This window comes from Corylus avellana, chromosome 7 (genome assembly GCF_965113065.1).
Source record: "Corylus avellana chromosome 7, dhCorAvel1.hap1.2, whole genome shotgun sequence".
NCBI lineage: Eukaryota > Viridiplantae > Streptophyta > Magnoliopsida > Fagales > Betulaceae > Corylus > Corylus avellana.
The window spans coordinates 19,001,291-19,073,379 of NC_142496.1; the positions used below are offsets into that span (position 1 = coordinate 19,001,291).

Sequence of the window (72,089 nt, forward strand, 5' to 3'; positions counted from 1 at the left end):
TTCGAGTTGCCGCCGGTGGTGGTAGAGGAGGACGACAAGGCAGCAGTGGTGGTGGCAGTGCATTCGATCAAGGAGGCTCTGCTCGTGCAAATGTGGTGAATAATAATAATAATAATGCAGCAGCAGCAACTCGCGTGGAGGCGCCTCCACGCATAGTAGAGACTCTGCCGGTGAGGTCTCCTGAAAGTGAGGCAAGAAGGCGCGCTCAATTTGAAGCTATTCTAGCATTGGACGAGGAAGATGAAGAAGAAGTGAAGGATAAAAAGAAGGGTAGATCATCCTCAAACCATTCAAGCACCGATTTGTCATTGGCTTCACATGAGAGTGAAATGCCATTGGCCTTATCCATGGCATCTTGATGATCACCACATTCATCATATCCATATATGAGTAAGCCATATATATATATATATATATATATATATATATATATATATATATATATATATATATATATATATAAATGCCTATCTTCTGCTCTGAATGGATTATGATTCTTCTGATCAATGGATAACATTTTTCACCCTACGAATACCCATACATGATACATTCTTCATCGTCATACATACATTCATTACATGTACATATATACTGCTCCGTCCATACCATAAATCCTGCCTTATTCTTGAAACATCTACCCCAGCTGGAATATTGTCTGCTTGTACATACTGGACTTCATAAATTTATTGTCATAGATATGATCTTCATTCAAAGCTTTTTATCTTCATCATTGCAAAATTAATAGTCCTTGAAAAACAATTTTATAGGGGAAAAAACAATTGAATCTTTTTTCTTTTTCCTTTTTTCCATTCCTTGACTCGTGTGTAAGTCATAATACACGAACAACATTTTTGCACATTAGAGAAAAATTTCAGCTTAACATTTAACATCTCTATTTTTTTTATTTTTTTTTTTTTTATAAAAATGTAAAATCAACCCATGTTGTTTGCCTGATTTGTAATTAGCTCCCTATGGTATCAAACTGAACTCAAATGTCCCTGAAATATACCAAAAAAATAATAATTTAGTTTCCACTGACTTAATAGATTTTGATAGCGTGAAACGTTAGAGCTAATAAAATTGTTACACATGTTCTATTTAAGTAACTGTCGCTCGCACTAACGGAAACTGTTAAATTAAGGGGCGGAATTTGACTATATGGAGTAATTTTTTTTTTTTTTTTGCATACCTCATAGACTTCTAAGTTCATTTTAATTCCACAGGGATCTAACTGTAACTCAAGTAAATCACATGGACTCATTTTGCATTTTTTTTTTCTTCCTTTTTTCTTTTATTTTAGATGTTGATATTTATCATGAAGAAGAGCAAACGGACTGGTTTTTTGTCATACTTTTGCATGCTTTACGACTATTGCTTTTTACGGTAGATGTTCAGAAAACTCTTTTAGTAGGCAATGGATAGAATTGAGTAGTCGTTCTGTAGACTCGTGTTTTTGTTTTTTTGTTTTTATGTTATTTAAAATTGATGTGACTTTTAAAATTACTATTAAATTTGTAATAAATCACTATTAAATTTTTATTCAAACATATCACAGATCAAAGCATGATACGTTCATTTGTGCCTTTATTTTTCAATTTTTAGAGTCAACTTAACCAGACTTGAAAAGGGTAAAGGTGATTCTAAATCTTAAGTGTTAAGTGCATAAGAAATTATTCATTGTTGGGCTTTGCGTATCTTGATTATGTGATTTATCTTCTAGCTAGGCAAACTGCAAATTCTTCGGATGCATGTTTGTTGAAGGGAGATCTCCCATTTTACACGTGTGATCTGTGCGCGTGCGTGCACTTGCTTTCAGATAATTCTAATGCTATACAAACACGATTCTTCTCTTCTCAACAATTACTGATTTTTGCTTGCCACTCTCTCTCTCTCTCTCTCTCTCTATATATATATATATATATGTTGTGCAAAAACCATTTATGGTAAATAACTCAAAACAATTATAGACAAGAATATCAAAATTTACATGGCTCCCTCAATAAGAGGTACGTCCACAAACGAAAGCAATCACAAAGAAATTTACTAACGAAAGATGGAATACAAATAAGGTTACAACCCATAATATAATTGTCTGAACAAAAGATCAACAGATCAAATCCTAAGTTTAAGCAAAGCTAAAGAAATAACAATCTCGATCATGTCTGCTCAAGTGGTTCCTCCATCAGCCCACATAGAATGTAACCAAATTGGATCCATGTCCTGTTAAGTGTCAAAATATTCATATTTTAGCCCTTAAACTTATATGTGTTAATTCCTTAGTGTTGTTAGTTTGTGCTATTTTACTTCTTTTTTGTATTTTATTTGTTTTATACGTGTTTGGAATGTTTGGAAGAAAAGAAAGCATTCCTGGAAGTATCAGGCTTAAAGGACAAAAGTGGGAAAAAGCTAGAAGATTTGAAACAAGCAAAAGTATTATGGTAGTGCGATCGATCGCAGGTCTCCTGCGATCGAGTGCACTTCCAGAGAGGTCCAGATGTGAAGAGCGAGGCGTGCATTCGTGCGCACAAGAGAAGACTCGATCGCAATGTGATCGAGGGCAGAAGACATACGATCGATCGTAGAGGTGCGATTGAGCGCACACGGGCTACGATCAAGCGCACCCGTGCACTGGAGAATTCCAGAAGTTGTGGCCAGACTTCCTTTGCTTTCCATATTAGGGTTTTTTCTAGTTTTAGTTGCACTAGGAGTAAATGTTGTTCAAATTTATTTAACTCGCAAGTAAACTAAAGCTGAGAATTTAGCTTTAGTTGGGAATTTAGCTCCACATAAAAATAAAATTTAAACCTAAACCTAAACCTAAAGAAAAACTAAACTAAAGCTGTAGAATTTTGCTCTCTAGACTTGTGTATCTTTTCTTGAATGCAAAGAGGTCTATTTATAGGCTTAAGAGAGTCCTAGAAGCCCTAGTAAGCCAAGATAATTTGGAGGTCTGTCTTCGTCCGGATTTGTGTTTTTTATTTTTTATTTTATTTTTTATTGCGGAGTGATTTTGGCATAATAACCGTCCAAATTAGGAAAATCCTATTTCATAATGAACTATAGTATGTTGAGCTATATTTCCAATGCCGCTTGAATCACCTCAATCTAATACTCTAGTGGAAAGTTATGGTCAAAATACTGAGACATGTGTATAATTTAAATTTGAATCAAATCCGAAATTTTATCCAATCTGAAATTTAATCCAATTTAACATTTTCTTGGATTTGGTTAACCACGTCATCTAGGTCTTCTCAAAGTGTGCTTTCTTCCAAACTTTGCATTTTTCCCTTTAAAGCTGTAGTTTTTCTTTAATGACCTATAAAACACTAAAAACACAAAGCTAAAACAAAACATTAGATAATGACACAGCTAAATGATTAACTAATGTAAATAAAGGGGTCCAAATATGTAATATTTGACACTTATCACTAAACCCTATGATTTTACTAGGGTTTCTGGGTTTTCTAGAGTATTCCTAAACCTATAAATAGATCTCTAAATCTTTAGAATAATCATCCATCAATAGACACAATTTTGGGGGAGGAATTTGGAGGCTACTTCTAGGAGTGGTGTTTGGTTCTTTCTTTCCCTTTTCTCTTTAGTTTTATTTTCATTATGTGTAACTAACTTTTAGGAGGGCTAGATTGAAGCCCTAATTATGTTTATTTAATATTTCAATATTGGCGCCTTTGTGATAATCATATTGTGATAACTTGATTAATTCATGTTTTATTGAATTCCTCATATGTGTGTGATTGACCATTATATGCATGTGGTATGTATTAGTTAATTAAATCAATTTGGATGATCGAGTCTTGGGCTTAATAAGAGTAACAAAAGAAATCCACACCAGGTTCTTGGGTTAATTAACATGGGGAACCGAGAGTAGATACCCATGCCTTAGACCTCAAGTGTTTGTCGATTTCCACAGATTTATGCTTTGTTAAAGAACAACTTAGTAAACACCCATGCTAAATCCTTTATGAAAGAAAAGAATTAGAGTAGACACACATGCCTAATTCGTTGCTTAAGGAAATCAATAGCTTAAGGAGTAGACACCCATACCCTTAGGTTGGCAAACATTAGGTATTCATAATATGATTGGATCATTGGCATATTGTTATGTTATCTAAGTATAATTAGTGGTGAATATCAATGCCCTACCTTTTATTTATCTTTTTATCTTTTCATAATATCAATATCGTGACAATTTTTATATTTTAATTAATTATAAATAAAATCAACAATCTCCGTGGGATCGATCTCGTACTTGCTGCACTATACTATTGTTTTGATCTTATGCACTTGGGAGTTAAAACGTACTAAATATTATCTATTAATTAGGTAGTATTTGGCACAATATGTCCTCAAAAATTACTCGAATTAGATCCTGCGCAATCACCCACGTCTACTCCGAAGGCATCTTCGTCTAAGCTATCTAAACCGCCCAATTATTCGTAATGGAGGGGGAAAAACCTAAAATAACGAGGTAAGTCTAAAGACTTATTGAACGTTAACGCATATAATGTCCATGCCAGTTTTTGTAACGAACTCTAATTTTTATAAGGGTTAAATACCAAATACCCCCCTGGGGTTTGGTAACTTTATTTTTACTCCCCTAGGGTTTCATTTTTATCACAGGACCCTCCTAGGGTTTTGATAAAGGACCAAGTTAGTCCATCTGTTAGTTGACCATTAGGACTGACACGTGAACCAATCAGATGTTGACACGTGGCACCTATTTAATTTTTTAAAATTTTTTAAAAAAAATTAAATACAAGCCACGTGTCACCATCTAATTGGTCCACGTGTCAGTCATAACGGTCAACTAATGGTCAACTAACGGATGGACTAAATTGGTCCTTTATCAAAACCCTAGGGGGGTTCTATGATAAAAATGAAACTCGAGGGAGGTAAAAAAAAAGTTACCAAACCCTAGGGGGGTATTTGGTATTTAACCCTTTTTATAAAATATGCAATAGTTTCATCATGACAATTTTCCATAGGTGTGATATAGATATATGATATATGCATATGATATTGAGTAACAGTCATAGTTCAACAGTATGGTCTACCCAAGATATTACTCATTCCCAGCAGGGTTGGCGCTGTCCTGAGGGACCTATAATACAATGTCAGTGCCCTGACCAGTGTACGCTATCGTACATAACAATAGCAGCACGACCGAGTCCGACCTCGGGTGGCCCACATTGCTAATGATGTTCATTCTATAGTGATCGCCCATTAAGGTTGCGCCGGCCACAAAGCAACCATTGGATCCAAGACCCATATAACACACACATTTGACCATAAAGCTAACATATATAGTAAGCCTATGGCCATTATACCGCATATACCGGTGTACCATGTCATATAATGCAATTTATCTTGTCTGTATTTTACATACATGCTTTTTACAAGTCTCACTTTGTTAACATATTTAGCCCAACGTTTTTCTAAAAAATGCTAGAGTTCATGTGCAACAAGTGTAAATTGTGAGAGTTGAAAATATGCATGTTTTGGTACACAAAATAGACGTGTAGTCATAGAAAATAACAGCAAGCATTATGTGAGTTAAAGCTCACCTGGGTTCCCCAAATTTGTGGAAAACCTTCTATTAGTCCTAATTCCACTAAAACAACTCTACCACAAGAACACTGGAGCTGTCGGACTACCAACCAAAATATCGTTTCCTGGAATGCTTCAGACTGTACGTCCGGGCTCAGTGCTGTACGTCCGCTCCGAAGGATTTCAGGTAGAACCTTATTTTGTCCATTCGTCCTCCTATCCTCCCAAATCGATTTCTAAGGCTATCAAAAGGCTTTCTAAGACTACATATTTCAAAATAATGTGTCCATGCAAAACAAAACACGTTAAATCATGATCAACTACTAAACCACCAAGATTAAAGCATAACCTAGCTAGAAACTTAAAACTAATAACTAAGCTAGCAATTAAACAACGTAACAGCTAAGAAACGAGTTAAGCTTAAGGATATTACCTTCTTGAAGCGAAACTTCAAGAACCTCCTCTCTTCTCCACACAAAACACACTCTAACAAAGTTCTGGGAGCCTGTGGACGTAAATGAGCATGTGAGAGTACGGGGACAGGGGGTATTTATAGCAGAGGGTGCTACCAACTTCTTTGAAAAGTAGCGGACGTCCAGTACAATTGGGGCGTACGTTCGGTACTATTTACACAACGGTCCAAAGGTTGTAGTGTACGTCCCGGTATTATCCAATGGTTATCCAAAAAGCAATGTACATCCAGTGGTCCCCCATTGTACATCCTTGTACTTTTTGTAGGTGTATGTATGGTGGTCCCCCCCGCGTATGTCCTCTACTACAGACAAGAGCGTACGTCCATCAACCCTAGCATATGTCCGGTCTGAAAGTCTAAATTTCCAAAATGCCCTTCTAGCGGTCCTTAGTGATCTAAAACCCAAATTAACCCTCTAACTAAGCTACCTAAGCTTAGTTAATTTATTTGGGTCATTCCATTCTCTCCTCCTTAAAAAATTTCGTCATTGAAATTTTTAGATAAAATACCAAAAGAACGGCATTCAAAGAGAAGTAGAATGTTACCTTTTGTCCGTATTATCGTCGATATCGTGCTTAGTAGGTTCCTGAGCTATCTCTTCCCATCCATTAACTGGCACTTCATCATCCATTTTAATTGGACTTAGAACTAATAATAGGTATTTTATCAGACTTCGAGGTTATGGAGCCTCAAGGGGATTTTACGAAGGAGCCTTACGACCCTGATGAGTACAAACTCACACGGATACTTATTGTTACTTTTCCCGCATTGCACGATTATTTTATATATATCAAACATCCATATTTTGTAACTCTCATGAAATACAGTTTGGACAGATGTGAACTTTCTTCTGAGAAAACGTATGTTGATTAACAAGATAATGATGAGACTTGTAAAACTATACATGTAAAAGACGGATAAAATTACCTGCATCATATGACATAGTACACAAATACATGCGGGATAATGGTTATGGGCTTACTATATAGGTTAACTTTATGGTCAAGTGTATGTGTGTTTGTGTGTGTGTAGGCCTTGGATCCAGTGGTTTTCTGATAAGTGCTAAAATATTCATATTTTCAGCCCTTAACTTGCATGTTTTAATCCTTTGGTTTTGGTTAATTAGACCATTTTACTTTCTATTTGTATTTTCTTTGTTTTTTAAGCTTTTAGAAGAAATGAAAGCATTTCTGGAAGATTTACAAGCTTAAAGGGCAAATTGGGAAGACCTAGAAGATATGGTTGAGCTTAGCCAATCATGGTTAAGTTTAATCAAATAGAGGAAATGATCAATTCGGAATTTCTCACATTGAAGTCAAATCGGATTAGATGAAAAATTGGATTCTGAACATGTCTAGGTACTTTGACCATAACTTTCAGCTCAAATATCCGATTGAGGTGATTAAAGCGGCATTGGAAAGCTAACTCAAAATGATACAATTAACTGTGAAATATCATTTTCCCAATTCGGAGCACCACAAGGCCAAAATCACGCTGCAAGACAGGACCGTAATTCTGGGCGAATCCTATTCCGATTTGGCCTTAGGTTTTCTTTATCCTAATTGGACTTGGACTTAAATCTCCCAAATTCCTAGGATTACTAGGGCTTCTAGGACTCTCCTATGCCCTATAAATAGACCTCTAAGCCTCACAATTAAAATCATCCTTGGAACATCCTTGGAGACAATTAGAAGGAGACAACTTTGGGGAGATGATTGGAGGCTACTTCTAGGAGCGGTTTTTGGTTCTTTCTTTCCCTTCTCTTTTCTTTTTATTTTAATTATGTGTAACTAACTCTTAAGGAGGGCTAGATTGAAGCCTTAATTATGCTTATTTAATATTTCAATATTGGCGCCTTTGTGATGATCATGTTGTGATATTTAACTTGATTAATTCATGTTTTCATGAATTCCTCATATGTATGTGACTGGCCATTATATGCATGTGGTATGGACTAGTTAGTTAAATCAATTTGGATGGCCGAGTCCTGAGTTTAACATAAGTAACAAAAGTAATCCACACCGGGTTCTTGGGTTAATCAACGTGGGAAACCGGGAGTATATGCCATGCCCTAGGCCTCATGTGTTTGTCGATTTTCATAGAACATATGCCTTCCTAAAGAACAACTTAGTATAAATCATGCTAAATCCCTTAGGAAAGAAAAGAGTTAGAGTATACGCCAAGCCTAACTCGTTGCTTAGGGAAATCTATAACCTTAGGAGTATACGCCATGCCCTAAGGTTGACAAACATTAGATATGCATAACATGATCAAAGCACTGGCATATTCTTATATTATCTAAGTATGATTAGTGGTGGACATCAAAGCCCTACCTTTACCTTTTCATTTGTCTTTAGATCTTTTTATTTTTTTTTCACAATATCAATTCCATGACAAGTTGATATTTTAATTAATTCAAAACAAAATCACAATCCTCGTGGGATCAATCTCGTACTTGCTGCACTATACTATTGTTTTGATTTTGTGCACTTGCGAGTTAAAACGTACTAAATATTATCTATTAATTTAGGTAGTATTTGACACAACATTTTCGTGACCGGCGCAGTCATTGCCAAATGGTTGGTTATTACAAGACGTACATCACTAGTAGTGTAGGCCAACCGAGGTCGAATTCGATCGGGCTGCTAGTGGTGGATGGTAGCGTACAATGGTCGGGGCACCAGCATTGTATTACAGGTCCCTCAGGATAACGCCAACCTTGTTGAAAAGGGGTAATATCTCGGGTAGACCATAATGTTGAACTATGACATGATTATCATATTACAGCATATATTATATCTATATTACATTTTTGATAAACTATCAACTCATAATGCTGCATGTACTTTATAAACAACTGAGTTCACCATTTAATGATGGATACGTCATGTGCATTTATACTCATTAAGTCGTCGAACTTACCCTTGTATTCTTTCCCTTTTTTTCTCCATATGTAAAACTATGTTGTTATAAATAGTTTAACAGAAGATGGATACCACGAAGCATCCGGTTATAGTGGAGGACTTGATCCCGTGACACTTGAGGACTTATTGCGAGATTAGGCGGGTGCTCATGGTAACTAGTACTTTTTAGTTATGGTGAAAACTTAAGAGCTTTAATGTATGCTTGCATATTAAGTATAGAATGGAACCCTTGGAAAGATGACTTGTATAGTGTGATTTCAGCTACTTTGATGATCCGGTAGATGCTTTGGTTGTAATGAATAATGTTTATAGAATCTTAATGTTTTTGCTGCTTATTATCCTCTTTTTGAGGTGTAGAGATTCCTGAGTCTTGTCTCGCAAAGGGTAAGGCTGGGAGACGAACCGTGGAGTTAATTACCAGATAATTAATTTATAGGGCGTTACAGTTGGTGAGGACACCCTAACTATGGGTATGTTGCACTTCCTTTAAATTTATTGAATTACACACAGTATAGGTGCCATCATTTATTATTCAATCTCACATTTCATATATTTCATATACCTTTTTACAAATAACTGCATAAACATTATCTCTATATCTGGCTAGAAGTGGCCATGAGCAAAAGAAGCCAAATATGGAGGGTGATGGGCAATGCCAGCCCAGAAATAAGAAGGTTGTCGAACCTCTAGAATATCAAATCATTTCATCCTCACACAACCCTGACGTGCAACTACTCCTGAATAGAGTTGAAGACATTTTAGCAGAGTTCAAAGGATAGACACACAATCACAAGATCCATTTAATTGCAAGAAGTCATCCAAGGTGGGGGAAGTAGCTTGGAAAGGCTTGACGCATATACAATGACAAATTCAAGATTATACCCTTGAGGACAAGGACCACTTTTTGGAAAGGTCAAGCACATATGTAACAACTTCTAAATTATACCCTTAGGACAAAGCTCAATTTTAAGGGGGGGGGGGGGGGGGGGGGGGGGGAGGGAATGTTAGGGGTGCTTTTGAGTTTAATAGTTTTACTTGTTTTGTCATAGTATTAGGTCTCGGTTGGTACACATAATGATTATTCTATTAGAAAAATGAATAGCTTTTTTTTTTTCTTTTTTTTTTTTTTTTTTGACATGTCACACAAAAAGGGGGAAAGAGATTCGAATTAGAGACCTCCACTTTATAAGAAGTGCTCCCCAGCCGATTGAGCTACCCCTTTGGCACAAAAATGAATAGCTATTACAAGGAATGAAAGGAAATAGAATGTAATAACTATTCTTATTCCTTTGTTTGGTGACAACACATATACTCTCATTGAAATTGTACTAAAATTACTAAAATACCTGAAATATAATAATAATAATAATAATAATAATTAAAAAAACCTGGAAAAAAAAATTGGTGGCTAACCATCCGACTAAGGCGTTGTTTGGCAACCAACGTTGCCAAACCCAACACAACACAGCACTGTTTACCGTCAGAGGGAAAGCAGACCTCGTTTGCAGGGTTGCGGTACAAGGCTCCAGGAAATAAAGTCTTCGACACGCCATCTCCTGGTAGAATGACAAAAACACCCACTGTCCAAAATTACCAAAATGCCACCCATCGGTGTTTTCTTCTATTATTTCTCCAAAATCCCTCTATCTCATCCCTGCTTAACAAAAAAAATCTGTGAAGCTGTGTTTAGAGTTTGGTGACCTTCCAGCCAAGATAGGAAAAACTACCACGTAGTCCAAAAAAATCAAAAGCCAGTTATGCCTTAGGAGAGCTCCAGACAATCACTTCGGGCATCTCCCCGGCCTATATGGAAGAGCAAGGTTGGCTTAAAACTTCTTCCTCAAATTTTTTGCTTTTAATAGCATTTGCTCTTCTCTGTTCTTATAATGAATAAGATGGTTAAGATTTACAAAACTAGGCATTTTTCAGATGTTCTCTTTTCGATTAATTATAATCTTTTGAATGAGGCTACCTTCATATTTAATCAAAGGGTAAAACCAAATCAATTTGAACGCTTGTGTGGGGAGAAGTTTCTGAGGAAGAGGCTTGTGTGAAAAGAGGGAAAAAGTTGGGCACAGATTTTAGTTGGCAAAACGTAAGAACAATACAGGAATTTCACTTGACCCATTTTTTCAAACTCGGTTCTCTTTTTTCCCTGCAGCCCGTTATGTCAAGGCTCCGTACTTGATGCATCTCATCACCCCATGCTTTTCCTTTGATGAAAAACAATGCCGTGTTGCATTGGGTTTGGCAATGTTGATTGCCAAACAACGCCTAAATAACCGCTATATAGCAAAGACGGTTAGCCAATTTTACTAATCGCATTTTCACCCCTAGACAAAAGATTTTTTGTGAAAGGGAAGGAATGTTATCAATGTGCACAATTTCTTTTCAAATAATGTAATCTCTTAGAAGAAAGTTAGGGAGTATCTTTCCTTTCAAATAACCTAATTTCGTAGGATAAAATTAGGAATATTTTTCGTAATAACTTTTACAACTTGTAAAGGGTTTTCAATAAAATTCAAGGTTTATTAAATAAAAGGCATCACAGATGGAAAATAAATAAGTTGGTCTTTTAATTTTATTTGGATCTTATTAGTTAATTGGGTTACTTATATTTAGATGGATGTTTTATCTATATTTTCAAAGTTATTGTAATGGGCTTGGCCCAAATTCATCTAATCTAGACTTAGTGATATTTAATAATTAGATAATGGGCTTAGCCCAAAGTCAGTCAAATTAGGGTTAGGGTATATTTTACAAAGTCTATTTAAATGCCCTCTGTACTCCTATGAAGATCAAATTAGGGTTAGGGTATATTTTTTGGCATACCCCAGGGGCCTATATGTTTATTTTGATACCACTGAGAGTTAATTACAAATCAGGTAAACCATAGGGATTGATTTTACCTTTTTTCCTAGAATAATTAGTGATTTATCGTTCTAGAGTTGGTTCAAATCTAGTTTCATAGTTTTACCTAGTGTAGCAAGTTGTGGGATATAAGAGATGACACCAATATATCTTATATATTTCCTAGCCAAATAGAAAATCAATGGTTTTATGGATCAGGAAAAAGAAAATCAATGGTTTTTTAAGCTCAATTTCCAAAAAAAGAACTTTACAAACTTAAGACTCGATTTGCATTTTGAATAATACGTCGATTGCATCCCACCTATAAATATTATTAATTCCAAAAAAATATTGGAAAGGTTAATTGAGTTTGATGGTAGAATATACAGAGAGAGGGGTGACCACTCCCTTTGGCCATTTGAGGGTAACTAGGTGTTCAAACGGTTATAACCGTCGGTTATTGGCTATAACCGCTAACCGCATGAAGAGGCTACTGGAAAACCTAGAAATGTTAGTCCTCTTGAAGCGGTTGAAGGTGTTGTTGGAAAGAAAAGAAAAGTAGATGAATCTGATGATACCAGCAATAAATTCAGAAAATGTGATTATGTGGCAACGAGCAAGAGTGAAACTTTAGCAAGGGAAACTAAAGCAGAGGAAGGAGCAAGTGTCCAACCCTCGAAATACTCATTAACAGCTTTTCAGGAACAAGTGATCAGAGCTTGCTCTAGTTTATTCAATCACGATGGTGAAGAGAACCTTACTGCACCATTCTCCACGGCAGCTTCTGCATCTGCTATCCTACAAAAGCCAGTTATCAAGTTCAATTTCACATCTTTGGTGCAAGTAAACAGCTAAAGCACTTGAAGGAGATGCTGCTCTCGTTTGTGTACAAAATTGTTTCAAGTGTAGATTCTACATCATTTTTTGTTTGTGGAGTGGCTTGATTGTTGTAGGAAAGAATGGAACTTGCAACACAAGCTTCTTGTATTTACATTTCTTCACTCCATGACAATTATTTGTATTAGATTTATCATCAATGACAGAATTCAGTTTATTAATTTAGACCATAGATTTTACTGTTATATCTTTCTTTCTCTCACTTTTCTGCTTTTCAACCATTAAGAATGATGCCATTGGTTAAGGTCTTAATTGGGCTGTAGTTTTGGCTAATATGTGCTTAGATTGTGCTGCTTTACAGTCCTTTATTGTGTTCTTTTCATCAACAAATTGATCCGAGATGTCTGCTTTGTGACCATCTTGCAACAATGTCACATATCTCATGAATTCATGTTAATTATGCTACAGCAACCACAGCTTTGAACATTTATTGGCCTAAATTTTAAGCATTTACAAAATCAAATTGTGCTGCAGCAAACACGTATTTGAACAGTGCTCTTTTTTGTGTGAGTGTGTTTGCATAAGACAAAGGAATAGAGAGGAGGAAAAAAACAGTTTTGAAAAGAACAAGAAAGTAAAGGAACAGTTTTGAGAAGAGCTAAAGTGGGAGTAAATTTGATCCACTTGTAATAGAACTTAGACTTTCATGAGAAAATAGAGGAAAATTGCTCGGTGGAAAAAAATACAGAGAATTAGAAAGAGCCATTAGGAACCATTGTTGCATTGTTATATTATGTTCTTTCATGGTATGCAAGCATATGTAGCCATTCTTTCTGTAGGTGTGTTATGGCCTTTTTGCTTAATGTTCAATATCAATTGCCTGGCTTATCCAGCTGTGAAAAGATTTTCTGATAGAAAGATGTATTTTGTCTCCATTTGCTTTTGAAGTAAAGTCTATATTGGACCTGTCATTAGTTTTGAGTATGAATTGTTAGTGCATAATCCATATTTGGCTTGAAAGAATCCTACATAGCATTTGTAAATTCAGGTCACCAAATCAGCTGCCTTTTTGGATTCAGGTGCATGGCAATGGAAAATAGTCATCTTTACTTATTTTTCCGTTTGGGTTAATTAGGCATAAATTGAGAATGTCTCATGCTCTCTAAAGAAGAATTTAGAGTGTACATTCTCTCATCCACATTTGACTTGTCAAAATTGTAAGCATATACTAATTTTAAATGTGCTGCAGCAGTCATATGTGCATGCTATGACTCAATTGTTATATTATGTGTTGCAGCAGTCATGTTTTGAGAAGGCAGACTATGACTCATGCTAATGTTGTTATTTAGGGATCAAGTTCTAGTTCCCTATTGTGCAACTTTTAGGTGGTTTACATTTCATTGTTTCAAATTAGAATTTTGTGTACAGTGAGATCATCCTCACCTCCCACTTCTACAGAACCATCAATTGCACCTCACCCTAAGTCATATATGGAGGTAATAAGTAATTAACCTAACCTTTCCAACATTGAGAAATCCTCATGAAGATGTAATGTTTAGTGCATGACTGTATTCTTGAGTGCAATCTAACTATATATTTAAACCAGTTTGTTATTTTTTATCTAAAATTTCAAAACAAATGGTGTTATTGTAGATAAAAAAGTAAAAAATAGAACAGAAGAGCAAAACATATGAGGTTGAAATTACTATCAAATTATCATTCATGTAAATATCACTCAATTCAATCAGTGATTGCTTAGTTACCATATGATTTAAGAGCAAGGGGAGATCGATTGGGTCTTTGTCTCATGTTTGATGTTAGTTTTTATTCCGCTTTTAGTGCATAATGCCTATTTGCCTTGAAGAAGGGTTTGTGTTGTTGTGAGTATTCTGGCTAGTAACGGGATTGAAGTCATAAAACCATTCACGCCCACACCCACTCTTCACAGCCCCCCTAAGCCATCAGACCAACTCAACAACAATTTTCTCATGCTCGGGAACTTCTCTACCAACTTGCCTCCTCCGACCGCAGCTTCATCCCCAGACTCATCCACCCTGGCAATGTTACTTCTGCTGCTGCTGTTGCGTACCCACCTCGCCCTCTCGTCTCCTACTCCCAACCTGATGGTCTCAGCCATCCTGTCCATGACATTTGGCCTCCCTGTCCCCACCACCACCACTTGCATCCTGCTCAGCTTGGTTGGTGGTTATTTGCAGTTCCATCGGGATGGTATTTTTGGGGAAGGAGCATTGTGTTGGGGAAGAGAAACCTCAAAACTCACCGTTTTGGCACTAGCCAAAACGATGAATTTTGAGTGGACACGTAGGATCAAAATTTTGATTGATATGGCATATTGTAAAACGGACCATTTCAATGAGACTAACGGTTGTTAACCATTTTGAAAAAAAAATCTAATGGTAGGCATTTTATTGGCATTTCGATTAACCTAGGGGGTAAAAAAAAACTTAGGGATTTTTTAGTTTTGGCGGGTTGACTCAGGGACTTATAATATATTTACCCTAATAATAATAATAATTAAAAAAACCTAGAAAAAAATATTGGTGGCTAACCATCCGCAAGGTGGTTATTAAGGCGTTGTTTGGCAACCAACGTTGCCAAACCCAACGTAATACGGCACTGTTTGCCATCAGAGGGAAAGTAGACCTCGTCTGTAGGGTTACGGCACAAGGCTCCAGAAAATAAAGTCTTCAACAAGCCATCTCCTGGTAGAATGACAAAAACGCCCATTGTCTGAAATAACCAAAATGCCACCTATCGGTTTTTCCTTCTATTATTCCTCCAGAATCCCTCTATCTTGTCCCTGCTTAACAAAAAAAACCTGCGAAGTTGTGTTTAGAGTTTGGTGACCTCCCAGCCAAGACAAAAAACTATCACGTAGTCCAAAAAAATCAAAAGCCAGTTATGTCTCACGAGAGCTCCAAACAGTCACTTCGGACATCTCCCCAGCCTATATGGAAGAGCAAGGTTGGCTTAAAACTTCTTCCTCAAATTTTTGCTTTTAATAGCATTTGCTCTTCTCTGTTCTTATAGTGAATAAGATGGTTAAGATCTACAAAACTAGGCATTTTTCAAAAGTTCTCTTTTTGATTAATTATAATCTTTTGAATGAGACTACCTTCATATTTAATCAAATGGTAAAACCAAATCAATTTGAATGCTTGTGCGGGGAGAAGTTTTTGAGGAAGAGGCTTATGGGGAAAAAGTTGGGCGCTGATTTTAGTTGGCAAAATGTAAGGACAGTATAGGAATTTCACTTAACCCATTTTTTCAAACTCGGCTCTCCATTTTCCCTGCAGCCCGTTATGTCAAGGCTTCGTACTTGATGCATCTCGTCAACCCATGCTTTCCCTCTGACGGCAAACAGTGTCGTGTTGCGTTGGGTTTGGCAACGTTGGTTGCCAAACAACGCCTAAATAACCGCTAACTATAGCAGAGATAGTTAGCCAATTTTACTAACTACATTTTCACCCCTAGACAAAAGGTTTTTTATGAAAAGGAAGGAAAGTTATCAACGTGTACAATTTCTTTTCAAATAATGTAATCTCTCATAAGAAAATTATGGAGTATCTTCCCTTCTAAATAACCTAATTTCTTAGGATAAAATGAGGAATATTTTTCATAATAACTTTTCAACTTGTAAAGGGTTTTTGATAAAATTCAAAGGTTTATTAAATAAGAGGCATCGCAGAAGGAAAAATAAATAAGTCGGTCTTTTAATTTTATTTGGATCTTATTAGTTAATTAGGTTATTTATATTTAGATGGATGTTTTATCTATATTTTAAGAGTTATTGTAATGGGCTTGGCCCAAATTCATCTAATCTAGACCTAGTGATATTTAATAATTAGATAATGGGTTTAGCCCAAAGTCAGTCAAATTAAGATTAGGGTTTATTTTACAAAGTTTATTTAAATGCTCTCTGTACTCCTATGAAGATTAGATTATGATTAATGAAAAAGATGTTTTCTTGGAGGCATGCTTGTTCTCTTCTTCTTGGTAGTGAGACTCTATCAAAACCTCATTGTTGACCGATGAGACTTTAATCAACGTGGTTTATTTTATTTTTTGTTATTTTTATCTATTTTCTATTGTTCTCCTTCCAGCTTCCGTCATGTGTCACGTATAATTTCTCCAGCATATTTTATCTTGTATAAAAATTTAGGAGGCCTTAGCTCCCTTGAAATGGCCAATCTATTTTCTATTTAATTTTCTCATAATCATAAGTCCTCTACCTTCTAATACCACTTGGTTCATTACATGGCAAAGTACATGAATGGGCAAAATGCAAATCCTTGCTTTTAGTTGGGTCCTTTCATCCCAATCCACATGTCTTAGTTGTTCTTTCGTCAAGTTGTCAGGTTACATTATCTACTTGCCACATTGGAGCAATTTAATATTGTTTCATTCACTGTGGAGGCATGGTTGCTTCTCATTACACAATCTTAAATACTCTCTGGCGTAGCAGCATGAAAAATTATATTTGATTAATCTTTGTTAAATAAAAGAAAGAAAAAGATCTAATATATAGTTGGTTGGGAGTGTATCAACATTGTTGGATAGGAAGATAATATCTAACATTTTTCTATATATATATATATATATATATATAGTAATACTCGGAATTATATTTTTATCCCATAATATTGACGTGTGATTTTTAAAAAAAAAAGGGTAAAGTCCATTTAACCCTCTCAAACTATCAATTGCGACAATTTACCCCTTAAACTACCAAAACAATGACAATGTACCCCCACTTTTTAAAAAATGATAAAATTACCCTTACTAAAATAAAAATAAAAATACTAAATTTTAAATTTTTTTTTTTCCATTTTTAAGGGTATTTTTGTCTTATTGAAATTCTATATGGATAATTTCGTCATTTTGCTAGCATTGGGGGGTACATTGTCATTGTTTTGGTAGTTTGAAGAGTAAATTGTCTTAATTAATAGTTTTGGGGTAAATTGTCATTAGGGTGGTAGTTTGAGGGGTTAAGTGGTTACCTAAAAAAAAAACAGTTGGTTAAAATTACCATGTTAACATCATTAAATATGTTGAGAATAAATTCACACTACATGCCCATCAAATTCTGGGCCCAATGGCCAAGTTTAGGCCCACGAAGATATTAATTAATAAGCAATGCCTATTAATTAAATAGACAGATATATTCCAATTAGGATAATATTAGAATAAAGACGTCATACTTATCTCTACAAGATGACTATTCAAGATTATCTCTACATGATATCGGTTGAATGTTTATCTCTACATGATAGCTGTTGAGTTCTATCTCAACTCTGGACTCTCAAACCAATTCAAATAAGAAGATCCAGTTCAAGTCTACTTCAGCTCCCCAAGCCTTTAAATAGGCCCGTACACAAGGTACTAAAACATCTTGAATCCTGAAATATCCACACACATATTATTGAGCATATTGAATTATTGTGCGCCGAAACTTTCTGACTTTGGCATCGGAGTGTCCCTGGTAATATTGCCTTTTTTGTAGTGATTTGGAGCGCATGACGACTATTGAAGATCCCAAAAAAAGCGCATCTACTGTGTTGAAAACTGTTCTAACAATTGGCGCCGTATGTGGCAATGATTAGTTCGTTTCTCATAAAAAAAATTAAAAAAAAAAAAAAAATTCATCACGGTGCGAGCACGCATTCCGGCAGCAACCAACCGGAAGAATTCGCCGATTTGCTTCGGCCATAGCAGATCTGCACAGTGCGGTGTCCAAAAAATATATATATTTATATCTTCTGCTTTTGGCCAATACAAACCTGGACCTATGGCTTCCCAAACGGAACCTAACTCCCACCCAGGTTCTCAAACATAACCTAGTTCTAATCCTATCATTCTCTCTTTCCCCTGGGTTACTCTACCCTTTTCCCAATATCTGTTTTCTTCTGAAGATCGTTCCAGAACCCCTGGGCAATTGGCCCATAATTATTTTCCTGCTCATTTTCATTGGATTCCTAAACATCCTTTGAAAGATTTGTCATTTTTCACTGATATATTGATCCAAACCAAATCTGTCAAGTTTAGGCCTATTCCCAAAAGAGACAATCCCTAAACGATTGTTGGGACCATTGCCTATATTGTCAAATTCATCTCTGTCGAAGAATGAGGTTCTCACCCCTCTCAGCTTCTTCCTTCTTCAAATTCCCAAATTCCCTATTCCTATTATGATTATGTCAATGCCTGGTTTCGTTTCATGAAAATTTGGAGGAAAGTAGGAGACGGCAATATCTCCGGGAGATTTAGAAGAAGCAGAACGATTAAGTTCGACAAAGAACAAGTTCTGGTAGTAAGGGAGAATCACGTAGTCAGATTTAAAGACAAACGTTTTATCATGTCTTATGAAGGGATTTTTGGGTTTATCAGAAAAGGGATTATAGAAGGAGGCAAGTGTACTTGAGTACGTCATTTGGGAATCATAAGAAGGAGCAAAGGGAGCAAATCTGTTGGTTATGGCAACAGATGAAATGGGCAGGGAAGAAGCAAGGGAGGAGGATTCTGACTCTATAGTCAGAGCTTTAGAAACAGTTTTCTCTTTATCTTTTTTGCTAGCCATGGTGGCACTGCAAAAATTCAAAAGGAAAATAATTAAAATCAAAAAGGTGAAAACCTTTATAAAATATATGCAGAATAACGTCAAAATTATTCTTTGTAAAACAGAAATAATAATATGCGCCATATGACAGGGATAGGTATGATCAAAGTATTCTAGGTAAACACGACCGTTAGGGGGGTGTTTAGACAAGACAACACTCTGATGGTAATAGGGTCCTCATCCGTTTCTAGATCTAAGGACTGTCTAAATTTAATATCCAACCTATTAACATCAATTTCAAATTTTGACGCAAAATGTATATGAATATTAACATCAAATTTAACAGTTGAAACACCAATTTTGTTGACAGAAAATGGATAAAGTAAAGCAAGAAAAGGCATACCAAGAATTACCCTTTCATCCATGTTTTTGACAAGCACAATAGGAATATGAAAATGAATATTATCAAAACAGACATATGCATTTTTTAATTCAAAATCAATATGCAATTTGCTTCCACTGGCTGAATGCAACCATTGTGTGGATTTTTCAAAATATTTGCTGGGAATGAAACCTTCTTGAATGCAATTCAAGTCAGAACCGGAATCAATCAAAGCAAAAACATCAAAAGAATAATCAGGAGAAATGGTAATTCTGACATTTGAATACCATCTCGGAGGGACAAATTTCCTGATCATACTGACAATCTTAATCTCATTGGACAAAGATTTATGACAGTATTCTTCATCATCATGCTCAGAAGTTATTTCGTTATCAGAAATACTTCCAGGAAAAATTTGTTTAAGATTTAAAAGCAAAAGCTTTTGTTGTAAATCATTGTTTTCATGATTGACATTTTGCAAAGCAATTTGCAAGTTGACAATATCTTTCTTGATGTTACTAATCTCATGCTGCAAATCTGAGATAGTAACTACCTTGGTTTTTTGTTTTGAAAACCGTTTCAAGGTATCTTCAAGAGAAATAGTGCCGACAGGTTTTTCAACAACATCTTTGGTCATGAGTTTCTTAAGTTTTTTAAGATACTCTTCTTTCAAATCAGGGTTTTCAATTTTTGAAATCAAGGTAAGAAGCAAATCTTCTTGTTCTTCTGATTTCGTTAAGACAGCAGGTTTTTGAATTGCAGCAGGCATCAGTGCAACCAATTTGAAAACAGTTTTCAGAAATTTCTGAGGCAGATCGATATTCTGAATCAGATGATTCAAGAAGATCATTCTCAGAAGAATAGTCTGAAAAGGCATTGTTTTGAAAGATTCTAAAGATTTTTTGCTTTTCATCGTCATTGATGTTTAAAGCATTAATTTCTTTTTTAATCTTTTTGGGAGGTTTTGGGCACTTGTCAGCATAGTGTCCTGTTTCTCCACAATTGAAACATCTATTTTTTGAAAAATATTTTTCAAATTTAGATTCTTTACTCCGTTTAGGAGGAGGTTTAGAAAATTTAGGTTTATTAAATTTTATTTTCTTGTTATTATTGTAATATGGAGGGGATGATTTCATGAGAGCTTTAGATTTTTTCCTATGCATTTTGGATGGAGCCATAGGAGGTAATCCAAACTGTTCACAAAAATTTCCCATTTCATACTTAGCTTTCTTGGCGTTTTTAAGCTGCTGTCTGATCATCTTTTGACCGATGCACATCTTAATGCCAAGTTTTTTGACAGTTGAAAACAAATCACCATAAGTTAAGTTTTCAAAATCGATGAGACCAGTGTCAGTACTGATCAATTCATCTTTGACTTTGTGAACAGATAATGAAGGCAATCTGTCAATGAACTTTTCTTTCCAATAAGGTTTTTGACTATCAGGTCTAACCATGACACGAGAAAGAAAAACATCTTGATACCATCTATAGTCAGACATAATAGGGCATCGAAGATTGTTCCAATAATCAGAAATTCAGGAAGTGATATTGGAAGGAGTTCCGACAAAATGTTTGATAATTGTATAGATCAGGGAGTTAACACCATCAGGTTCACCCATGCCAATTTTCTCATCGAAAATGGGTAGTCCTTCTTCATCACTCTTTACTGCTTTCCTGATCTGATCTCTTCGATCTTCAGTGAGATAATTATCCCACCAATTTCTAAGAGTACCAGAAAACCCAGTAGCAAGTAAATCCACAATATCAGCTTGGCTTTTATTGTGATTCGTGAGATAGGCATTAGTAACCATGGACATATGATTCATCTTATTGAGCAGTTCTTGCTAAGACAAACCATCAATATTCCACTCATACAATTTATCAGCAGACGCAGAGAATTGGGATTGGAGAAACCTTTCCTCGAATTGTAAATCAGGAGGAGTCGGTTTGGAATAAAAATTCTTTGTAAGATTGAAGGGTTTAGATCCGTCATAGATCCTTTGGAGTTTTGGCTCCATTTCAATCTTTCCAAAGTTTTGTTCAAGAATTATGATGTCAGAATCAGTGGATTCTTGAGAAGAAGTTTTAGAATCAGAAGAAGAAACTTTTTTGATAACAAAATTTTGTCCAGAAGAACTGGTATGAGCAGTAGTCAATTCAGAAAGCAATTTGTTGACTTTCTCAAGGTTCATTTGAGAAGTTGTTTTCAAACCAGAAGGTTTTGACAAATCAGGAAGAGAAATTAGGGGTTTTTCAATCTTTGGAGGAGCTGAGGAAACTTTTGGATCAGAAGAGAGATAGGGGAGTTTCTCTTCGATACGGTCCAATTGTTGTCCTAAAATATGCAAAGATTGAGCACAAAAATTATTTTGTTCGATAATTCTCCTATCGTTATTAATAGGATCCTTATCATGAGTTTTGAAAGGGGAACATTTGACAACCATTTTGTTGACATCAAGAAGAGTATTTTCAAGAGGAGGATGAGAAGATTTGATGACAGATTTATCTTCTTTGACAAAATTCTTTTTGACGACATTCATAACATTATCGACAGGAAAATGTTTTTGAAGATAATCAAAAAATAAAATATGTTTTTGGGACTCAATCATCATCTCAGTCCATTTGACTTTGATGAGATCTTGTTCCTTGGAAGAATATTTGGCACGAAAAAGCATGCCGAAGAGCACGATTTGCTTTTGACAAGAAATCTTTTGACAAAGCAGGCCAATCAATGACAGAAAAGAAATCTTTGATTGGAGAGGTAGAGGTGATAACATTACACTGATGAGGAGCAGTGGGAAGAGGAGCATCAAAATCAGAAGCAGAAGGAGAAGTAGATCTACCTTCGTCATCCGTTAGGGGATGATTTCTAGTAGAGTAAAAAGCAAAAGAAACTTGGGAATCAGTAGAAATTCCTTTGAGTTTCAAATCAGGGTTAACAGGGCAAAGAGGAGGAGAGGCGTTAAGTGACTTGTCCACATCTTTATCACGACGACGAAATCCTTCTGAGGTTGTTGAACCCGTAAAAGAATTCCTTCATTCGTTAACCAACAGAGGCCTTTCATACAGCGGACGTTCAATCCTGCTGGAAAGTCCTAAATCAGAAAAATTGATTTTGACAAATCCATCCATATATTGTTGGATGTAATCAAGATTAGAGGCATCATTAACTACTCGAGAAGGTTTTACAATACCTTCCAAAAGCCACTCGTTGGGGAGGTCAATCTCATCCCAGCGAATCATTTTTGGAGTTTTGATTTTTGCATTCTGAGTAGAACTTTGAATTAACAAAGTTGATTCACCTGAATTCTTGATTACAGCTTGTGGATCTAGATTTGTCTTCATCAATTTATAATAAACACGATAGATGATAGCAAGGGGTCTGCTACCTTATTCATGTTATAACCAGAAGACAGAATATTAAGCGTCAAAGCTTTTAAAATATGCAAATCAGACAAAGCAAGAGAAATGTTGGGGAAGACATCAAAATGGACAGGACCAACAAACAAGGAAGATTGAATCATTCCAAGTATACTGGTCTTAAAATCAAGAAATCTTGCGTCACGCAAGCAAAGCAAAACAGAAGCATTAATACCAAGTCGAGTCAATGGCTTGACTGCAACTTGAACACAACCAACATGCAAAAACTTATAACCTTTAGCAAGAGAGTCGTTAATGAACCTCTTGTTGAACAGGGTTATAGTTTGATCTTTGCCGGTAATAGCAAAGGTTTGTTCGACAGTTTTGACAGAAAATTGAGATTTAAAAGAAGATTTGAACCAAGAAGTAGTGTAAACATCCTTAGCGTCCAGCTTAGGGATGTTCCATTTATCAAAACATAAATTATTATCAGATTCAACAGAAAAATTTTCAAAGTTAACCACGTCCGGTGGCAAACTGGAATTAGAGCTGACAGAAGAATTAGATCTCCACATTTTGACACACAAACTAAACTCAAAATTACACACTAGGTAAAGTCTTAAAGGATCTCATCCTAGGTACTCACTCACTGGGTAAACTTCCTAAGGATCTCCTTCCTAGACGCTAGGTTTATCCACACATACCCTTGGCCGCGAAACAGCGCTACACATACCCTTGACGCCCTAGACGCCAAACCCAGGCTTAAGCGGGACTTACAGGTACCTCGACAACTGTAGTAACGGGGTGATAGGCAAACTGCACTGACGGGGTGGTAGGCAAACTGCACTGACGGGGTGGTGGACTACCAACCAACAGCTAGGATCTCGACACAGAAAAAGGTTAACAGGGGGTAAGCAAAGAGGAGAAGAGCAAGACAATACTCAAGGGGCAAAAAGGAGAGCAGGGTGTACATCAAGCAGCAAAGAGATCGCAACTCTTAGGGCTCTGATACCAAGACGAGGGGGGGTGGAAGCGCAGTCTGCATATAGATCCAAGGTGTAGGGGAGAGGGATGTACGTGCATTTAATGATAATTAAAAAAAGCAGATAGAACTGTCCAAGAAGGCGGTATGATAGTTGATAAATCAAAGATATAAAAGACAGGAGATAAGATAAACAAATCTTGATAAAAGTTCGTTAAAGAACTTAAAATCGTTACAGATTAAAGATAGGCTTACAAAAGAAAGCGTTAGTGCTTACTGAAGTAAGAGACAGATGACAAGGGAATGGCAAGAAGATTTCTGAGGAAGAGCTCTAGAGACTCTGAATAACCTCTAGAAAAACTGCTGCCTTACAATGGGGGAGGGGAGCCCGTTATATAGGCTGATTACAAAGCATAAAACAAAATACAATCAATTACAAAATAGTAAAAGCTTGCGCCGCGTCAGTGCGGTCACATGTGAACAGTAGTGGCACGTTTGATGCCAATCTTGAACAGTGAAAGTCGCCTGATTGAACAGTAGCTGTCGGCACTGTAGTGTCGCAGACAAAACATGAACAGTGAAGTTGAACAGTGCATTTGAACAGTAATCCTGAACAGTGTCGTCCGGACAATGAACAGTAAAAAGTGAACAGTGATTTTGCATAGTAACTTTGAAGACAATCTGAACAGTGACCCGTTTGAAATCACCAAACTTCTTTTGCTGTCGTTTATGGACAGTGAACTGAAAACGACCCGTCAGTGGAAAGGTTCCAGTTCTTTTTCTTGAGGACCTTGTTGTCGTTAGGGACCAACATAGCAACCGTCAGAGGTCTTTTACATATCTTCAATCCCTGGATAAGGATAGTATTCTTGAGTATCCTCATAGTAGGGATTCTGGAGGGGATTTAGGAGAGACTTCTTCTGGGACGATGCGGACTTTTCGTCTTCTTCGTCGTTGTCAGAATCATCATCAAGGGTAGCAAGAAGGGCTTTAATCTTCTCTTCTTTGAAAGAAGATTTCTTCTTGGAAGAACTGGATGAGGGGGTAGAAGCAGGAGAAACTTCTTTTTCTTCTTTTGGAGAAGAAAATATATTGGGGGTGACAAGGAGAGGGGGTTTAGCCATTAGTGGCTGGGCCTTGAGGGCCTGAGACATGCCTTTGACAGAGAGGACAATGTTATCAGTTAGTGAGCATTTATCCCACCATTTGATAAACCATTGTCGTTGAATCTTGTCATCAGACAGGTGGTAATTCCATTTCAGAATCCATGGAATTTTGTATTTATTGACAAAATAAAGAATAGTTGGAAACTTGGCACCATAAGAATCAACTTTGTAGCTGTTCTTAAATAGTTGGAAAGCTTCAACTAGCTGGAGGGAAAGGATATCAGGAATCAAACCAAATTGGTTCCACCATCTGGCAAACCAAAGGGGGAAGATACCGGTAAAATTCTTATCGAAATTAACAAACCAAGAATGATCAAAGACAGAAGTTTGGTAAAGTAAAAATTTAAACCAGGCATCGACATAATCATAATAGGTACAAGGAATCGAAAATCCGTTAAGGGATCTCGTGACAGAGGGATGGTTGCCCCATTCCTTTTTAGATATAATCCGTTTGAAATAGACACTATGATAAAGTATCTTATTTGGATTAAGCCTGTCAGGAATAGACTTGAAAGAGACAGAATCAGTCTGCTTTAAAACAGCAGAATAAAAAGCCTAATTTTTCTGCGAATGTTCAGGAATCCAATGAAAATTTGGAGGAAGATATATATATATATATATATATATATATATATAATAGCACGTGAAGGGCCGTACGTTGGAGGAATTTGGAGAAGAAAATTGATGTTTGGCAACAGGTTTGTCTTATTCATTTATATTCCCGTTTTGGTTTTGGAATAGCTTATCTTGATTTAAGTTTATATTCCTATTCTTGTTTAAGAATAGGTTACCTTGATTTAAGCTTATATTCCTATTCTAGTTTAGGAATAGGCTATTCTGGTTTAAATTCCAAGTTTGGTTTTGATTGGTTATGAGAATAAGGTAATTCTTATTCTAAATTATTACATTTTGGGGATACTCTATCCCGGATAAGAAGAAAAGGAAAAAACAAAAAGGAAGAAAAAATCCCACCATGGTGGTCACAATGCGATCGGGAAGCACTGCAATTCGATAGTCACGAACGGAAATAGCCAACCATGTTGGTCCATTGGTCCAGCCTAATCCGAAACCGGTCATTCACGCCGGCCAGATTGATCCAATAGATCCAATTATCAGCATCAACCCTGTTGATCCCATAGTTCAACCGGTCATTCACGCCGGCCAGATTGATCCAATAGATCTAGTTATCAGCATCAACCTTGTTGATCCCATAGTTCAACAGGGATCAGTTCAACACAACACACCTCCCCGTCAACCGGAAATGGGAGATCCTGAACACTTTGCGGCAATGGCAGCGCAAATCGAAGCCCTAACACGGCAAAACGCAGTCTCATCGTGAGAAAACCCGTGGTAGGCGGGACGAAGAAGAGCACATCAGCCGTGTTAGTACTCATAATCATCCAAGAGGAGGACACCAAGAAGACAACTTCAAGTAGCATGCAAGCCGAAAGGAGGAAAATCGGGTGAATGATAGCAAAATCAGTGGTACCCAAGATAGAGATGACGAACTCATCCGAAGGATGGCAGAGTTTGACAAGAGGTTCACCAACCTGGAGATGGAGCGGAAGAATAAAGGGAAGGACACCTTTGTGGAGAAGATGTTGCAGGGAACCGGTTCACCTTTTTCCCCACGTGTGGACGAATACCGGTTGCCTGAAAAATTCAAGGCTCCTCCTATGATGAGTTATAAGGGGGTTGGAGATCCAATCGAACACTTGGAAGATTTTCGGTCACATGTGCGCCTCCTTGGTATCCCAGATGAGGTGGCTTGTAGGGTCTTCCCTTAACTAAGTTTATGACTTCACGGATCCGAAAGAAACCACTGTCCTATTTGCTGACTCTGAAGCAGCGCAGTGATGAAACCTTGAAGCAATTCATAACTCGGTTCAACCTAGAGAAGACAGAAATTGAAGAACCCTCAGATGACCTAATATACTCAGCGATTTATCATGGACTCTTGACCAAAGAGCCAGTGATGAGGAAGATGGCGTGAAAATCACCGAGCAATCTACAGGAATTGATGAGCAAGGTACAAGAGTTCATCGATGAGGAAGATGGCGTGGAAATCACCGAGCAATCTACAGGAATTGATGAGCAAGGTACAAGAGTTCATCGATGAGGCTGATGTTCTAGAGGTGATAGATAGCACGAGACATCCGAGACAAGAAGAAGATATAAAGAAGGGGACCCGTAAGGTAGTGGAGAAACATAAACCTTCAAAGAAGAAGTACCAGGACTATGATTTCACGCCTCTCAATGCTAAGATGTCAGAGGTGTTGATGGAGATCAAAAAAGATCCAGAGTTTGTCCGGCCACCAAAGATACCGGGCAATCCTCCAGAGAAGAAAAAGGATCGATATTGTGATTTTCATGAGGCTAGAGGTCACTATACCAAAGGATGTATAGCCCTGAGGCTATTGATAGAAAAATTTATCAAGAATGGTAAGTTGATTCAATTCTTGGGGGGTCGGAGGGATCAACCAAGGAATAACCAGGACCGCCATGCTCGGGAATACCATCCACGGGATCACCCACGCCAAGATGGAAGAGGCTGGGAGAACCATCCCCGGGAAGATGAACCCCAGGAGCATGGTAACAGAGGAAGAGAAAGGAGTCGGAGCCGACAACGCGGAGATTTGAGACACCAGGATGTGATAGGTGAGATTTGGATGATAGCTGGAGGATTCACCGGTAGAGGAAAGACTAACTCCACAAGGAAGACTACTTCCAGGATCGGGTGAAGCAGTGACAGGAAATAGCAAGGAACGCGAAGCATCTGAAGAAGTACTATCAGTAGTACACCTAGAGTTTGGTTTATTTATGCTTTTATGCTTTTATTATTTGATTGTCTTTCAATAATAAATTTGATTTGAATAAAGAGTAATGCTGATTTAAGCATCGGAGTGTCCTCAGTCCTCCGAAGACCCCTTTTGACAATTACTCTTTGGTAGACATGACAAGGAGAAAACCTTGGACAAAAACATGGAGCTATTTCGAGGTGAAAGGGGAGCAAAGGTTCATTCCCGGAGACAATGAGAAAACCTTGGACAAAAACAAGGAGCTACCCCAAGGCAAAAGGGGAGCAAAGGTTAGTCCGTTGAAAGATTCATATATCATGGTTGTAGATTATTCTGCAGGTTAAAGCTTAGTTTGTCAAGCGGGATTCAATGAAGAACCGGGTAAATCACCCCTGGATATTTCAAAGAAGAATCGGGTATATCACTCCCAGATATTTTAAAGAAGAACCAGGTATATCACTCCCGAATAGTTGAAAGAAGAACCGGGTATATCACCCCCGGATATTTCAAAGAAGAACCGGGTATATCACCCCTGGATATGTCAAGGAAGAACCAGATATTTCACCACCGAAGACAAGGAGGAAACCTTGGATAAAAACAAGAATAGGGAGACAACCCTCTAACACAAGGACAAGGAGAAAACCTTGAGCAAAAACAAGAATAGGGAGATAACCCTCTAAAACAAGGACGAGGAGAAAACCTTAGGCAAAAACAAGAACAATGAGAAAACCTTGGGCAAAAACAAGAATAGAGAGACAACCTTTTAAAACAAGGACAAGGAGACAACTTTGGGCAAAAACTATTAACGGGAGACAACCCGGTCAAAAAACAAGAAGACTCATTCCCGGCAACAAGGAGAAAACCTTGCGTAAAAACAATCAACGGGAAACAACCCGGTAAAAAATAAGGAATCACCCCAAGGTGAATCAGGAATAAAGGTTAGTCTGTTGAAAGACTTGTGAATTATTGTTTGAAGATTATTATGCAGGTTCGGAGCCTAGTTTCTCAAAACGAGCATTGGAGAGATGATCGGGCATGATCCCCGAGTATCTCAAGGATATAACAGGCTTAGCCCCCGGGCAAAGGAAATAGTTGGGGGGTACTCTCGGCAACCATGAGACAAGGAGACAACCTTGGGCTAAAAACAAGCAACATGAGACAATTCAGTCATAAAACAAGGAATCACCCCCAAGACAAGCGAGGAACAAAGGCTAGTTTGTTGAAAGACTTACAAATTACTGCTTAAAGTTTATTGTGCAGGTGTGGATTATTTTGGCGACTTAAAGAGGGACCCGGGCATGATCCCTAGGTATTTCGAAACTAGGACGGGTTTAACCCTGGGCAAAGGATAGAGCTGGGAGTACTCCGGGGAACTCAGACGATGCCAAAAACAAAGCTGAAAAGCTCCAACTGACGAGCTCAAAGCACACTCACAAGGGAGACACGAGTCTCGGACAAGGTCAAACAATAAGCCGCCAAAAGGCTTTGACTAAATTCCCATTACCCAAGTACCTTGGCTAAGGGAATTGGGGGGTAACTGTTGGGAATAAATTCACACTACAAGTCCATCAAATTCTGGGCCCAATGGCCAAGCTTAGGCCCACGAAGATATTAATTAATAAGCAAGGCCTATTAATTAAATAGACTGATATATTCCAATTAGGATAATATTGGAATAAAGACGTCCTACTTATCTCTACAAGATGACTATTCAAGATTATCTCTACATGATATCGGTTGAATGTTTATCTCTACATGATAGCTGTTGAGTTATATCTCAACTCTAGACTCTCAAACCAATTCAAATAAGAAGATCCAGTCCAAGTCTACTTCAGCTCCCCAAGCCTTTAAATAGGCCCCTACACAAGGTACTAAAACATCTTGAATCCTGAAATATCCACACACATATTATTGAGCGTATTGTGACTTTGGCGTCGGAGTGTCCCCGGTAATATTGCCTTTTTTGTAGTGATTTGGAGCGCACGACGACTATTGAAGATCCCGAAGAAAGCGTATTTATTGTGTTGAAAACTGTTCTAACCAAATATTTATAAGATAAAATGTTTACTCATATTATATCCTCAAAGGTTTCAACACTTTGAAGTCATGCTCAATTAACAAGGTTGATGGATCAAAAAATTATGCGGCCCACAATCTTAATTAATATGAATTACTTCCCATCCTGTAAATGGACCCATCTCCCCCTACACTAATTGTCTTTTCAAATTACTCAGATTATGGGCTGAATTCCCCTAAACATACTTTAATGAATTTTATTATTATTCTTTTTTCTTTTCTTTAAAAAAAAAAAAAAAACCTAGTAATGTAGTTCATGTCAAGATGCTGAGTGCACTAAAAAAAGGCTCACTAGTGTTTTTAAAAATCAAAGTAAAGGGAGGGTTTGGTGAAGGATTTCGGTCGGTGGGTCACCTTCATCAACACAACAAAACCAACCAACCAACCAACCAACCCCAACGGCCCTTTTAATTCGACACACCATGTCCACCTTTTCTTTCTTTCTTTCTTTTGTCTTGTCTGACCTCACCCTTTCTCCATAGCAATACTCCACCTCATCTATTTAGATCTACATATTATTATTCCCATTAAAATAGAATAAAAAAAAAATGTTCTAAATGTGTGGGTGCCTGGTAGACTCCGTCAAACACAGAGTCGTTCGATCTTATAATTCTTTAACCAAAAGGTCGAGGAGAGGGCTACCGTGATAGCGGTATTTGATGCAATTTGAGAACAAATCGTTGAAGAGTGCAATAAGACGATCAATGGAAATCTCTAATCCTGTTTCCTTCGACAAAACAACATATTCTATGATAACTTTGAAAAAAAAAAAGAGAGAATCGTTCCTGCTTTATTGCCCAAGCAACCAAAATTCTCAGATACGAGAATCATGTTGGAAAGAAAATAGGTGTGTCCGGCCTGTAACTACTTTACAAAAGTCACAAGTTTTGTATTTTTGGTTTTAAATAGTTTGAAAATGTGAAATATTTTTATCAAAAGTCACTGTCTCACATCATTCATGATGGTTATTTCTCAATACAATGCTTCAAATATGGATGGATGGTCATGTGACATAGGTGATGTGATCAAAGGAAACAATCATAGGGCTTTTCCATGATATTGCATTTTAATTTAAATATGTTAAATCAAAAGTTTAAGAACCGTTGCTAGTATCGATTATTTGCAATAGTCTTTAATAATATATTATAGATTTCAGCTACTTCTTGAGTGACAAATGGCCTTTTTTAAAAATAATAATAATAATGTTATTCTTCACACTCATTTATTACACTTAATTATTACATACATATTTTCAGTAACTTTTTTTAAGTTACTGACATAAAAAAAAAAAAAAAAAAAAAAAAAAAAAAAAAATCACTTAGAACATTTCCACATTATCAAATGTTTAATAATAGTTAAATCTGATTATTATGGGTGCTTTTTCCTCTCCAATAGAATTAGGCAACTTAACTTTTTTTTTTTAATTTTTTTTATTTATTGTGAACAGTAAATAAGCTGATTAACCTTTTTCGCTATTCAAACTATAAATTTTGTTTATTATTTTTTTTTTCTCTCACTTTCCTTCTTTTACTCTCTCTCCTCTTTCTTTCACTCTCTTCCACACAAAATAATATTTAAAGAAAATAAAGAGTGGAATAGAAAATCTGTTGGAGTATATAAAAAAATGTGTAGTACTTAAAGTAAAAATTTGTACTTTTTTTATAGCTATTTTGCCAACTTCTATCGGAAATGCTCTTAAAAATACCAACTCAACTGACATAAAATGAGTAATGCTATTCTTTACCATCATTTCACAGTGATTTTACACTGATTGATATCATATATTTTGAATAATTTTTTTATTAATCACTTTATAAAAATAAAATAAAATAACTTAAAACAAATCACCACACAAACCACCTATATAAAATAGATTTAAATAGCTTACTCCAATTTCTTCTTTATATGAAAACAACCGTTCTATCCCAAAATTGCATTCATAGAAGTTATAGAACAGAAAGAAGAAACAGGAGTTGGCGTACCCCAAACGCTCAACCCTCCCACGTCACACCCTCTCCACCAATTTCACGGCAATGGTTCCACACTTTCTCAGCCCAGTCTCCCTCTACGGCATATACCTCCGCCGCGCTTTCACCGCCTCCGGCCTCTCATCACAGAGCATCGACGTGGACAGCGAAACCACCATCCATTTCTGGGGTCCCACCCAAACCACCCAAAAACCCTCGCTTGTTCTAATCCACGGCTTCGGTCCCATAGCGCTCTGGCAGTGGCGCCAGCAGGTCCAGTTCTTCTCCCCTCACTTCAACGTCTACGTCCCTGACCTCGTCTTCTTCGGCGGCTCCACCACCAGTTCGTCGGAGAGAGCCGAGACCTTTCAGGCGGCTTCGGTCGGAAAACTGCTCGAGATCTTGGGAGTGAAAAGATATTTCGTGGTGGGAACGAGCTACGGCGGGATTGTGGCCTACCAGGTGGCGAGGATGTGGCCGGAGAGAGTTGAAAAGGCGGTCATCGCGAGCTCCGGGGTTAATATGAGACGGAGAGATAACGAGGCGTTGATGAAGAGAGCAAAGTTGGAGAAGATTGAGGAGCTTATGTTGCCCGTCACGGCGAGTCAGTTACGGACGTTGATGGGTTTGTCCGTTTCCATGCGTTTCAACATCGTTCCCGACTTTTTTCTCAACGACATGGTGCAGGTAAATATCTTTCTTTGTTGACAAATACCCATGAAACACCTCACACGGTTGTGGCACCTCACCGGCGTGGTGGGTAGCACTACTCCCAATGGACTTAATTTTGTTTTAGGGTTAATATATTGAGAATAAAAACTCTCAATTTTACTATTTTTATTTGGATGAAGATAAATAGCTTAGCACGCCGGCAAAAATATTTTTTTGTTTTTTTAATTAAAATATTTTTTTAAAAAAAATTTCTTGCATGACATGCTCGCGTGCTCTGAATCACGGCTTTTTTTTATTTTGATGCAAACTATTTTTCCCATGAGAAAGAAAAATACTAAAATACCCTCAATTTTTTTTGTTTCTTTTTTCATTTTTTAATGTGATATTAAGATTAAATTTAGAATTATATAAAAGTTGTATGAGTATACATGTCATTTCATATATTTTAACGTTAAATCCTAACTAAAGAGATAGGTTCGTTGTGAATAAATATTACTTTAAAAGTCACCCTCTTCATCAGTTTTTTCTTCCAAATTTTTCACTAGACTTCTTCTGTCACGTCAACCAGTTGCCAAATCACTCACAATCACGTCATTATATTATGTAAAATTACAATTATATCATTTAAAAAAAAATACACACACTTGAAGGTGGAGGCCGGTGTCCACCAGGCATCAGCCATCTAGAGAGATTGCCTCCACCCATTCCACAAAGAAGGGGCGGAGCTTCCACCCACCTCCTTTGTTAATCCACAGAGCACTCCACAAAGTAGGAGTTGTAGAATTGTGTGAAAGTACGCATCCACCCACTCCCTTACTGTAAGGTTGGTGGAAGTTTGTGGAGGTGGAGGCCTCCACCACCTCATGGATGAGGGGCCTTCACCACATCAAGTTTTTTCCTAGTTTTTTTATTTTTTTATTTTATGGTAATTTTATTATTGTTGAGTACATAATTGTAATTTTACAGAGTATGTGTGGTTACAACTTACACGTAACTTAGCAATTAGCTTATTAATAATAATAATAATAATAATAAAAAGCTGACAGAGTGATTTTGAAAGCAATGAAACTACGAATTGATTATTTCTTTGTTTTTAGCAAAAAAAGTGACTTTTAAACCGGTAAAAAACAATTTTCTTTCCCTTTCTTATTATGATTTCATTTTGCTTTTGTTTTCCAAGGGATACGTTTTCAACATTATTGGCCAAAGTTAAATCATTAGACTAATCTAGTAGTTAGGTAAAGAATAGTTGAAATGTTCGAGGTTTACCCATAACACACTATAATTATTCTAAAGTATTTTAAATTGAAAAATGTTATGTGCTCTCTTAATGTTCTTCTGGTGTCTTCTAAGTCTTAGGTGGATATTATTTTTTAAAAATCAAGTAAGAGAAATAAGTGATTTTCTTTTTTGTTTTTTAAAAAAATAATATCCACCAAGTACTATGATGACACTAGGAGAACATAAAGAGAGCACCTAACATTTCCCTTTGAAATTTACGTATGCATTTATATAGTATAATCTCCAATCCATTTGACGTGTAACGGAATTTTCCTTGATATTGAAAAAACAAATGCTTAAATAAAAAAAGTTAAAAATGAAAAAAAGCTCATTGAATTTTTAACATTTTCAAATTGATAAGTGTGACATTTAGATATATCAAACTACCATTTTATAGAAAATTAGCTTCGGCTCATGGGCCACTCCCAAAGGGTTCGGGGTGGCTTGCTGGCCACCTCCTTCATTTGGGTGGCCGAACCACTTCTAACCTTAGATTTTTTTTTTTTTCTTCAAAAAAATTAATAATTAAAAAGGAAAATTTTGAATTTTTTTTTTTTTTTTAATTGCCAAAGTGAGGGTGTTTTCAAAAGATTTTGATCAAAATTTTGTTTTTCCATCCATTCTGACAGTCAACACTAACAAATAGGCATTTTTTTTCCCCACAAAATAATAGTTTGATATATCCAAGTGTTACATATAACAGTTGATATAATTTTTTTTTGAAAATGACTGATTGTTCAGGGTGCTTAATGCTTTTAACCCTTAAACAAATAAAAGATCAAACAAATTAAGGAAAACTTCACTTAAACCCTCATATACTTTTATTTTGTAATCTTTCCTTCAAAGTTTAAAAACTCTCAATTAAGTATATTTAACTTAATTTCAATTTTCCATTTCCATATAACAATATAGTTATTTGACAAAGATGATGACAGATGGATATTTGATTTGGATGCAGAAATTGTACTCAGAAAACAGGAAGGAAAAGATTGAACTTTTGAAGGGACTAACCCTTGGGAGAGATGACACACCAAACGTGCATCCTCTTAAGCAGGTACCTTTTAATTTATGAACATAAAACAACACATATAAATATTTGTACAAGAATTCTTTTTCAGATTTGAGGCAATATATTACCATAATTATTTGTACCTCCATTTGTCCTATAGGAGGTCTTGATAATATGGGGAGACCGTGACCAGATATTTCCCTTGGAGATGGCTACCGAACTCAAGGAGTATGTGCTCCTTTTCCCTCTCTCTTAATTTCAATTTTAGGTTCTGTGTTTGTACGACGAAAAATAATAATCAACAAAAAAATATTTTCCGCTTGATCGAAAAAAGGTTTTTTAATTTCCTTGAAATGATTTCTATTTTTGAAAACTGTAAACCATTTTTTGAGTTTGAGCTTCTCATTCTCAAATCGACGAACTCAATCGAGACGTTGTCGAGATCCCGCTGGGACTTCATTGGGCCACCAATGTGACTTAATTAAGACACCGCCGAAACTCGGTCAGAACTCGTCAAGACCTGGCTGAGCCACTGTCAAAATTTTTAATAAAAAACATTTTACATCGAAACAAACCGAGTAATTTTTACCTCAAATTTATATACCACAATTTATTTTGTTTTGGAGATTCTTCCAACCAATATGACAGGGTGAGAGTTTGTTGCATGGGTGCATGTTGCAGGCTTCTTGGGGAGAAGGCAAGATTAGAAGTGATAAAGAACACGTCACATGTTCCCCAGATTGAATGCTCTGGACAGTTCAACAACATTGTCGAAAATTTCTTAAGTGGGTCCTCATGATTGTTTTATTATATATTTAACGTAATCATGTTGGATTTAACGTAGCTAGACACCAAACATTCTTAATTTTGATAATATTATATGAAACAATGGATTTTGTGCGTGCTTCATGTATTCTCGATCTGCAATTCTGCATAGATCTATGTATGTGGTTGTCATTATTTTATATTAGTTGATTTAATATGTTTTAAGTAATTTTTTATACCAATTATTTAAAAAATTAGAGTGTTAAATTACATAAAATACGAAAATGAGCTAATAAATAAGTGTGAATAATAATATTATGTTTGTTTGTGTGATACATGCCAATTTTATCTGGACACTAGTGAGTAGTGATGATTTGGCATTTTCTAATTTGAATTTTGTATAAAGCCCTAGAGAACCCTAATTTCAAAAACCCTAGAGAGGGGGGTGGAAGAGAGAGAGAGAGAGAGAGAGAGGAAGGTGTTAGATAGGGAGAGAATTGAGTGAAGAGTTCAACAAAAAATACATTAATATATAAATTGGGACACTTTTTATTAGGGGTATCAAAAATTACTGGGAAACCGGAACCAGGAAACCAGGGACCCGATTCTGGTTCCGGTTTGGAAAAGCCAAAAACCGGGTACCTCGGTGCTGGTACCCAGTTTTTACCGGGTTACCAGAACTGGGTATATATATATATACTTTAGGTAATTAAATTAATATATATAAAAATCGGTTACCAGACCGGGTACAAACCGGATCGGCTAGTAACCGGGACCCCAGTTCCTTGTTCCGGTTTTCCAAAACCAAGAACCGGGTACCCCAGTTCGGTCCCCGATTTTGGCCAAAAACCAAGAAACCGAACCGGATTGACACCCCTAATTTTTATAGTAAAAACATTTAAGCTTGGGTCTTGTTAAGTATATTAACTATTTTTCTTTGTACTTATCAATGCATATTTATAACGAATATCCTTCTCACTTATGAGTATCTTTCACATTAACCTAATTCTTCATCGCGTATGAATCTTTTACACGATAGTCTTATTCGTAAACTAAAAGCTATCGGGTAAAGATATTGAACACGCCCGGCGTGCTTCAACAGTGAAGCACGCCGGACGTGATTTTTTTTATTATTATTATTTTATTATTTTAATTTTTTTGAAAAAAAAAAAAAAAAAAAAAATTTGAGCCTGGCGTGCTTCACTGTTGAAGCACGCCGGCGTAACTTGTATCACGACTCAAAGCTATCATACTCTTTTTACACTCACACAATAGTCCCACTCGTACACCAAGAGCCACTACACTTTTTAACCGAAGTGAAACTAAACACGTTAAACCAATACATTTGTATTAGCCGTGGAAACTAATCATGACTTTGATACCAATTATAAAGAAGAGAACTTGAGGAGTTCAACAAATAGTACATTAGTATACAAATTAAGACACCACTTCTAATCAAAATGCTTAAGTTAATGAACTTCGATCCACTTAAATATATCAACTACTGTATTTTTTTTTAATACTTTATCAATGTGTGACATAATACTAACAAATGCACTCACAACAAAAAATAATCCATATACCTTAGCTTGGAGTTTTGTTGGTTTCATTTTGTAGTTTTAACCTTGATTAATTTCATTTATTTTTTTTTGGTCTTTGATAATTTTATTATCATTTTTGGAGATAATTATAATTGAGAAATGCTAGGGCTTTGTTTGGCAAATGCCACACATGCCTGATACTATTCCTCACTTTTTTCATTTTCTCAATATTTTTTACTTTTTTACATCACATCAATTACTTTTTATTACTATTCAAATAAAAAAATCAATACAAAACAAAAATATTTTATACCAAATATTCTTACATTTTTACTTTTTTCATACCAAACATTCATTCTTTTGTTTTTCACATAAATCAATTTTTGCTAGGTTTTTCAAAACTTTAACAAAAGATTTAGTTGCAAAACGATATGTCACCGTCTCAGGGATGAAGTCGAAAAATTTTATGGGCAGAGTCCAGAGACCGAGGCATAAGCCAAAGCGTAAATTTTAATTTTTCATAAGTAAAAAAGAAAAAGAAAAAAGAGAGAATAAAGATATGGGTTGCAACCAGGCCCAAAGTTAAAGCCAATAAAGCATAAGAGGGAGTAGACATGTTGACACGTGAACTCCATGTCCGTGCACATGATCATGCTTCCTTCATTCTCATGTCATTCAAAGCATCGACTTATTGTACACGAATATTGCACAGACTATTTTCTCAAAAAAAAAAAAAAATACATATATATATATATATATATATATATATATATTGCATAGGCTATTATTACTACAAACCTTCATGGATAAAAAAGTCTTGATTGAAAACCTTTCATTTAGAAAAAACATAAACTAGAAGGAAAAAAAAAACTAAAGACAATTGAAACTTACACAAAGAATAAGCAACAACCTTAAGATGAGAACGTAGTCAGTACAAGTTGCGTCTTAAGATATGTGTTAGGGATAAAATATGTCCACCTATTTATATTTATCTATCATTTTGCTATTGTCCATTCATATGGTGACACGTGTCACCATTAGCTTATAAAAGGAGAAATGTCTTCTTTTTTCTAGGACTCTCTCTCATGTCTCTCTCTTTGGAGGAGACTCTTATTTCTCTATAACCTCTCCCACTCATTTTCATATATCTCACTTTATACACACAAATTATATGATATTAGAAGCATATTATCATTGTATATTTTTGTCTACACACAAGATGCTAACTAAAGCATCGGAGAGTCTTCGGCCCCAATCGAAGACCCTCTGACCGTGTTCTTATTTTACAGGAATACCATAGACGTACATGACTTTTACTCACAACCCAACCATAAAGAAATATCGCTAGCAAGTAGTAATGTGGACCAAAAATTGCATCAATAATATGAATGAAGCCTTATATAACATATGAACGAAGAAATATAATGCTACCATTTTTTTTTCATTTATTTGTTATTTGGAAAATTAAACCAACATACGAAAGTAATCTCTAAAAGTTTCAAATTTTAAGGTTATTGATTGTGAATTTGTGATTGTTTAGGATTAGAAAGGCAATGAGATGTATTATTGGATATTCAAGAAAGATAAAATTTAGTGGGTAGAGCCAAATCTCAAATAGGTAATCAATAGGTAGTTATGACTAAAAGTTGGGTTACTACAATTTTTAATAGGTAAGGCGGTAACGGCCAAAAGATATATTGGGAGGGACTATAGGGCTACAAAATTTTAGTGGGTAGCCAAAAAATTTTATTAGGCAAGACCAAAGAGTTTAATAGGTAGGGCCAAAAAATTAAAAATGAGTAGGGGCCATTTTTTTTTTTAATCTTTTCTGAGCTTGGGTAAGGCCAATTTGACTAAAAACTCAAATTTAACCCTACAATTTTTTTTTTTCCTTAAAGCATTGGGGGCGGCATATATGCGCAGGGGCAGGACTAGACTTTAAGGTTTGGGAGGGTAGAACTAACAAAAAAAAAAAAAAAAAATCGGGGGCAAAAAAAATGTTTTTAAGGATATATTTTTTTTTTTAAAAAAAAAAACAAAAAATTAGGGGGAGGATTTAAAATTTTGGGGGCTGTAAGATGATGAAATTGTGATATATCATTTTAGAATCAAATATTTTTTTTAAAAATTTGCAAAAACCAGTATTCCTCAGTATAATTCCATGCAAAATGGCGTGTTAAAGACGTGGCAAAAACTTTTCCAGTAATTTGGACAACTCAGAAAGGGAGAGTGGTTTTTTTTTTTTTTTCTTTTTTTGACATGTTCACATAAGAGAAAAATAGGGAATTGAAACTAGTGACTTCCGCTTCAAAAGGTGTGGAAAGAGTTTTTTATTTTTTATTTTTTCGTTAAGGACTGATTTCTAAACAAATGAAAACCAATGTTTTATTTTCGCCCTAAAATTTGCATATCAAGTGGAAACTCAACTTAGAAGATTTTTGAAAATAAAACGAAAATAAAACAAAACCCGTTATTAGTCAAATGAATCCAACGGTTTAAGCGGAGGAGGATTGAATGTTGTTCCCGTTAACCAATATCCTTCGGAGTTGGTAGCGAATTGGGAAGAGATATATATATATATATATATATATATATCCTTCGGAGTTGGTAGCGAATTGGGAAGAGATATATATATATATATATATATATATATATATATATATATATAAAGTCACGGCGTAAGTGAGTGTATTTTCCCGAGAAACAAGCAAAAAAAAAATTTAATATAAGTAGGGAGTTTCTTTATCTTGGTCCGTCTTTATAAGTCTGACCGAAGATAGAAGGGGAGGGGAGAAGAGGCTTGCAGCTTTCGGCGCTCTTTCGTACACTTTCCCTCCTTCCAGATTTAGCTGCCCTTTTTCTTTCTCTAACTATATATAAATATAAATAAATAAATAACTCTTACTAATATCCATTTCTACGACATTTTTTAATCTATTTATATAAAAGAGTGTATATGGTTTCTGAACAACACCAGAGGGAACTGCTTTTCTCAGCTTCATTCTCACTGAATCCACCAAATCTACCGCCATTTCTTCAACTCCACAGCTCAGAAAAACAGCCTCTTGGACCTTGGTTATCAGGTAACTTCTTTTAAGCCTCTCGTTTTGTGTTGCATTCCCAAATTTTCTACTCGCAGATCTTTCTTTTTTTCTTTTTTGGGTCGGATTCTGCTGAGGAAATCGCGGTGATTCGATCTTAAAATGGTAGATCAAGAGGGTGTGTATATCATTTTCTTTTCAAAAAAGATGAAACTTTTTGTGGGTTTCTCATTGCGAAGCATTTTGGATGGTCTTTCTCGTGAATTGATTTTTGAGGAATTCATTTGTTAAAGTAGTTTGATTTAACTATTTCATCAATTACGACTAATGGCCTAAGATATTTTATTTTAATTTTTAATTTTTTAGTTTTTTTTTTTGGGTCTGGGGAGATGTAGCTCATCTTTATTGATCACTGGATGTTCTAAGTTTTGTGATATAGGTAAGCTCGAACTGATAATGAGTGATAACACTACATTAAGGAGTTGAGACTTCTGGCAAAACTTTACTCTGCATCTTCTATGCTGTCTATTGTGATTGAAAATATGGGCTCATTCTGCAGCAGAAACCGTCACTACAATGGAGCTGATACTGAAGAGAATGCACAGGTGAGTTATACTCAGTAAAATACGTGCTCTTTTATGCCCTTCTACTAATCGATGGTAGAGCAATTTTTATGTGGTATATAGACTTCATTTTGATTGTAATGTATGATTTTCAGGATGCAGAAATCGAAAGGCGAATTGAGCAAGAAACAAAAGCTGAAAAGCATATCCAGAAACTTCTACTACTTGGTACACCTATCTTAAACAGTATTTCTTATTATCTCTGTTGTTTTGCATCCACTAAAATCATCTATTTGGTAGTTGAAGCATGTCGAGATTGAAAAACTCGAATTCTAAGGATTGACGGCAACACATGGCATCATGCATAGTTTTTTCTTGTGGTGCTTTGCAAAAGTTAGATAGAGAAATAACAAATATGATTTTGTTGAGTGTCACCTGTCTTCTACAAAAAATGTGTACAATGCAAATTCCATTTCAAGTTTCATGATTAAGTAGTAGTTAAAAACCTTCCCAATGTCACCCTCTCGCGAAGGCGAAAAAATCTTAAGATTAAGGATAATCCTGGATTTTGTGATTGCATGGTTATTACAGCTTAATCTGTAATGCCTTTTAACATCTTGTTGACCTTTATTCCGTTCTTAATCCGATGAGTATCTACTGAAGTCCCATTTTCTTATTCGGGGACATTATTTGTTGATTGCTATTTGACTAGGGTCCTTTGGCGACAGATAGAGTTAGAGTTTATAAAAGTGTTATTGTGACTAGATGACTAATTACATATTTATTAGTTAATATGCTTCTTCTCATAGGATAAGGGAAAACCAAAAGTAGTGATATTTGCTAGCAACAATTAATATTCATACAGTTTTCCTTTTCCTTGTTTTGACCAGAATGTGACTTCCTTTTGTAGCTTTGGTGGTCAAGGTTGTGAATGCTTGGGTAGCTTCTGATTTTTGTTACTTATGTGTGATTGCCTTCCTTCACCCTTCTCTGTGCATCTAGGTCTAGGAGCTAATATCTTCTTCATCAATATAGTGATTGACGATATTTATTGGTTTATTATGTACCTGAGTTGCTAATTTCTAGGGCTCACCTTTCTTTTTTTCCACCATTGGAGTGGCCTAGTGTTCAAGCTTATTGCTTATATGCATAAAAACTTTTCCCTCTAGTTTTAAGTCTCCACATTAGGGGCTTAGGCATAAACACGTATTACGGGTTGTACTTCTTGTTGCTTTTTGGCTGATCCAAATGATGTGATCAATCTTTTGTTGTTAAGGTGCTGGAGAGTCTGGGAAGTCCACAATTTTTAAGCAGGCAAGATATTTTACAAGTCCCTCTTCCAAAGCGTATCCTCGTCTTTACTTGAGACACTAATATTTACACTAGAGTGCATGATCTGTGTGCAGATAAAACTTTTGTTTCAAACTGGCTTTGATGAGGCAGAGCTAAAGAGCTACATCTCAGTCATCCATGCCAATGTGTATCAGACTATAAAAGTATGCAATACTTGAAAGGGTGTGTTGGTTATTTCCCTTTCTGCATGTTACAAAGAGTATCTAGGCCAGCTGCTTCTAGTAAATAATATATTTTTCTTGAGCTTAGACGAGTCTTAGCCCTTGTTATGCCAAGGGAATCGGATAAATTTCAATCATTGTATTCATTGCATGCTGAATGTTATTGAATAGATACTGCATGATGGATCAAAGGAGTTGGCTCAGAATGACACAGATTCCTCGAAGTATGTTTTATCAAGTGAAAATAAGGTTTGAGTTCACACTTTGACTGCCTATTTTGTTGCCTTTGTGTGGTTTGATCGTTCAATATAGTGACAATAGTGCAAAAATGAAATCTGGTTCGAAAGTCTTAACATAATTTATTTTTTAAGTGAAAACCTTGTTCATCCCTCAATCTTGTTTTGGAAATGCTAGGCTTGTCAATTCAGTAGAACTTGCATTTTGTATCAGGCAATTGGCGAGAAACTATCAGAAATTGGAGGTAGATTGGATTGTCCACGTCTCACTAAAGAGCTTGCATACGAGATAGAGACTCTATGGAGAGATGCCGCAATTCAGGTAGCTGTTGCTTCTAATATGCTGATTGCTCTACACTTAAAAAATAATAATAAAATAAAATAAAACTTATCAAAATATGCTGATTGCTCTACAGCAGTCTCATTTTTTTATCCAGTTATTCAGTGCTTGTCTTGTCTTATTTTGATTAAGCTTTTCAGTCATTTTTTCCTTTTTATTTCCCTTTTTTAATTCTAAATGAAGCATGCTAAGTGTTTCTTTTACCCTGTAAACATAGGAAACGTCTGCTCGTGGTAATGAGCTCCAAGTTCCAGAGTGTGCCCATTATTTCATGGATAATTTGCAAAGACTGGCTGATCCAAATTATGTTCCTACAAAGGTACCTAATCTCCCTAATATTTCTTTATCACAAAAGGGTTTAAGTGCATAACATAACATTATGTTGTTAGTATCAGAATGTAAGGAAATGCCACATGCAGTAAAAAGGAGCTTACAGAAAATAATGTCACAATGATAATATCTGGACCTCTTGTGTATTTTCTAGTGTACTTCCTCCATTATGGAACAGAGTTTCTAGATATATCTCTCTACTACTTGCTCTAAGTCGTTCATTATATAGTCTTCAAGGTTTTTTTAAGACATTTTAACCAAAATTTTATCTGCACATGCTGTGATGCTGCTGTGGAGAATTGCTGCTGAGCTTTCTTATCTTCTTTCAGCTGTGTTGAAGGGATGTTTTAGAGCATTTTAAGTACCTTTATATGTCTTTTCTCAAGTTTGGATTGCTTATTAATTAATCTAATGTTATTTATCCACCAATAAAAATAAAACACTAAGCAGCTTCAATGAGCTCCCTTTCTGTTTTTGGCATGTGTCCGCTTTGCAGCCTTTTTTTTGGCCTTTGTTTTCAAATGGAAACTGCTTATCGTCTACCACTAGGACATTCCGGCAGAGAGTGTCTGTTACAAAAGCTATCTTGTACGACCACCCGATCCCCCAAACTTTGTATATATATCTCATGGCGTGCATCACATTATAGCATCTCTATATAATTAGTTATATTAGTTAAGTAGAAAGTATATGTTTGAACGAGTTTCTTAGGGTATTTTGGTATTGCAGGAAGATGTTCTCTATGCCAGAGTTCGTACAACTGGAGTTGTAGAGATTCAGTTCAGGTGAATATTCTTTGTGAAGTGTAAGATGACTTTCCATTATAAGGAAAATGTGGCTACTTTTCTTTTATCTGCAGCATGCTTTGGTGCTTTGTCCTTCTCTTCCTGAAGTCAGGAGCTGAACTGCATTTTTGACACTATTATGTGAATCCAAATGAAAAGGAGAAAATGCATTCACGCTTCATGTGCTGCTGCTAATTCATTTATTCTGCACATGTCCCACTTGTGGTGCTATTAATAACAACTTGCGGGTATTCCTTGCTTTATGGGTTAAGTAGGAGTTTGCAACAGTAGAGAAGCTTATTAATTCATACATGAGCATGATCTACGTAAAAATCTAATGTAGAATCTTGAGATGGGATATAAGAATCGACATGTAACTTCTCTATTAATATTGTTTTTATACCAATAAGATAAGATGATTATTTGTGGCCAGATTGCAACATTTGGCCCACTGGGCACTCAAAATGAGAAACAAGTCATCTCAACATAGCCTTTTTCCCTTTACCCAACTACTTGGAATTGACTCAGTAAATCCATTTTTGCCTTACAGCTCTGCCCACAGACAAATTTAGGGTTATGGGCACAAAGGCTGTATCCGCTGAAAACTCAAAATAAGAGACAACTTTACTCATGGCATTCCTCGTCACTTTGATTTACTAGCTTCTTGTTCTGCCTTATAATTCCATGGTGCAGATGACCAAATTGTGCTATTTGACTCTCTTATCTTTTCCTCAACTGCTTATAACTTTATTATCTCTACTTATCTTAATCTTTCTTGTCTTGCCATGGCTCTCGACTTTTTTATATAATTTATAAACAAATTCAGATCCACTGCTGACGAGGAATGGTGTCTATATATGGCAGCACAAAAAGATTATATATGACATAATCTATATAGGACTTATAACTTATAAACAAATTCAGATCCACTGCTGCGAAATGGTGTCTTATTTATGACATAATCTATGTACATACTAAATATTATTGTTTGTAAAGCAACCTATATCTATGTTTAAAAGCATGAATGTCCAGAACTCATGTTTTTTATTTTTATTTTGTTTAACAATACAATGAAGTTATCAACGACTCAATATTGGCAATCATTTTGGCAGCCCTGTTGGAGAAAATAAGAAAAGTGGTGAAGTATATAGACTCTTTGATGTTGGAGGCCAGAGAAATGAGAGGAGGAAATGGATTCATCTATTTGAAGGTGTTACAGCTGTAATTTTTTGTGTTGCCATTAGCGAGTAAGTTAACTGTTGCATTAATTTATCATCATATGCATCGAGCATGATGGCAATTAAGCCTGTCTCTGATTAACCTTAGTTTCGCCATTGAGGGTTCCCATTTGAACTGAACTGGTTTATCTCTCATTTTGCTTTTAGAGTTCTATTTGCTATTTTAAGGCCTCATTAATTGTTCGGATGATCTATATTAAAATTAGTACTTAAGTTGTGTGATTATATTACGACTAAGTTCACATAATAACCGCCATGAGGGCAGTAATTTCCAGTAGCAAAGGTTGTTCTATGTCTGGTGTTCCATTAGTTGGGGTGGCAAAGACAACCAAAATGAAGGTCTCAGAAATTTTGTCAGTTAAGACTCTGATTGGCACAATTGCCCACTTCTATCTCATAACATATAAGATGATAGCATTATAATAAATGTGTAAAGCTGAAGAAGGCTTAAACTGACACTTGTGTTTCAGGTATGATCAAACACTCTTTGAGGATGAAAACAGGAACAGAATGATGGAGACCAAGGAACTCCTTGAGTGGGTCCTGAAGCAACCTTGTTTCAAGGTTTTCTTTGATACCCCTTCTGTAATGTATCTTTGTACACGTACACATATCCATATGTACATGAATACATATATTGTGGAGAGTTCTTTTCCAACATATTCTCTCTCTCTCTCTCTCTCTCTCTCTCTCTCTAAATATGACTTGTTCTGAGCTTTATGTTTTGGACAATTAAGATTTATTTTACCAACTTATGCCTTTTTCTTTTTCAACCTTTCTGGGTGCAGAAAACATCCTTCATGCTGTTTCTAAACAAGTTCGATATATTTGAGAAGAAGGTTCTAAAAGTGAGAGTCAGTAAAACACTGCAAAATTAATGATTGTTGAAAAAAAAAACTTTGCATTTGTATGGATCTTTGATGTTCTACATTCTGTAGGTGCCACTAAACGTATGCGAATGGTTCAAGGATTACCAGCCGGTATCAACGGGAAAACAAGAGATTGAGCATGCATATGAGTAAGCATTTACATCTTCCTGCCCTTTATGCATGGGATAAAAGGAAGACTATTTAACCATTCTAAATCATCTGGCTTTCAGGTTTGTGAAGAAAAAATTCGAGGAGTTGTATTTTCAGAGCACTGCTCCTGATTGTGTAGACCGGGTGTTCAAGATCTATAGGACCACTGCCCTTGATCAGAAGCTTGTGAAGAAGACTTTCAAGCTTGTAGATGAGACTTTGAGACGGAGAAATCTCTTTGAGGCTGGCTTATTATGACCACACAGCAAGATCTTAGGCAAAAAAAAAAAGAAAAGAAAGTGTTTGTTGATTGAACAACTTCATCAGATTTTGGGCATTAAGGTCAAGTGTACTAAATAGTAAATATCAACTCGATTTTTGATATCAGCATTTAATTACAATTATATTCTGTTCAATTTATGGACCAAGAAAAGCTTTTAAGCTATTTAATGTTCTAGAATCATGGTTAAAAGGAAAAAAATGCAATGTTCACTACAACTTTGCTTCCTATTATTATTATTATTTCATGAAAAATGTGAAAGGAAAAAAAAAAACGTTTTTCTCATGAGCTAATGACTTCTTTTTCTTTGACTGACTTTTCTTTTCTTTATCATTACATGATCGAACTAGATTGGCAAAGGGCAATAATATTTTAACTGTATTCGGAAAATTTGAGGCGAAAGAAAGACCTGTTTCATATATCATATATGTCGTGGACAGTAAAGTAATTCTACACAGTAGGGGTTGATTATTGAAATTAATGTTCTGTTTATTATTATTATTATTATTATTATTATTGACATGTCCTTACACAGAAAGAGGAAGAGGGGAGGGAAATTTGATCTACTGACCTCTGTAAAATTTTTGTTTTTTGTTTTGTAGAATTTGAATCATTTTCAGGTCATTTACGAGCTGATCTTTGTTAATATGAAGGCAAAATTATTAAAAAAATATATAAAATAACAATTTTACCCTTATATTAACAAGAACAGGCTCTTTCCGGCCCACTTGCACCGGAGAATTCCTGTCCATTTAGTTTCATATCACATCAATACATTCTTTTAAATAACAAACAAAAAATAATTTTCAAAACACGTTAATGAAAACAGCCATTTTCAGGTTGGACTTTTAGTGCACCAAACGTATACGCTGTTTCTCTCCAATTCAAAGAAGACTAATTCAAGTAATGGTTTTGTTTGTTTTTGGTTGTTTTTTTCTTCTAATTGAACGAAGGAAAATGCTACATGGAAGCGGCTGCTTTTTTTTTTATGGGGGAAGGGGGGGGAAGTCCACATAACTCCCTCAAACTACCACTCAATTGAGAATGTTCCCCCCCAAACTACCAAAAATTGTCAATGTTCCCCCAATGACGAAATTACCCTTAGTAAATTTTTTTTTTTTAAAAAAACTAAAACTTCTAGAAAAAACCTAAAACTAACAAAAAAAAAAAAATCCAAACGTTGGCCATTTTTTTTAATCAATTTAAAAAAAAAAAAATCAATTTTACGTTTAAAAAAAATAAAATTTTTGTTTAATAAAATGAAATTTTTTGTTTTTTATAACTAAATAGAAAAATAGTTTTTTTTTTAAATAAAAATTTCCGTTTTAAAAAAAAAAAAATTTAAAAATTTTTGTTTAAAAAAAAATGTTTTTTTAAAAAAATATTATTTTTAAATTAAAATTTTTTGTTTTTTAAAAAAATCATTTTTTTATTTATAAGGGTATTTTTGTCTTATTGAGAAATCTATAGGAGTATTTTTGTCTTATTGCTAATCTTATAGGGGACATTGACAATATTTTGGTAGTTTGAAGGGGATATTGTCACAATTGAAAGTTTGGGAGGGACATTGTCAATTGGGTGGTAGTTTGAGAGGGATATGTGGACTTTACCTTTTTTTTTTTTGATATATCCGCACAAGAGGGGGAGGGAAATTTGAACTAGTGACTTCCGCTTTATCAGGTGTGGTCCTAACCGATTGAAATACTTCTTGGAAACGGAAGAGGCTTTTTCACCTTTGATTCGAATGGGGAATATAATGGGAGGCCCTATGAGAATGCTTCCAAAAATAATATGAGAAGCGGCTTAATTAGCTAAATCATGTGCACGATAATTGGCACATCTAAACACTTTCAAAATATTCATGTAATGATTAAGATTAAACACCGTTCATGATTGGTAGATGCCTAGGGCCTGAACAAAGAATAAGAACAAAAGAAATATATATACACTTTCTAATCAAAAAATGTAAGTGTTTCCTTAAATCTAGTTGAGTCATAGTTTGATCCGACCATATCAGTATATGGGTAAAAAATTTAGTGTAATTTCACTAATCAAGTAGTATGGGGATTCCTCTTGCATAAGTTGACTCTATACCTTAATATTTACGTAAAAACACATATGATAATTGTCTTGAGGTCACTTAATCACCATCCCTTATTTAACATGATCAGTGAATCCTTCGACACGCCTTGAACCCGACATACAACATAACGGCATACAATTTTTTACAAGATACGTGAACTCAATATAAAATTAGAGAGTTAAGGTCGAGGGATTTGACTCGTTTAATTAAATAAGTTGGGTTATTTTCAACAAAATTTAAACCCGACATGCGAACATGAATTGCCACTCCTATCCTCAATGGTTAATGGTTAGATACACACAATGTTTTTTGTCATAAATTAAATGATATTATTGAATCTTGACCATCTATTTACGGGAGATGTTGAGGTTTTTTTTTAAAAAAAAATCAGAGGCAAACCTGATTCCATTATATAATGAATATGTTCAATCGGCTTAAGACCAATTTATTCTCCTTTTTCCCTTGTGTGGACATTGGAGATGTCAAAACAAAAATCTATAATAACAATATATACCTTAAAAAATTTGAAACACTTGACAAGATATCAGTGAAAATGAAAGAAAAATAAATCATTTTATTATATATTTTATTATTTATTATTTTAATATTATTATATTTCGAAGTTGTCCTTTGCCATTTCCCAGGAAGCACGTGTACAGAACATGACGACCGAGACAGAGACAGAGACCCCCGACACGTGGAAGAAAAGGGGAGTGAAATGAATGAGGAAAGTACCCGGAAAAGTCGGCGAGAAAGCAAAGTGGGGTCATCAAAAGAAAAGCTTTCTTTTTTCCTTTTCTATTTTATTTATTTAACCGTTTTTTCAATTTTGTGCGGTTTGGCCTTTGTATCAACTCCGACGTGTTCCCATTTCGTGCCCAAAGCATATTCCTTTCGCTCCCTTCTCTCTCACAAAATCACAGAAAAAAAAAGAAAACCCTAACTTGCAAATGCAGAAGGCTTCAACCTCGTGATCCCGTCGTTGAAGCTTTCTTCTTCTTAATTTCAGGTTCTTTTTCCATTTCTTTTTTCTTTTTTATTGTTGCCTTTATTTTCTGTTTGGCTCTTCAGAACAATGAGAGAAAATGAAGAGAATATAGAGGAAGAAAAAGAGAAATGCTTCGTAAAGATGGTCCTGTTTTTTTTCTCGCACTTTCTCGTATTTCCGAAGGAACCAATGGGGCCCGTATTTCCGAAGGAACCAATGGGGCCTTTAATTGAATTTCTCTTTTCCTTTTTTTTTGTTTTTTTTTGTTTTTTTTTTGTTGTTGTCTTTTTAAATGTTGAAGTCAGAATGAAAGGTGGTGCTTTTGCTTTGATTGATCATAAACACGGGGATAAATAATGGTACACTTTGATTCCTTCAGTTCTTGGAGTTTTTCAAATTTTTCTTTGAGAATGTTATGAGCAATGTGATTTTTAAAATTTTTGAAATTTACTGATTTTATTGCATAGCTGTGGATGGAGTACACCTTTCAATTTTGGAGTTCTTTTTTGCAGAGCAATTCAATTACCATAATGGGTTTTGATTTCAGGAAGTTCTAGTGGTGATGGTGGAAGACCATTTTCATCATCACCTCCTAATTCATTGGATTAAGTAGTTTCCATGATGACAATAGTTTTTGTTTGGTTGCATGGAATTTGGGCCTTGAACTAGAAATTGAAGCGCCTAGTTTCAATTATAATGTTTGGTTGCGTTGCATCATATGTCAATTGATTTGGAATTGATTTTAAATTTTTGAAAACTCATGTTGTCTGGAAAACTAAAGACTTTCGAACTTTGCACAACTGGACCTTTTGTTTTGTTTTTTGAATGTTTTGCATGTAACTGTTATCATATACAGACTTCTCTAACTGCCCTACAAGGCTACAACCCATTCTAATTTTCATACAGAATGCAAATTTAGTCATTCCAACAAAATCTGATGCAGGTGTCTTGTAATTCATATCTCATGCATAACTTTCCTGTTCAGGAACTTTGAAGTCCGCATTCTGGATATTCTAAGGAACTAACAAAATATGCGGAATAATTGGTTGTTTTTCATTGATCTTGACGGAAGCTCTCAAGACATCTTTCCAATTGAGCCCCTTGTATTGCACAATTATGGGGGTCATTTATTTTCACAGATTAGTTCATTTGTTGATAATTCGATATACCAATCTCGAAACTTATATGCCCCTGGGAGTTTAGCTGTTCGAGAAGCATTTAACTGTGTGTCAAAGTTAGCTGGTGCTTTACTTTTTTGGATCTCTAGTACGTCCACTTCAAATTTGACTCGGGACATAGCCAGCAGTTCACATGGTTCGAAACCCAAAAGCTGTGAATCTTCTACACGAGTTAAGAACATTATTTCTAGTAGACATAATCTTGCTGGATTTCACTATATACAATCAAAAGGAAAATCTGCCGTCCCAGTGCGTTTTGATAAGATTTCAAGTTTCATGATGAAGCTCATGTCCAGAGAAGCCAAAAGGCTTCAATCTTATCCTTTGCTCTCATTAGCTGCTGCAATTGTACCACCATTTGATAACTTGTGAGTAGTCATTGTACATTCCTTAAGTAGATTGTCGTGCACTTTCTCCCTTTTTTTTTTGGGTCTGTTTTTGACGTTAGTCTAACCCTAGAAACTTGTTTCTGTGTTGATTGCCACCAGATCTTCCGAGGCTTTAGCTGTTCCATTGGAGAATACTGATGTACAAGTAAATGGATATATGGATCAAAGGCCTTGTGAGGTTGAGAATCAAAGATGTTATGGTCCATCATTTCCTGACTTGAACTGGACAAGACATGCAGTTGAGCCCAGAACTGGCATTGAGTTTCCTATGATTCTGGACAACATTTTAACTGGAGAGAAGAATTCCGGTTTAAGTTCAGAGGTAAACATTTATTGGAATCCAAATGGACAGTTGATCTTCTCAATCTCGTTTACAGTATTCTATAGCAACTATAAATTATGCACCTTAATTTATAATTCCTGTTTTAATTTGGCTACTTATTAATGTATATTCTGTGTTTGTGCTGGTGATTTCTTTGCTTCTCATGTTTTTTTTTTTTTGTTTTTTTTTAAATGAAAATTACCTCATATTTATCGGAACTATACTGAAATTATAGGCTGTTAGCTGAAGAATATAGGTTAAATCTTTATTCTTTGTCCCTCTACAAAGCTAGCTATCTTTAAGGATAAGGTGATGACTAGGTGGTCAATGCTGGATAAGAAATACTGAGTTCTGATGCTCTTTCAGGAACCCCAAGTTACTTATGAGTTATTACCACTAGAATTGATGTAGGCCAAATTTGAAGATGTGTATCATATTGACTTTCTAGACTTGGCAGAAGTCCAGGAATTTTGAATTTCATGCTGATATTTGCCACTTTAAAATTATTTAACATTTTAGAACTTCAATCTGTTTTATGTTCGACTACTTTAAAGTATTTACAAGTTAAATTGGTGTACTTTGATGCCAAATCAGATATTTGCTTTCTATGAGTTCCTTGGCTGCTGTGCACTCTTCTCTTATCTATTTATGCTCTTAAGTTCTGTTTCATAAAAGGAAACAAGGAGGACAAAAAAGACCCCCCCTCGCCACCCCAACCCCAAACCCCCCTAAAAAAAAAAAAAAAAAGAAGGTAGAAAAGTTTTTTCTTTTATTTAGACTAGAACCATGTGTGTTTCTAAGCCATGAGATTTAACTCTGTTGATGTAGGCAATGGATTTAATCAAATGCATTCTTAGAATTCTCTTAAGAGATTTTACTTATCAAGAAAAGAATTCTTTCAAGTGATTTTCCCATTTATAGTTTGTTCCCTATTTAGTACTCTTTATATATGAAGATAACTTGTGGTGATTGATGCTCTGATACCCTAAATTGTGAAGGTTTTGTGTTTAGCCCACAATGAGTGGGTGTATTGTGAAGTCGTCGCATGAGTGCTAAGTTTAACATTTATTGTATATTAAGTGAAACCAAACTTATAAGTGATCTTAGGAAGCCCCAATTTTAACTTTGAGGTAGAACATAGATATAGTTAGCATTTTCCCTAAGTCGCAACAAATGGTATCAGAGTTAACTTAATAACACCGTGTGACCTGGGATACTGCAGCACAATGCAAGTTCTGATAAGGATGCTAGAGATTTGAATGGAGGAGACTTTGATGCTTTAGATTGTGAGGGTGTTGTGTTAAGTTCATATTGGGTTGGTGGATTGTAAAAGCGTTGCATAAGTGTTAAATCCCATATTAGTTATGTACTAAATGAAATTAGGCTCCATAAGTGATTTCACGGAGTTATAATGGAACTTTGACTAATTTTTTTAGAGTATGGCATAGACGTGGCTAGCATCTTCTATGGATCGTGATAGGTGTCTCTTAAAAATTATAAAAATAAATAAGAAACACTTTTAAATTTTCTACTTTGAGGTGTTTAATTCATTGTTAGAATACCTATGAAATTTAACATGCATGTGACTTCTTGTACTGAGCACTCTATATATGTTATTGGTACTAATATTCTATTTTTCTGTATTTTATGTTTAAGCGTCCTTTTTTCTCTTACCAAATGTGTTAGATTTGAACAGCTTCTATATGCATTTCAGGTCCTCGTTGGAACTGGATCAAGAACTATGAAAATAATCAAAATCAAATCTCTTAAGGTCTATGCATTTGGTTTTTGTAAGTATTCTTAAATTTCACTTTATACTTCTGTGTTATTTAGTGCAAGTCTGCAATATTTTCCCATTCACTGTGATACTCTTTCTTGATCCTTTTTCTTGTAGATGTTCATCCTTACTCCATCTGCGAGAAATTGGGTCCAAAGTATGCTTCAGTTTCTGTGGACGAACTAAATAAACGCCAGGATTTTTATCAGGATCTTCTCAGGTACAGTGGTTATGAACGTAGACAATTTGTTTTATTGAATTTCATGGCTTTGCTCTAATTTTTCATGATGGATGAAAGCCTTTCTCATTGGTGATGCAGGGAGGATATTAATATGGCTGTTAGGCTTGTGGTGAATTGCAATGGGATGAAAATCAATACTGTGAGAGAGTGAGTTATAGATATCTTCTTCTAAACATATATTTGGTGTTGGAACAGCCTTGACATATGTGGGTTTTTTGTCTTTCACAATTATTATTGTCTGATCCATCTGCATTTTGGCTTGTGAAGATCTGCTAACTGTCTGAGCTATGAACTTTTTTGGCTTTTGGTTTAAGCAGTTGGGCTATCGGTTGGATATAGGCATTCGGGCCCTAGGCTTGTCAGCTAATTATTTATTTTTAAAAGTCCTACTCTCTCTGAAGTCTTATTTTGATGGTGTAGTACAACCAAGCTAGTTTTAACTGTGCCTGATTTTTCTTTGCTTAGCTCAGCCCCCTAGAGAGCATTATTATTGTGTGAACTGATAAATGGTGTCTGATGATGAAATTCATATGTTATCTTCCTCATTAGAGTGTTCTAATTACACTTCTTGCAGTGCTTTCGAGAAATCCCTTCGAGGCCGACTGGTGAAGGTAAATGATTGTGGAAATCCATTTTTTGTGCTTTACACGAAATTATTGCTTACTCTTGACTCCTTTGTTTGGTTATTCAGATAAACCCAGACACCGATTACCATTGCCTAAGAGCATTTGGTTCATACTTTACACGAGATATTCCAATACCTGCGGTAATATGCTACCAGTCTTTGCATTTCTTTTCTTTATTGGTATCAGTGTTAACGTCAACTTGCCTGGAACATTTCAGGGAACAACAATTGATTTCCGACGAACAGCTGACGGACAACTAATTACAGAAAGTAAGTAGTTATCTCTGTGATGGCTTCCATTGAAGTTTTTCTCCTCTCCTTCACCCTTAATTTTGGCCAGTGTTCTTATTTTGCTGCTAATGCACTACTAGTTATAAATTGTAGTCTACTTTCTACTTCAATCCATACTGGATGAAGGAGTGAAATTAATTTCACAAACTTTCTCAGTTTGCATATGAGATTGACTTTCATTTGTTTGCTTTTGCAGTTGGAGGTAACCAGATTGGAGCAGTCCATAGCAAAGATTTGTGTAGTAAGTGGATCTTATCTCCACTAGTTTTCCTTTTCCTTTTCGATATATATATATAAGGTAGGTAGTAAAATTTGCTAAATCGCTTAGACGGCTAACCGGCGGTTAGTGGTTAATAATCCTGATAATCGCTAACCACTTTTTAAAAGAAAAAAAAAAACAAAAAACAAAATTACGTCGTTTGTATGGTAATATGATAATACCTTACTACATACGACATCATCTCATGTATTTTTATATATATAAATATAATATATATAGGCGGTTAGCGGTTAACCGTAACTGTCTAAGGCGGTTAGTTAACTACCTGTCTTTTCACCCCTAATTAGAGGGTATTTGTGATTAATGAGGAAAGGGTAGAATTGAAAGATGCATAAATTTACTTTTCAGGGGCATTCTTTGACATGTACATTGGAGATGTTCCAGTGTCGGCGCAAACGAAAGCAGAGATTGGCAAAAATGTAGCGAATCTCATGAGAAGGTGCTGAACTGGTTGATTTCCTTACTCCACTGCCCCCCTTTTATACGGGAAAGTGGATGGCCGGTTGCATAAGAAAATAGTAGGTCTGTTGTGGAGGATTTGAATACAGCTGCCTTGTCCAGGGGTTTACCATATATACAGCTTCTTCATTCTTGTTATAGTTCATAGTTTTACTGCCCTCTCTGCAATAAATTGTACCTTTTTATTTGGGATTCACATCAATTAGATGATTGTTAGATCTATATGTTTTTATACAAAAAAATGGGGGAAGAAAAGAAATAAAACAAAATACAAACGAGAATGCAGTTTCGGCACCATTCACATCAACTGCTCTTGGACTTCCATGTTTTCAATTCTCAAGGTGTTAGAATGCATAAAAGCTAATCATAGGAGGTTGGACAAACGTCTCCGACGAACCCTACAAACTGGGTTGCAGGAGTTACTCTAAACCAGCTTCTAAAATGTGACTTGTGTTTTTTAAGCATGTGGGAATGGCGATATTTTAGTAGGTAAATTAAGGCTTCAGATGACAAGAGTTTGTGTATGCACCGTTAATGTTATTAGAAAGTATGTGAGAAGGACGTGTTATTAAAAAAATGTGCTTTTCACATATTAAGAAACCATTACTTTTTTTAAGTTGATTTATGGGAACGCTTACAATTCAATTTGTAAAAAAACTTCTTTGTATGAGATTGTATGATATATTTTCATAGCTATTTAACTCACACTACACTGGCAATGGAGTCTTGCCGATGCGATTAGAAAAGTCTCATCTCTTACACACAACTTTTGGAAGAAATCAAATACTTTTCCATAATGATATGATATCTTATGTTACATGACACTATATGGGTTCAGACACTATGCGAAATGGGAAATCAACATGAATAATATGATTTTGTTAGGATAATTTGAGGAAATTCTAGGCTTTAGGGTAGTTTGACAAATTCTAAGCTTCTCAAAGGCGAATGTTAGATAAATTAAGTCAACGATAATTATAATAATGAGCATGTTGCTCTAACAAAGCAATATCATAGATACATTGAGAAATTTTTTGTATCCAAATTTGATCTATACTTTGTTTAACTCTTTGAATGCCACCGTCCCAATCAATTTTTAGATATGCAGCAAATTTCGATGAATCAAGTCCTTGACCACTGCCCAATCCATACTAGACAGTGATTTCCTTGCTTTTCCATCTCTGCTATAAATACAATCTCCCTCGTTGTCTCTACTATCAATAACAATTCTTCTATATGTTTGATAATTCATCCGCCATTGGTCAATGATTTGCTCATAGAAAAGAACTATCGAGAAAACGAAAGACAGACTAAAGACCTAAGAATGCTACTATAAAGGTTTTGTTTGCCTTTAGAGTAGCGATCTTAGATCTCTCGTAGGGAATTGAAACCCAAAAAAATAGAAAATAAAAAAACTTGATCCCGTAGATCACTGCTGAAATCAAATCTAGAGAGAAGACAAACATGAACCTAGCCGAAGTATCACCAAACTTACCACTATATTATTTGGAAAAATAGAAGAATTGAGAGGAGGGAATAAACGAATTTCTTCCCTCCCATAATGGTTCTTTGGCAGCTAAAATAAAACTAATATTAATCCTAATTGATAACTAATAATCCTTATTAAATAAAAATATCTCTCTCTCTCTCTCTCTATATATATATATATATATATGAGTCAATTAGAGGAGAGCATAAAATTGTGACAAGTGGCTATTTAAAATGCTGCCAAGTGTCCTTTTAAGTTAGACTATGAGTTTAAAATCAAAAAGCACGTTTAAGTGAAACCGTGCTTTTCCCCATAAAAATACACATTCATTTCTTTTGCCAATCATAGGACTGACAAGTATTTATTTTAAGCGAAACAGTGTGTTTTATCCTCCTGGTGAAATGGTGAAATGTTGTTATTAAACCTGATCCGGATCCCTTGAAATTTTGGAGGAATTCCAGTTTCTAAAATTATGCAAGTTTGGCCGTTGGATTTCATCCAAGAGTCTACAATAAGCCACGTGTCCTACTACTAATAAAATAGAAATATATTATTTATATTTTAAAAAGAAAATGTAAAATAAAATAATAAAATAAATTTTTTTTTTCAAATTATAAAATTCATATGATTGATCCATATGGCCCCACATATCTAAGTTTTAAATCAATGGAGATAACATTATAATTTTTATTTAGAATATTTTGTAGAAAATGTAGTGTTGATGAAAAAACTAATTTGAATTTTTTTTTTTTTTTCATTAGTTTTGGCAGGGAAATTTCAACAGTAAATAAAGCACATCCTATGTGGGCCAGATACAATTTATGATGAATTAAATAGTATGTTCCTACTTCCTAGTTCACATCCTTTTGAAAAAAAAAAGCTCATTTCTTATTACTTTTTTAAGGAGTGTTTTTTTATTTTTGGTTTGAAAACATATTTTTTAGTAACATAAAGATAGAAATAGTTTAAAACATTTTATATATGTTTGCATTGTAAGTGATTTGTTAATATTTTTGTTTTGAAAATACAAAAGAAAATGAAAATGAAAAGGGTTTATCTATAAAGGTATATTTTTGCACACGTTCATTCCGTCAATGAAGCAGCATTCAGTTTTGATGATTATGATCTTGATTCGGTAGATGAGTCACTTGGTTCGGGCTTATGCGATTTGAAGGGTGGAATTCTACCTAATAACATTTCATCTTATTCTCCTTATAGGGTACGTTAAATGTAATGGTAATTTAGTAGGTGCAAAAATTATGAGATGCGTTGTGAGGTAAATGAGGGTGATAACATCATACTATTTAAATATGGATGGGATAAGAATAAGGGCAAATAAAGCAATGCTATACCTTACCTGTACGTTCCCAACCATGACCTTCTTGCATGCTGCAAGCCTCCGGCTACCTTGCCAGCTATGGCCTTCTTGCATGCTGCAAGCTCCCAAGCAACCTTGCTAGGCATAACCTTTTTGCATGCTACAAGTACCCCAGCCAACTTGCCAACTATGGCCTTCTTACATACTGCAAGCCCCCTAGCCACCTTGCCAGCCATGGCCTTCTTGCATGTTGCAAGCCGCCCAGCCACCTTGCCAGTCATGGCCTTCTTGCATGCTACAAGCCCCCAAGCCACCTTGCCAGCCATGACCAACTTGCTTCCTCAAAGCCCCCCAGCCACATTGCCAGCCATGACCTTCATGCTAGGGGTGACAAAATGGGTACCTGACACGACCCGAGGATACCCGTTACACGATTATCCCATACACAGACACGACCCGGGTAACCTGACACAACCCGTTTTACCCGTTTAAAATAACCGGGTCTAATCGGGTAGACACAACCCGATTACCCTAAACTATAAAATTAAAAAAAAAATTAAAATTCAAAATTGTAATAATAATACTAATACATCAATATAGTCAATGCAAAAAATTTAATAAAGGATAAGAAAAAAAAAATGGAAAGTGACCGTAATTGACAAATTGTACTCCAAAAGAAATTACTAAACTCATAATTTCACCTAAACTTAAAAGTTAAAACAAGTAAGCATATTGACTAAGTTCATTTATTAAAATAATTTTTAATAAAAAAATTTAATTTTGCTCAAATTACATACCACTAAAAAAGAATTATGTATATTTCAACACAAAATATAATATCTGTAATTTGTTGAAATTAAATGTCTCATAACAGAGATGAATTTTGCAAATCATTGAAAAAAAAAAAAAAAAATTAAGGGCAAAAAGCGAGAAGAATTTTTTAAATTAAAATCATTTAATTAAATATTTAAATATAACACTTGGCCCTCATCGTAATACACCTCTAGGTAACTTTCCTCCTAGCTTTTGATAGTTGACATTTCTTTGCAGGCATGAAACTATCTATAAATTATGTCCATAAATAATTAAATATCAAAGGAAGAAAATTAGATTTCTGATCACAAGTACAAGACCAATCTAGGGCACATAGTTCACACAATGTTTTAGACAATAAACAACGGATGATCAAGAATGGGAATGCCTCCAATTCTTGCCAAAAAATATAGGAAAAATATTGATTATTGAAGAGGTCCCTAAGATTTAGGCTTTTATCAAAACAGTCCCTAATGTTTAAAATTAAACAAATCACTCTTTAAGACATGCTCTGCCATCAAATTGCTCTCTTCATACATCTATAGTCATCAATACCTCATAAAGCATAAAGTCTAAGTAGGGACAAAACTAAAATTTCTATTTCAAAATTATCAAAATATGAATGAGATTGAGGGGTAAAATGTGTCAATATTTCCATCATAGCAATAAAGAAAAAGATAATAAAAAAAAAAGGTAACAAAAACAAAATAATAAAGAAAAAAATAAACAAAACTCAAAATTACATCAACATTAGATTCATAATTCCTTGCAAAATACAAATTAGGTTCCCATGCGCCAATGGCTATTATGCCACTTCACTTGAAGTCTTGGATCCATGAAGGCATCCATGATCCATCCATGTAATCAAAGTCCAAAGATATGAATTATAAAACACTACAAATATTATAATTTTAAGAAATATTAATAGATTGTGCTCCAGATGAATTTGGAATGTCACAGGAAATTGTCAAAACCTCATCTTCTTTGCCATCCAAGTCCAACTTCATTTGTGTGAGTTTTATATCAAAAAATAAGAAGAATTAGTGTTATTTTATTATAGTGTAGTAAAAAAATAATACACAGAAACGAAGAAATTAAATATGGAAATAACTAATATTACCTTCATCTCCATATAACCAATCTCCAGTGCAAACTAATGCCTCAGCAATATCAGGCTTGAGTGAGCTCCTATATTGATCAATCACATGTCCATCAGTACTAAAAGTGGATTCTGAAGTAACAGTAGAAACAGGAATACGCAAAACATCACGAGCCATAGCAGCTACTTCAGGATAGCGAAATTGATTTCCTTTCCAAAATGAAAGGATATTAAATGTATCATCCAAATCCACAGACCTAGGTTCCTCCAAATAAATGTTAAATTGATTTTTTTGGAAATTAATATCATCTCCAGCAAATGCTAAATAGTCCTACATGAAACAAAGAGAATATAAACATAAATAATTGAGTATATATATATATATATATATATATATATATATATATATATATATATATATATATATATAAGTTACTAACAAGATAAGAAATTAATGATATTATTCACCTTTTGCCAAGATAGTTTTGCTCTAGGTACTTGGGACCGCCGAGCAGTTATGGAGTTCGCACTTGAAGTATTAGAAGAAGCACTATACTCCATAAAAAGGTTCTTTATTTTCTCACAAACATTCTCGAACTGTATAGAATCCATAACTCCATAGATCTTCGTATAGTAATAATTTACAAGGTGAAGCTTGTAACGAGGATCTAATATAACTGCTATGGCCAACACTGCACTGAATTCTAACCAATATTTCTCAAATTTAGAGATCATTTGAGTTGCCATTAATCTTTTATGCTCATCTTCACTCACAAGGTCTTCCTTCAAGGATAAATAAACCATGGCAACTACGGGAAAGTATAAGTTGGCAGTGGGATACTTAGTACCAGAAAAAACACATGTAGCTTCGTAAAATCAAGCTAAGAAATTACTGATATCACCCACCTTTTCCTACTCAAGTGCACTAGGACAATGCGGCTTATAGTTTGAATCAGTCATCTCCAAATAACTAAAAGCACTTCGATAATGAATAACACTTTCAAGCATAAGATAGGTAGAATTCCATCTAGTTGACACATCTTGTTTTAACCCCTTATGACTATCCAATGACATTTGATTTATCGCATGAAGAAATTTTTGTTTTCGCCCTTGTGATCCCTTAACATACTTTACGCTATCTCGAACCTTTTCGATAGCATCATCAATTTCTTTTAATCTATCTTGCACAATCAAATTAAGAATATGGGCACAACAACGCATTTGAAAGAATTCACCTTCACAAAGAAGGGCTTTCTTAATGTTCAGTGTTTGCTTTAATAAGTCAACACAACGATCATTGGCAGAAGCATTATCTAATGTTATAGTGAAAATCTTGTTCTCAATCCCCTACTCTTGTAGCAAATCATATATCTTTTCTTTCAAAGAAACATCATCATGTGGTGGGGGCATAAATGAAAAGTTTACCACCCTTTTAGTTAATACCCAATTTTTGTTAATAAAATGTGCAATAAGGCACATATATCCATCGGTTGTCAAAGAAGTCCACATATCAGATATTAAACAAATCCTCCCAGAACAAGCATGTAACATAGATTTAATCTTTTCTTTCGCCCTCATATGCTTCTTAACCAAATCTGCCTTAGCAGTATTTCTAAATATAGATGGTACATCACCACGCAAGTACTGATGCAATTGTCTTACAACATCATATTCAACAAATGAAAAGGGAAAATCATGCTTAATAATCAAAGCAACCAACAATTCTCTATATATTTTGGGATCAAATTTAGAGTCACTTACTGACAGAGATCATGCTTTCCCAGTTAAGAGCATCTGCCCAACATTACGAGTGTTTAACCCCCCCCCCCCCCCCCCCCGCGCAAACTTGAATGTGCTTTCTCAAATTCCCAGTTCTATATGAAATTCGAGCCTTGTATTTATTACCACATGTCGTGTATTTTGCTCATACCTCCGGGTCATTTGGATCAGCATTAAGAATGACATTATAAAATTGCCAAACAGTTGAGGTCTTCCTCCACTTCTTTTCCTTTTTGTTACTCCTAGTCCCCACAGAAACAGAGTCATCTTCTAGTGACGGTAATTCGACCACATCATCATCAATGTCGAATGCATCTTCAACAAGTTCTTCAATATTCATCTACACACATAATCATTAGTTAAAGTATATGACTATATGCCATATAACTATAAATTGAATATTTAAGAATAAATTAAAAGCCATATATAGCTAAGTGAAATAAAATAATCCAAATCAAACAAATTCTCTCTATGCCCACTTATAGTCTTATGCAAATTCTAAGTGAAATAAAATTCTCTTTATGCCCACTTATGCAAACAAATTCTCACAGACGCTGTGTCTAGAAGTTTAAAAGTTAAACAGATGTACATATTCCAATAATTCCTCCTAAATCCTAATAAATTATAGTAACTTATCCCCTTGTTATCACAAGCACCAGGAATACCTAAATCTTGCAAAAGAAACTTTCAATTGCAGTATATTTTTTATGATCAAGATTTTTGGCAGCCAACAAATGCATTATAGCCAAAAGGCCCCAAACCACCAAGGGAAAATTATAGTCCCTTTATTACATCAATAAAGGTAACTAATGACACTGAATAGTCTGAACTCAGAAGAGGAAGAAAAAAAGTGTGGATTTTTGTTTGCTTTTCTTTCTTTATTTTATTATTCCAGGACTTATTTCCAAATCTTAAGTCTTAACAAATTTACAGAATGACAGAATATATATCAAAAATTCAAAATCAGAGTCTAGAGGTAAAGACTAGAGAGAGTAAGAGACATACCGCCATACTAGAGACAGAGAGGCGCGGCTGACGGTGAGGAGGCGTGGTTGACGGCGACGATGACTCGGTGAGGACGGTGAGGATGCCTTGGCCCTTGCTAACACCTAAGTTCCTACCGGCGACAGCGAGGAGGCCCAAGAGGGAGAGTGGAGACTCGAGAGAGAGAGAGAGAGAGCCGAGAGTCCGAGAGCGGCGAGAGGGAGAGTCGGGAGACGGAGTCACGGTCACGGAGGGAGAGTGAGAGAGGCAGACTGGGGTTAGGTTACAGTTTCTGTTTACTGAATGTCGAAATGTCGAATGAGTAAAGTAAAACAATAGTGTTGTAGTGAGAGAGGAGTCAGGAGAGGCAGAAAAAAAAAAAAAAAAAAAAAAAAAAAAAAACCCGAGTCTGGAGGGTCGACCTGCCAGACACGAAATTACTGGGTCTTAATCGGGTAGACCCGATTACGACCCGAACCTGATAAGCCCAAACCCAATACCTGTTTTTTCGTGTCGTGTTCGTGTCGGGTTCGCGGGTCGTGTCAAAATTGCTGGCCCTACTTCATGCATGCTGCAAGCCCCCTAGCCACTTTGCCATCCATGGCTGTTTTGCATGTTGCATGCCCACAAGCCACCTTCACAGCCTTGGCCTTCTTGCTTCTTGTAAGTCCTCCAACCACCTTTCCATCCATGGCCTTATTGCATGCTGCAAGCCCTCCAGCCACCTTGCTAGCCATGGCCTTCCTGCATGCTGCAAGGCCCCAAGCTACTTTGCAAGCCATGACCTTCTTGCATGTTGCATGCCCCCCATCCACCTTGCCAGCCATAACCTTCTTGCATGTTGTAAGTCTCCCAGCCACCTGGCTAGAAATGACTTTCCTGCATATTAGAAGCTCCCAAGCCACCTTGCTAGGCATGGCCTTCTTACATTCTACAAGTCCTCAAGCCACTTTGCCAACCATGGCTTTCTTGCATGCTAGAAGCCCCCTTGCACGGTGGTGACCACACTGACTAGCTTTAAAGAGTTGGGTATGTAAAGAGTTAAGCCTCTAACCTTTTGTTAAGTTTTTACCATATCGTTTTACTTGAAGATGCAAGAGTTAATCTGGACCGTTATTTTCTTTAATAGTAGATGTATGGTAGGGCGCAAATGTGGGCGAATAATAACTGTTGGCATTCACTATCCACACACACACACACACACACACACATATATATATACTTCAAATTCAAGGATTGACCCATATGGCCCCACATATCTGAGTTTTAAATCAATGGAGATACTATTATAATTTTTCTTTAGAATATTTTGTAGAAAATGTAGTGTTGGTGAAAAAACTAATTAGATTTTTTTTTTCATTAGTTTTGGCAGGGAAATTTCAACAGTAAATAAAGCATATCCTATGTGGGCCAAATACAATTTATGATGAATTAAATAGTGTGTTCCTACTTCCTAGTTCACATCCGTTTGACAAAAAAGCTCATTTCTTAATACTTTTTTTAAGGGGTGTTTTTTTATTTTTGATTTGAAAAATATTTTTTAGAAACATAAAGATAGAAATAGTTTAAAATATTTTATGTGTTTTGCATTTTAAGTGATTTGTTAATATTTTTGTTTTGAAAATAGAAAAAAAAATGAAAATGAAAAGGCTATATCTATAAAGGTATATTTTTGCACCGATTCATTCTGTCAATGAAGCAACAGTTGGTTCTAATGATTATGATGTTGATTCGGTAGATGAGTCACTTGGTTCGGGCTTATGGGATTTGAAGGGTGGAATTCTACCAAATAACATTTCATTTTATTCCCTATAGGGTACGTTAAATGTAATAGTATTTTAGTATGTGCAAAAATTATGAGATGCGACGTGAGGTAAATGAGAGTGATAACATCATACTATTTAAATATGGATGAGATAAGAATAAAGGTGAATAAAGCAATGCTATACCTTACCTGCACGTTGCTAGCCATGGCCTTCCTGCATGCTGCAAGCCCCCAGCAACCTTGTCAGCCATGGCCTTCTTGCATGCTGCAAGCTCCCAATCCACCTTGCCTGCCATGACCTTTTTGAAAGCTGCAAGTCCCTCAGCCACCTTGCAAGCCATTGCTTTTTTGCATGCTCAAGCCGCTCAGCAGTGTTGCCAGTCATAACCTTCTTACATACTGCAAGCCCCCAAGCCACCTTACCAGCCATGACCTTCTTGCTTCCTACAAGTCCCCCAGCCACATTGCTAGCCATGGCTTTTTGCATGCTGCAAGCCCCCCAGCCACATTGCCAGCCATGGCCTTCTTGCATATTGCAAGCTTGTTGTGCAAAATACTACCTAAATTAATAGATAATATTTAGTACGTTTTAACTCGTAAGTGCACAAGATCAAAATAATAGTATAGTGCAGCAAGTACTAGATCAATCTCACGAGGATTGTGATTTTGTTTAGAATTAATTAAAAATATCAAATTGTCACAAATTTGATATTGTGAAAAAGAAATAAAAAGATATAAAGATAAAATAAAGGTAAAGGCAAGGCTTTGATATCCACCACTAATTATGCTCAATTAATATAACAATATGCCAATGATCCAATCATATTATGAATACCTAATGTTTGCCAACCTAAGGGCATGGATGTATACTCCTTAAGCTATTGATTTCCCTAAGCAACGAGTTAGGCATGGGTGTATACTCTAACTCTTTTATTTCCTAAAGGATTTAGCATGGTATATACTAAGGTGTTCTTTAGAAAAGCATATGTTCTATGGAAATCGACAAACACATGAGGCCTAGGGCATGGGTGTATACTCCCGGTTCCTCGTGTTGATTAACCCAAGAATCGCGATGTGAATTCTTTTGTCACTTATGTTAAACCCAGGACTCGGTCATCCAAATTGATTTAACTAACTAGTCCATACCACATGTATATAATGGCCAGTCATACACATATGAGGAGTTCATAAAAATAGGAATTAAACAAGTTAAGCAACACAATATGATTATCACAAAGGTGCCAATATTGAAATATTAAATAAACATAATTAGAGCTTCAATCTAGCCCTTCTTAAGAGTTAATTACACATAATGAAAATAAAACTAAAAAGATAAAGGAAAGAAAGAACCGAAAGGTAGCCTCCAATTCCTCTCCCCAAAGTTGTGCCTCTTCTAAGGATTTAAGGATGAATTAAATTCTGAGGCTTAGGGGTCTATTTATAGAGCTTAGGAGAGTCCTAGAAGCCCTAGTAATCCTAGAAAATTCTGAGTTTTAAGTCCAAGTCCAATTAGGATAGAGAAAACCTAAATCCAAATCGGACTAGGATTCGCCCAGAATTGCGGTCCTGACTTGCGACGTGATTTTGGCCTTGCGACGCTCCGAATTGGGAAAATACTATTTCACAATGATTTGTAGCCCTTTGAGTTAGCTTTCCAATGGAACTTGAATAACCTCAATCGGATATTTGAACTGAAAGTTATGGTTAAAATACCGATACATGTTCAGAATCCAATTTTTCATCCAATCCGATTTGACTTCAATGTGAGAAATTCCGAATTAATCATTTCCTTTATTTGATTAAACTTTAACCATGATTGGCTAAGCTTAACCATATCTTCTAGGTCTTCCCAATTTGCCCTCTAAGCTTGGAATTTGTCCAAAAACGCTTCTTTTCTTCCAAAAGCCTATAAAACACAAGAAAATACAAAAATGAAGTAAAATGGCCTAATTAACCAAGACCAAAGGATTAAAACATACAAGTTAAGGGCTGAAAATATGAATATTTTAGCACTTATCAAAGCTCCCAAGTCACCTTGCCAGGCCTAACCTTCTTACATGCTAGAAGTTCCCAAGCCATCTTGCTAGCCATGGCCTACTTCAATGCTGCAAGCCCCCCAGCCACCTTGCCAGCATGGCTTTCTTGCATGCTGCAAGACCCCTAGCCAACTTGCTAGCCAAGGCCTTCTTACATGCTTGAAGCCCCCCGCCATTTTGTCAGGCATGACCTTCTTGGATGCTGCAAGCCCCCAAGCCACTTTGCTAGCCATGTCCTTCTTGCATAGTCCAAGCCCCTCAGCCACTTTTCCAGCCACGACCTTCATGGATGGTGCAAGCCCACAAGCCACTTTGCTAGCCATTGCCATCTTGCATGCTTGCAAGCCCCCCAGCCCCTTTGCCAGCCATAGGCTTTTTGCTAGGGCTGGCAATTTTGACACGACCCGCGAACCAGACACGAACACAACACGAAAATACAGGTATTGAGTTTGGGCTTATCAGGTTGGGGTCGTAATCAGGTCTACTCGATTAAGACCCGAGTTTTTTTTTTCTAAAGGATAAGGCAGAGGCAGAGGCACTCAGTAAACCTAAACCGCACCTTTGCCTCTCTCACTCTCTGCTTGCTCTCTCAAGTGACAAGTCTCGGTCTCTCACTGTCATTCACTCTCCCTCTGTCTCCCTCTCAAGTCTCGGCTCTCTCTCTCTCTCCCTCCCGCCGTTAGCAAGGCATCCTCATCATCGCCATCAGCAAGGCATCCTCAGTCCTCACTGTCGCCGTCAGCCACGGCTCCTCGCTGTCAGCCGCGCCTCTCTGTCTTTGGTATGGTGGTATGTCTCTTACTCTCTCTATCTCTGGACTATGATTTTGGGTATCATACATTCATATTCTGTGATTCTGCTTGTGTATTACGGTATTGCCCTGATTTCATACAATATAATGGGGCAAATTATATCTGTTTTTCAATGTATGCTAATTGGTACTTGCACAATTCTGTTTTGACAAATTTATGTCCAACATATTACATATATGCATTTTTAGTATTTATGAAAATAATGTTAACATATATAATAAGTCAATTACCAGTCATTGAGGATTTTGACCCTTGAAATTTTTTATTTACGCTAAACCCAGCTAAGTTGTATTTATTTTTCATTGGCTTGATTCTGAATCAGTATTTAACAATTATACGTGTGAGAAATTTGAAAAATCTGAAGCTTAAGAAGCAGAAGAGAAGTTGCTCTTTTACCATATTCCATAGGTAGAAGGATTTGTAATTAGCATTTTATAGATTGGACAAGCTTTGTTAATTAAGCTTTAGAATTTTATTTCACTTAGCTATATATGGCTTTGGATTGTTTGCATAAGTGGGCATACAGAGGAAATGAGGAATTGATAGGATCAGAAAGATTCAGAGCAGAAAAAACCATTTTCTTCAATTTATGCGCCATCTATGTTAAAGTTGATTTTTTCCATTATATACTTTTAGGAAAATGATTTCCATAAACAGCATCAAACCCCTTAGACTTAGGGCATGCCACATATAGGTGTAAAACAATAGGAAAACATATGGATAGAGCTAGAGAATCTATTTGGTTTTAAATAGGAAAACCAGATACATAGATTCTACCATTCCTTTATTTTAAATAGATTCTGCCATTCCTCATTAGAACTAGAGAATCTATTTGGTTTGGGTTGGTTATTCTGCTAGAAAGATTAATTAAATTTTAATTTATTCTTAAATATTCAATTTATAGTTATAGAGCATACAATCATATACTTTAACAAATGATTATGTGTGTAGATGAATATTGAAGAACTTGTTGAAGATGCAATTGAAATTGACGACGATGTTATTGAATTACATTCACTACAAGATGACTTTGTTTCTGTGGAGACTAAGAGTAAGAAAAAGGAAAAGAAGCGAAGGAAGACCTCAACTGTTTGGCAATTTTATGATATCGTTCCTAATACTGATCCAAATGACTCGGAGGTATGGGCAAAATGCAAGACATGTTGTAATAAATACAAGGCCCGAAGTTCATATGGAACTGCGAATTTGAGAAAACACATTCAAGTTTGCGGGGGGGCAAACACTCGTGATGTTGGGCATATGCTCTTAACTGGGAAAGCAGGATCTCTGTCAGTAAGTGACTCTAAATTTGATCCCAAAATATATAGAGAATTGTTGGTTGCTTTGATTATTAAGCATGATTTGCTTTTTTCATTTGTTGAATATAATGGTGTAAGACAATTACATCAATACTTGCGTGGTAATGTACCATCTATATCTAGAAATACTACTAAGGCAGATTTGGTTAAGATGCATCTAAGGGAGAAAGAAAGGATTAAATTTATGTTGCATGTTTGTCTTGGGAGGATTTGTTTAACATCTGATATGTGGACTTCTTTGACAATTGATAGGTATATGTGCCTTACTACACATTTTATTATCAAAGATTTGGTATTAACTAAAAGGGTGTTAAACTTTTCATTTATGCCCCACCACATAATGCTGTAGCTTTGAAAGAAAAGATATATGATTTGCTACAAGAGTGGGAGATTGAGAACAAGATTTCACTATAACATTGGACAATGCTTCTGCCAATGATCATTGTATTGAGTTATTAAAGCAAACACTGAACATTAAGAAAGCTCTTCTTTATGAAGGTGAGTTCTTTCATATGTGTTGTTGTGCCCATATTCTTAATTTGATAGTGCAAGATGGATTAAAAGAAATCGATGATGCTATTGAAAATTTTCGAGATAGAGTGAAGTATGTTAAGGGATCACAAGTGCAAAACAAAAATTTCTTCATGCGGTAAATCAAATGTCATTGGACAGTTATAAGGGGTTAAAACAAGATGTGCCAACCGGATGGAATTCTACCTATCTTGTGCTTGAGAGTGCTATTCTCTATCGGAGTGCTTTTAGTTATTTGAAGATGAATGATTCAAACTATAAGCCGCATTGTCCTACTGCACTTGAGTGGGAAAAGGTGGGTGATATCAGTAGTTTTTTAGCTTGCTTTTATGAAGCTACATGTGTTTTTTCTGGTACTAAGTATCCCACTGCCAACTTATACTTTTCCGTAGTTGCTATGATTTATGTATCCTTGAAGGAAGACCTTGTGAGTGAAGATGAGCATAAGAGACTAATGGTAACTGAAATGATCTCTAAATTTGAGAAATATTGGTTAGAATTCAGTGAAGTGTTGGCCATAGCAGTTATCTTAGATCCACGTTACAAGCTTCACCTTGTAAATTATTATTATATGAAGATCTATGGAGTTGTGGATTCTAAACAGTTCGAGAATGTTCGTGAGAAAATAAAGAACCTTTTTATGGAGTATAGTGCTTCTTCTAATACTTCAAGTTCAAGCTCCATAACTGTTTGACGGTCCCAAGTACCTCGAGCAAAACTATCTTGGCAAAAGGTGAATAATATCATTAATTTCTTATCTTGTTAGTAATTTAGTATATAAATAATTAAGAGTATATATATACTCTTAATTATTTATGTTTATATTCTCTCTGTTTGATGTAGAACTATTTAGCATTTGCTGGAAATAATATTAATTTCCAAAAGAATCAATTGGACATTTATTTGGAGGAACCTAGGTCTGTGGATTTGGATGATACATTTGACATCCTTTCATTTTGGAAAGGAATCAATTTCGCTATCCTGAAGTAGCTGCTATGGCTTGTGATGTTTTGAGTATTCATGTTTCTACTGTTGCTTCGGAATCCACTTTTAGCACTGGTGGACGTGTGATTGATCAATATAGAAGCTCACTCGGCCTGATATTGTTGAGGCATTAGTTTGCACTAGAGATTGGTTATATAGAGATGAAGATAATATTAGTTATTTGCATATTTAATTTCTTCGTTTACTTGTATTATTTTTTTACTACACTATAATAAAATAATACTAATTCTTCTTATTTTTTGATATAGAACTCACACAAATGAAGTTGGACTTGGATAGCAAAGAAGATGAGGTTTTGACAACGGATGTTAATTCAATTTCCTGTGACATTCCAAATTCATCTGGAGCACAATTTATTAATATTTCTTAAAATGATCATATTTGTAGCGTTTCATAATTTATATCTTTGGACTTTGATTACATGGGTGGATCATAGATCCTTCAAGACTTCAAGTGAATAGTCATTGGCCCATGGGAACTTAATTTGTATTTTGTAATGAATTATGAATCTAATGATGATGTAGTTTTGAGTTTTGTTTTTTTTTTTTTTTTTTTTTTTTATTTTGTTTTTTGTTAGCTTTTTTTTTATTATTATCTTTTTCTTTATTGCTATGCTGAAAATGTTGACACATTTTACCCCTCATTCATATTTTGATCATTTTGAAATAGAAATTTTAGTTTTGTCCCTACTTAAACTTTATGCTTTATGAGGTATCGATGAGGGCCAAGTGGCTTACTAGTAACCAAGCCAACCCCTCGAGTAGGTTCGACTTCATAGATTTTGAGGCCTAAGACAACAAACTTAGGTAGGGCCTTTTTTATATTTAAATATTTAATTAAATGATTTTAATTTAAAAACATTCTTCTTGCTTTTTGCCCTTAATATATATATATATATATATATATATATATATATATATATATATATATTTTCAAATGATTTGCAAAATTCATCTCTGTTATGAGACATTTAATTTCAACAGATATCATATTTTGTGTTGAAATATACATAATTCTTTTTTAGTGGAATGTAATTTGAGCAAAATTAAATTTCTTTATACTAAAAATTATTTTAATAAATGAACTTAGTCAATTTACTTGCTTGTTTTAAGTTTAGGTGAATGAGTTTAGTAATTTCTTTTGGAGTACAATTACGGTCAATTTTTTTTTTTTTTTTTTTTTAAAGCCTTTAATATCTTGGAACTCAATTTTTTACATTGACTGCATTGATGTATTATTATTATATTTTTTATTTTTTTTAAGAGTTTAAGGTTAATAACTGGGTCGGGTCGGGTCGGGTCGGGTCTACCCGATTAGACCCAGTTATTTTAAACGGGTAAAACGGATCATGTCTGGTTACCCAGCTATTTTCATGTCATAATCGTGTCAGATCCGATTACCCGTTTAGCTAAACGGGTCTTGTCCGTGTGTAGGCTAATTGTGTAATGGGTACCCGCGAGTCATAATCGGGTCGTGTCAGGTACCTGTTTTGCCACCCCTACTTTTTGCATGCTGCAAGCCCTCCAGCCACTTTGCTAGCTATTGCCTTCTTGCATACTGCAAGCCCCCCCAGCCACCTTGCCAGCCATCGCCTTATTTCATGCTGCAAGCCCCCCAGCCACCTTGAAAGTTATGTCTTTCTTGCTTACTACAAGCCCTTTAGCCACCTTGAGAGCCATGAACTTTTTGCACATTTTTGCATGCTGCAAGACCCACAACCACTTTGGCAGCTATGACCTTCTTGCTTTCTGCAAGTCCCCCAGCCACCTTTGCTAGCCAAGGCTTTCTTGCATGCTGCAAGCCACTTTGCCAGCCATGGCCTTCTTGCATGCTGAAAGCCCCCAAGCCACTTTACCGATCATTCCCTTCATGTTTCCTGCAAGCTCCCAAGCCAGGCATGGTCATCTTGTATGCTGCAAGTCCCCCAGCCACCTTG

At 35.6% G+C, this 72,089-nt stretch overlaps 4 protein-coding genes and 1 non-coding gene across 9 annotated transcripts in view; 4 read left to right on the forward strand and 1 right to left on the reverse strand.

Moving 5' to 3' along the window:
- Nucleotides 1-359, forward strand: part of LOC132185150 (uncharacterized) — a 585-nt gene extending 226 nt beyond the window's left edge. Inside the window, exon 1 of the mRNA XM_059598963.2 lies at nucleotides 1-359. This exon is cut by the window's left edge and continues 226 nt beyond it. Coding sequence (XP_059454946.2) covers nucleotides 1-359 — 359 coding nt within the window.
- A 31,497-nt stretch (nucleotides 360-31,856) lies between these two features.
- Nucleotides 31,857-35,825, forward strand: LOC132184678 (uncharacterized). The gene is made up of 4 exons (XM_059598399.2): nucleotides 31,857-32,643; nucleotides 34,868-34,963; nucleotides 35,079-35,146; nucleotides 35,600-35,825. The coding sequence occupies exons 1-4, from the start codon at nucleotides 32,023-32,025 to the stop codon at nucleotides 35,715-35,717; spliced, it is 903 nt and encodes a 300-aa protein (XP_059454382.2). The 5' UTR covers nucleotides 31,857-32,022; the 3' UTR covers nucleotides 35,718-35,825.
- Nucleotides 35,826-37,779: 1,954 nt separating this feature from the next.
- Nucleotides 37,780-37,890, reverse strand: LOC132185984 (small nucleolar RNA snoR100). Its single transcript, XR_009440669.1, has one exon. It is a non-coding gene; the product is annotated as a small nucleolar RNA snoR100 (small nucleolar RNA).
- Nucleotides 37,891-39,996: 2,106 nt separating this feature from the next.
- Nucleotides 39,997-46,706, forward strand: LOC132184309 (G protein alpha subunit 1). Of its 4 annotated transcripts, none has more exons than XM_059597891.2 (14): nucleotides 39,999-40,307; nucleotides 40,692-40,870; nucleotides 40,984-41,056; nucleotides 42,105-42,142; nucleotides 42,235-42,324; nucleotides 42,514-42,591; nucleotides 42,793-42,900; nucleotides 43,136-43,237; nucleotides 43,978-44,033; nucleotides 45,146-45,280; nucleotides 45,742-45,835; nucleotides 46,060-46,119; nucleotides 46,210-46,289; nucleotides 46,371-46,706. In XM_059597891.2, the coding sequence occupies exons 2-14, from the start codon at nucleotides 40,784-40,786 to the stop codon at nucleotides 46,546-46,548; spliced, it is 1,179 nt and encodes a 392-aa protein (XP_059453874.1). In that variant the 5' UTR covers nucleotides 39,999-40,307; nucleotides 40,692-40,783; the 3' UTR covers nucleotides 46,549-46,706. The 4 variants fall into 4 exon arrangements, with proteins under 4 accessions (XP_088374278.1, XP_088374279.1, XP_059453874.1 ...); XM_088518151.1 differs by having other exon boundaries at nucleotides 40,705-40,870; XM_088518152.1 differs by lacking the exon at nucleotides 46,060-46,119 and having other exon boundaries at nucleotides 39,997-40,307.
- Nucleotides 46,707-49,508: 2,802 nt separating this feature from the next.
- Nucleotides 49,509-55,425, forward strand: FAP2 (Chalcone-flavanone isomerase family protein). 2 transcript variants are annotated; one of them, XM_059598064.2, is made up of 11 exons: nucleotides 49,509-49,662; nucleotides 50,627-51,187; nucleotides 51,308-51,530; nucleotides 53,245-53,320; nucleotides 53,425-53,527; nucleotides 53,627-53,695; nucleotides 54,123-54,159; nucleotides 54,240-54,314; nucleotides 54,392-54,443; nucleotides 54,661-54,705; nucleotides 55,093-55,425. In XM_059598064.2, the coding sequence occupies exons 2-11, from the start codon at nucleotides 50,673-50,675 to the stop codon at nucleotides 55,188-55,190; spliced, it is 1,293 nt and encodes a 430-aa protein (XP_059454047.2). In that variant the 5' UTR covers nucleotides 49,509-49,662; nucleotides 50,627-50,672; the 3' UTR covers nucleotides 55,191-55,425. The 2 variants fall into 2 exon arrangements, with proteins under 2 accessions (XP_059454047.2, XP_059454048.2); XM_059598065.2 differs by lacking the exon at nucleotides 49,509-49,662 and adding an exon at nucleotides 49,948-50,000.
- The last annotated feature ends 16,664 nt before the right edge of the window (nucleotides 55,426-72,089 follow it).

Excerpts from the sequence above, each read along its gene's own strand:
- LOC132184678 (XM_059598399.2), top strand. The coding sequence starts at position 32,023 with ATGGTTCCACACTTTCTCAGCCCAGTCTCCCTCTACGGCATATACCTC. Across the intron at positions 32,644-34,867 it reads TTCTCAACGACATGGTGCAG|AAATTGTACTCAGAAAACAG; the intron begins GTAAATATCTTT and ends ATTTGGATGCAG. Across the intron at positions 34,964-35,078 it reads ACGTGCATCCTCTTAAGCAG|GAGGTCTTGATAATATGGGG; the intron begins GTACCTTTTAAT and ends TTTGTCCTATAG.
- LOC132184309 (XM_059597891.2), top strand. The coding sequence starts at position 40,784 with ATGCTGTCTATTGTGATTGAAAATATGGGCTCATTCTGCAGCAGAAAC. Across the intron at positions 42,592-42,792 it reads TTTTATCAAGTGAAAATAAG|GCAATTGGCGAGAAACTATC; the intron begins GTTTGAGTTCAC and ends ATTTTGTATCAG. Across the intron at positions 46,290-46,370 it reads GAGATTGAGCATGCATATGA|GTTTGTGAAGAAAAAATTCG; the intron begins GTAAGCATTTAC and ends TCTGGCTTTCAG.
- FAP2 (XM_059598064.2), top strand. The coding sequence starts at position 50,673 with ATGCGGAATAATTGGTTGTTTTTCATTGATCTTGACGGAAGCTCTCAA. Across the intron at positions 51,188-51,307 it reads GTACCACCATTTGATAACTT|ATCTTCCGAGGCTTTAGCTG; the intron begins GTGAGTAGTCAT and ends GATTGCCACCAG. Across the intron at positions 54,706-55,092 it reads CCATAGCAAAGATTTGTGTA|GGGCATTCTTTGACATGTAC; the intron begins GTAAGTGGATCT and ends TTTACTTTTCAG.